The 70,916-nt window shown below is 37.2% G+C and overlaps 2 protein-coding genes across 2 annotated transcripts; one reads left to right on the forward strand and one right to left on the reverse strand.

Annotated features, from left to right (window-relative positions):
- Positions 1-4,153: 4,153 nt before the first annotated feature.
- Positions 4,154-50,613, forward strand: LOC103708117. The gene is made up of 24 exons (XM_039133939.1): positions 4,154-4,287; positions 4,874-4,991; positions 23,041-23,264; positions 23,472-23,939; positions 30,852-30,968; positions 31,108-31,595; positions 32,295-32,613; positions 33,099-33,150; positions 37,460-37,635; positions 38,538-38,585; positions 39,228-39,376; positions 39,502-39,550; positions 43,522-43,578; positions 45,918-46,097; positions 46,191-46,325; positions 46,405-46,466; positions 46,605-46,707; positions 46,806-46,920; positions 47,047-47,123; positions 47,225-47,362; positions 47,609-47,773; positions 47,848-47,961; positions 48,096-48,192; positions 50,118-50,613. Exons 2-24 carry the CDS (start codon positions 4,937-4,939, stop codon positions 50,210-50,212), a joined length of 3,483 nt encoding a protein of 1,160 aa, XP_038989867.1. The 5' UTR covers positions 4,154-4,287; positions 4,874-4,936; the 3' UTR covers positions 50,213-50,613.
- Positions 50,614-51,068: 455 nt separating this feature from the next.
- LOC103708043 (N-alpha-acetyltransferase MAK3) lies at positions 51,069-56,765 on the reverse strand. The gene is made up of 5 exons (XM_008792794.4): positions 56,538-56,765; positions 56,329-56,449; positions 53,965-54,020; positions 51,497-51,740; positions 51,069-51,376 (listed from the first exon to the last, which is right to left on the reverse strand). The coding sequence occupies exons 1-4, from the start codon at positions 56,736-56,738 to the stop codon at positions 51,534-51,536; spliced, it is 585 nt and encodes a 194-aa protein (XP_008791016.2). The 5' UTR covers positions 56,739-56,765; the 3' UTR covers positions 51,069-51,376; positions 51,497-51,533.
- Between the last annotated feature and the right edge of the window lie 14,151 nt (positions 56,766-70,916).

The following is a 70,916-nucleotide window of genomic DNA, read 5'->3' on the forward strand; positions in this document are numbered from 1 at the left end:
AATGTCACGCCTCCGCTTCCGCGGAGCACGTGAGGCACCTAGTGCCCACGTGGGGGCCACATGAGGGGGGAAACACAGGGCTCCCCTGCCAGATATTGTCCAGTTTCGGAGCTTCACGCAAGCGTCCTTCACCCCTCTCCGGTTTTGTTTTCCATCCAAAACGCGTCTGCAGGATTTGGAGACACCCATCTCATATGCCCAGATTCTGGAACGAGTCTTTTCGATGTGGGACTATTGGGCCTCACACTTGCAGTAACCAAATCCAAGTACAATAGTAATGAAATATCATGCAATCAAGAAATGTGCAAACCCAATTAAAGATAGAGGAAAGAATTTTAGAAGCAAGCAATACATAGTCAAATTATATCCAACCTCCTATCAAAGGAAAGGGGGAGAAAATTGCTTGAGAATCGAACTATATGCATAGGTTATATGCAGATATGGAATAGACAAATGACAAAATTATTATGCTAAGTTTAGAATTCAAAAAGAGCCATAGAGCAAGAAAAGTAGCATGAAACAGTAACTACTTTAAGGACTTGACAAGAGTTTGATAGATTGTATTAAGAATAGAAGCTTTAGCACATAAACATGCCTTGCATCAAGAGGATAAAAATGGCAACACGTGATGTATATATTACTAGATTTAAAAATCACAAAAGTTGAGTAGTGTATATGTTAGCATTTGTGCATCTAAAATCGAAAAGCTTTTTAGATATAAAATGAACTAAACAATCAAAAAATATGAGTAAGATTTTCCTCATTAGAGAATTAAAGTGCATATCAAAATAGCACAAGCATAAATTAAACACAAATATCACTTAAAGGAATACTTTTCTTTATAGGATAAAGTATCAATTCTAGAAATCAACATGTGGAAATTTGAATTTAGATGAATACCTGGTCACCAACTACAAGCCTTTTTCCAATATCCTTCCAGATAACTTGCTGCTCTAGTTGCATGTTGATTTGAGTTGAGCCACTCCACTCATTCCATGGTCCGACAATTGCCATGGGAACATTTTGATCCATCCATACATTTCCAGCCGGTGATAGATTGGTGGCCGAAGAAAAGAAGGATTGCATCAATTGCTCGTACATTTGGCAGGGATCAGAAATGCCATAGGTAGTGAAATCTCCTGCAAAGGGGTATTGATTCTCTTTCTCTATTTGTCCCCCATTTCTTATACCCTCTGCATCCTCTTCTTCCTTGCAACAAGATTTTGGTTTCTCTTCTAGCTCTTCTTCCTCGATGTCATCATCCCAAAACTCTTCTGGCTCCTCCTCAACTTCCTCATCATTAGGTTCTGGAGCATAGTAATGCATCCGCTCCTCTTCATCATCATCATCTTCCAAGCCCTTCACCATCTTATCCTCTCTCTCTTTCTCCTCCTCTTCCTTGCCACCAACTTCGACTTCATGATATTCTTCTGGCTCATCTTCTTCAGCTTCTTCTTCTAAAAAATCTTCTGGGTTGTCCCACTCCTCCTCGACATCATGTTCTGAAAACTCTTCCGAATCTTCTCGGTCATTAGGATCATCCTCCTCTTGCTTGCTAATAGGTTGTGGTGATACTTCTGGTAACTCTTTTGCTACCTCTTTCGATGACTCCTCAGGATCAGAGTTATAGAATTCTGCCAAGTTTAATAGTGCTGGTTTCTTCTCCGGCCTCGTTACCACCTCTTCTTCCAAGTCTGAGTTCGAGGCTCGTTGTCGTCGCTTCTTATATTTGGCAGGCTTTTTTTGCGGCCTCGCCATCTCACCTGCTTGATTTTGAAGCCTGGAAAACAAGAATTTGTGTTTGGTTCGTAGAAAGAGATTTATAGAGTGCTTACTATATTTACTAGATGGGGAACAAAATGTGGGTTGCACGATTTTAGGGATCTAAATACCATTGCAGAACAACCACCACTATGATGGTCTAGTCCTTCTGTTGGAAGATAGGGTAATTCCCTGAAATAACTGGTGATGCTACTTTCTTTAGATTAGAAATGATCGATGGAGTTTGGATATTTTGTCTATCAAATCGATCAACACTGCATGAAATACATACCTTGTGCAAGATTTGTAGCACCCGTGTATGAGTTATGGTGGCTCTATATCCAAGGACAGACTCTAATTAGAGATCCGTTGCACGAAATCCCAATCTTGGTATCGATTTGTAGGAGATGATGGTATTGGTACTCGAATCGTCGATTGCTGGAGGTTGGTGGTGGAGCAGATGCGGATTTTTGGAGATGGGTGGTGGAGGCGAAGACGATCGGAGATAAAACCTACCTTAGATGTATACCGGAGGCGAACAAGAAGACTCGAATTATCTTCTCTTTACAAATGGTTAGCATTAATGTGTTGTTTCTCGCAGCATTTGATACAATCGATGTCCTTTTTATAAATGGTTAAGGCATTTGTGGCCACTCAGTCCTTTCAACGGTTGGATTCATAGTATTGGTTGTTGCATATCTCCTTTACAAAACCGCCCACAGATTTCCATTCTATTTGAGTAAGGCCTGGTGAGTATCTAATAAAAACCACCACCAAACTATTTGAATCTTATGGAAGTCCCTTCCTATAAGAAATATTATTTCCGTCTATGGCATTTATAGACTTCTCAATGCTAGATCATATAAAATCGCACATCTTGAGGTCTATCTAGGGTTTGCTCATGCTTATTTTTGGATGACTTTGAGAAATTAGCCAATTAATATGACCAAATTAACATTCATGTTATATTCAGGCTAGCTCGTAGGTTGTGCATAGTCCTCTAGATTTGGCCTAGGCAATTGGGCAAATAACATAATGTTGTAGACTAGATATATTCTATAGATAAGGACAATCTAGTAAATCAAGAATGTCAATGTAATTTGGCTAAGATTTTCATTAAAAATATAAGTACATTTGTGATGTTGCACTTACATAATATAGCAATTGAGTGGAGTTGTCACCTTAGAAGTAGCACGTAAGGTTTACTATGCAAGATCTTCTATCTCTTTTAACAATTCTATTTTTGTTTCACTATTAATAAGCCAATGACAAAAATAGGAAGGCATTGTTCATAACATCTATACTATAACTTTCAAATATGAAGTCTTCAATTGTGAAAAAAAGGAGTATTTTTTGATGTTATTGTTTGCTATGGTAGATATGCAATAGAGGTAGTTTTAACCATGGACATTAGAAGCACAACACTCTATTGAAGATTATGCATGCCATAACATGTAACAATCCATCATGAATTTTGGAGCTAGATACAACTTGGGACTTGTTGCATGCATAAGAAACTTTTTCCTTTTATTTTGAAATACCTATTTTCATGCTCATTAAAAATGGCATTGTTTGTATTATGGAATTGAATTGGCAACATAAAGTCCTAGAATGAAAAGAAGAGAGAAGTGTAGTTGGTATCCCCCCTACTCCTTAGACAAGTAGTTGGCATGATAATAATCTAAAGGCTGCAATGAAAAAGTAACAAGATTGTTGTTAGACAAGGTGTGCAAAATTTTTGGGTTATATTAATTATGACCAAAGTTGCAAAACTTCATAATCACAACCTATACCATGAGAATATTTTATTCAATCTTGAAAAGTCAGGGTAGTGTTTAGATAGTGAGCCCCCCAGCATTTCATCTTTCTCCATTAAATTTACTATTTTGTTGTATATTAATTTTTGTGACATCTATAGATTTGAGAATTTTTTTTGGTTATGCATGTATTTTCTAACACTTTCGAGTTTCAAAGATGTGACATGATAACATGTTCCTAGTGGTAGCTATATTAGAAGCAGCAGTTATAAGCATCCAAGTGGATGAAATGGTTGGCGAATAATCTAGCTTTTTTTTTTTTCCGGTAGAGAATAATTTAGCTTTTGAACGTTTGAGGTTTTTAAATTTCGAATCTAATAAGATGGGGAATGCCATGAACGCAACCAAATTTGAATGGGATGGTCGATCGCAGTTTTATACACGTATCTCAAAGAGTGGAAGGCCAGCCGCGGCTAACCTACGTGGCGGCGACTCTCGAGTCTCTAATCACCCGCGCCCAACGCCACGCGGCGTGGCATCGGACCAATATCTCAGGCCAAGAAATTGCAGCCGTTCATCTAGGCCTCCGGCTCTATAAGAGAAGTGCCTTCGCCTGTCTCTGTTCTCGCCGCCGTCGCCGCGCGCTATGGCGCTCGTCGGGCTCCCTGTTTTCGTCTCCCGATCCTTCTTCTTCTCCCCTGCGAAGGGCGACGTCTTCCTCGATCTCCCCTTCGGCGGATGGAAGCGTCCGCCGCGTCCCGCTATCAAGGTGCGATTTCTTCTCCGATCGAAATTTCTACGGCTAGGGTTAGGGTTTCGATCTCTCTCTCGCTCGCTTGATTTTGTTAGTACGTATGGATTCCGACAGAGATCTACTCGAATTCGAATGGTACAGTCTCTTTTTCAGTAAAACATGAGGATTTTAGGGGTTCCTTCTTTCTTTCTTTCTTTTTTTCCCATTTGATGAGAGCTCGTCTACGGTTTTTACTTTTCGATGCAATTGTTTTTCTTTTTATTTTTCTCTTTTTTTTGAAGATAGATCCGTCCACCTCTTTTGTTCAGGAAAGTTTATTCGCTAATTGAAATTTACCATGAGTTGAATGGTTTTTTTTGATCGAATGATTTCAGGATGTTGTTGTTTTTGTACAGGGATTTCGAACTTTTAGATTGAGTTGGGCATATTTTCTGGTGATGTTTTTGCATTTATTGATTATTGTATTCCATGCGGTCCCTTAGAGGGCTTTCTCTCTACCTGCCCGATTTCTACCATGTTTTTAAGAGTTAAAGAAAGCATATCTGTTGCTTTCTTTAAACTTGGACGAGTGAAAATATTTCGGCTTTCTTTCGTGCATTAGGTATGTTTTGTTCATTGGTGTTTTAAGCAATGGAACGAAGCTCCATGTTGATATGGTCTTGATATGGTTGCTGTCATCGTTGAAAAAGCCATTATGCAGGGATTGCTCCTGTTCCTTGGTACATACTTTCTCAAGTTTTTTAAGAATGATTTTTAAGTATTGATACTGGTGCATTTTATAATTGAAATACACAGATGATTTGCATGCTTCAGCATTCCTGTCATGCTACTATTTTTACGCTACCAGAGTTCATAGTTGTTTTACATATTCTGTTTTAGAATTGTTATTGGCGATGACAATTTTGTAAGTTTTGAAACTTCAATGAGCAAATTTTGTGCACCAAGCCTACTGCTTGTGTAGGGAGGGTGTCATTTGCTAGTTTGGTTGGTCTTCTATTCATGATCGCCATACCTCTTGATGAGGGCACTTTTCAATAAATGAATGTGTAAATAATATTGTCTTCAGTGCTGCTTTTTATGTATTAGATAGACATTAAAGGGCATAAATATAGCCAGAGGAAATGGCTCCTTAGTGGCTTAAAATATATTTGTATATCTCATATTTTCAACATTACAAGTTGCTCAAAGGATGATGCTTACTTTTTGGAATCTTGATTTTTTCTATTTTATTCTTGCCTTAGTCTACAAAAGCCTAGCATTTGGAGAATATTCTTGTTTTAAATGTCATGATGATATGTATCCATGATGAAAGAGAGAATTTACGGAAATTGACTCCTATATAGCCTGATTTGAGGTGTTCTTATTCGCATGCATATAAGGCTTAACATTAATTGGGACATTGTAAATTTATCAAAAATCGTAAGTTGGACGGATGTTAGGAAATTAAGGCACTAGTACTCCAGCATAGACAAGCATAATTAAAATGAGGTTGTTATTTAAGACCAAGGTTGCATGATCTCTTTGACAAAGATTGATGAGGCCATGGTAAAGATAGGGTTGATGATGGAATAGATGGGTAAATGGGAAATTGCTAGGCTTGAGAATATGATAATTGTGTTTAATTGGCTATATGGTGACTTCTACTATATATTGAGGATGAATATTAGTGGTAAATGACCTAGACAGATGGCTTGCTGATGGAGGTTATAAGTATGGGAAGCATTTCTTGGTAAATTTGTAGCTTATGGTAAAAATGTCAAGTCTAATCATGTTTGAAATTAGTTTTGATATTACCCTTTTTCCCTAGAATATTCTTGCTTCTATTAGAAAATGGGATGTAATTTTAAGCTCCTTTTTTAAATATATAAAATGAAGTGTCTATCTTTTTTTGTTGCATGAGTTTGTTAAGGGTCTCCCCATATGCCATTTAAGACATTAAGTTTTGCTTCATATTTCTTGACTTATTTTTTGCTGTAATAAGAGTTAACATTTTACATGCTAGAATTTGTTTTATCTGTTAGTTAGCAGGTTGAGATGAGTTATACTTCAAAAAAAGTTCAATAAGGATGTTATGAAATGCTTAGTTCAATATATGAAGGTTAATATCGATATGTTAAACTTCAAGCATATAATTTTATACTTGGAGTCCTATTTAGGTTTTAGTTTCTTTTATTTAATAACATTTGGGGAATATTCTTTTCAAAATCGTGATAGAAGAATACTTTATAACTGCTTGAAGATTGTTTGGTAATCTGTGTATTGTTCGAAATTTCTTTTTTTTTGGGGAAAATGTTTCAACCATACGTAAAGTTTTCATCCTAGTTTCTTTTCTTAATTTTTGCCAACTTGACACAAAAATTAAAATTTCCTAAAGTTTACCAATAATTTATGATTCTTTTTAAATATTTTATATTGCAATACTTATTTTTGTTAAGCAATTTTTGAACATTTACCTGTCAAATATAGTGTATTTGTGGAGTTGCATATTGACCTTTGCATGTGTGCATGATTGAGACAAATCTACCTTGCAATTAAGAAATGTTTGTTAAGGGGTTATTCTTAAACCTCCCTAGTTTTTTTGCCAAATATTAGTTCTTCTATCATTTTGCTCTTTGAAGGTATTTGATGAGGGATCGATGCTTGTGCAACCCATTGGGTGGAGTAAAAGTTGACTAGAGGGAAGAAAAAAGTCTCTCTCAAGACCTCAGAGAGAAAGATGATCAGAGAAGGTGGCAGACATGGAAGATGGAGTGCAATTAAGATTTATTGGCCTAATCAGGTTGAAATTTGATGCCCAATATGCCTTATCTTCCTTTAACTTTCTTTCTACTCTAACATGGGAAAATTTGTGAAATTGTCACTATAGCGAGGACCTAGATAAGTTCAAGCTAATTGGTTTTTGGAGATTGTGATGCCGGAGCACCTAAGGCGCACGTGCTGTCACATGGGTTGTGGGTTTCGGTTGCATAGCTTTTGGAACCCAACATAAATTTAGTCTCATTAGGAAAGTTTAATGTTAGTTTTGATCTCTGTGAACTTTTTTTTTGAGAATTTATGATATTATTAGGAAAGTTAATAGTTAGGATTTTTTGGGTCAGAATAGGATTTTGGAATCCTACATTGGAAGGTTGAAAAAAGAGTCCTCTTGTACTACTTACCCCATTGGGGCTCCTCATGTAATTATACTAGAAATACTTGTGAGCTATTGTTTTAGTGAGACTTCTCGTGTGTGCATTGTTCTTGCCTTTCTCTTTATTCTCTCTTCTTTTTGGACTCTTAGGGGTTGCGAGTGTATGAGAGGTGTATCTTTGGAGTGGCTTGCCAAGATAGTGTTTTTGGCCTTGGAAGAGAGATCCACCTTTGATCCTTTTCTAACTACCATCCACTCGCACTGCATGCTGTAGTGGGGTTTCTACCTCGCCATAAATCGGTTGCGCTGGCATATCGTTCTCTTTTTTTTTGAGTTTTTAGCCCAAGTTCAACACACGTCGGTATCAGGGCACGGTTCCAATATGCCTCCTCGCTGCCATAAAGTGAAGGGCATGTTGAACACGAGCAAGATCTTCAAAGACATTGAATTAGATGAATTATGTCGCCAGCTTAAACAACTTCAACAAGAAAATCAACGGCTTCATCAACGGCAGGAGCAACGTGAACATCGATAGCGCCAGGGTTCCAATCACTACTTTGACAGAGAGCTTTTTGATGACGGAAGTGAGTGTTCCAATGAAGAAGTGGAAGATTTTAATTTGTCTACAATAGAAAAGCATCTTCATCGAGCATAGAAGATATCAGGCACTAATGTGAACAAAGACTACATGGCAACCATCATGACCTCGGTATCAAAATAGACATCTTCGACTTTAAAGGATGCCTACAACATGACAATTTTGTTGATTGGCTTTGTATAGTTGAATGAGTTTCGAGCTTAATGAAGTTTTCGACGATCGATGTGTGAAGCTAGCCACTATCAAGCTTAAGTATGTATTAGTTTGGTGAAAAAAAACTGAAGTGACGATGTAAGCATGAAGGATGCGACAAGATCCGCAAGTGGGATTAGATGCATTGTGAGCTCAAATGCAAGTTTCTTCTTGAAGATTATCGTCGGAATAAATTTTTTAAGCTCCACAATCTACAGCAATGCGATATAAGCATAAAGAGTACATAAAGGAATTTGAGCAATTTCTTATGACGTGCGATATTAAGAGCCTGAAGAGCAAATTATAGCATGATATCCTGCAAGATTGAAGTATGAAATTGAGCAAGTCGTGCATTTTCAACCCCATTGGATGCTGAGCGATGTGATACTTGGCAAAAAAGGTCAAAAATTAGCAACTAAGAATAACTAATTTATGCTTTTCAAGGTATAGAGATGGAGCGTCTGATCGGGTGTGTTCCATGTCAAAAACATTGACACCCTCCAAAGCTAGTGCCTCCCAATCTCAGAAGAATAAGGGCATCCTTAGCGACTTTAACCGTTTCAACACTATTAAGTGTTTCAAGTGCTAAGGATTTGAGCATATATTGCAGCCGACTGCCCGAGCAAGAAAGCTATTGCATGCCAATCAAGGTGAAGTCTTGATAGTTCACTACAGCCATGAATACGATCATGGTAGTTGAAGAAGATTGGTTATGCTACATCTTCTATACTAAGTGCACTTCGCATGGCAAGGTATGTACCATCATCATAAACGGAGGCAACTTAGAGAATGTCCGCTGATGTTTGACAAGCTGAAATTGCCTACCGAAGATCACCCTTGTCCCTACAAGTTGTAATGGCTAAGAAAAGGTAACGAAGTGAAGGTAGCAAAACGTTGTTTGATCCAATTCTCCTTCGAAAAACGATATCAAGATGGGGCGTAATGCATTGTTATTCCTATGTATGGATGTTTGTCATATATTGTTAGGACATCTATGATCTCAGAGCTATTCATGATGGCTTCAATAATATGTATACTTTTGAGAAGGATGGCATGAAGATTATCCTAGTACCATTGAAGATGGATCATCACCCTAAGCTCTCATCAAAAGGCCAGCGCCTTTGCATTCAAGTCTGAACTCCTCAATGCATGCAAGGAGTCTATGTTGCGTGTGCCCTAATTGTGCTAGAAGAGAACAAGGAGTCCCCGAAGCTTCCTAGGGCGATCAAACTTCTCGAAGAGTTCGTTGATGTTGTGCCTGATGAGATCTCAGCCAAACTACCTCCTATGCACGATATCCAACACTGCAACGACCTTGTACTAGGTTCTATTATCCCCACAAAACCTGCTTATTTTTGCCTTCTCTATATTCTTTCTCTTCCTTTTTTGTAGATTTTTAAGGTTTGCTAAAGGGCATGTGAGAACTATATTGTTGGAATGGCTTGCCAAGGTTGTGTTTTTGGTCTTGGGAGTGATCCATCCGTTATCCTCTTCCTACTACCATCCATCCTTGTGTCATATATGCCGTAGTGGAGTTTTTACCTCGCCACAACTAGTTGCACTGACATACCCTTCTTTGAGTTTTCAGCCGAAGTTTAACCCCACTCCGGCATTAGATTGGTTTGCAAATAATATTTCCGTAGGGCTTCTTTGTAGACCCTAATGATTGAGAAAACTTTTATTGTATAGGATATTTCTATTTTATGTTTTATGGGCTTGGCAAAATTACAAGACTCCATCTTACTTATTTTATTTTCTAAAAAAATTAAGATACTCATGTAAAATATTATGGAAACGAACAACAATATTCAGTTAATAACATGCCTCTTTTAGTGAATCCTATTTAATTTTGCTAAGGGCTTGTTTAGATTGCAACAAATAATCCATGGAAATCTTATTTGTCCGAAAAGATCTAGTTTTCTATTTGTTTTAACAACAAATTGACGAATTTAAAAAGCTTTTCCAAATCTTTGAAAAATTTCCCTTTCCATGACAATGTCCTTTAATTCTTTATCCATGGATTTCCTTTGAAGCAAACATGCGTAGGTTTAAACAATTTTGGTGAAAAGGCTGATTGGTAATTATTATCTCCACTAAGGTGCCTGTCTTGGATCAAGCCAAGGCTTGGTTCAAAATTGTGTTTGAAACTCGGTCAAGTGTTGGATTACATGCCTATGCTTGATTTGAACCTTCTCAAATCAAGCCCAGAATCTGGCTTGAAGTCGACATGGGTCAAGTTCTAGCCCTACTTGGATTACATAAAATGTTCCCTTATCTGAAGCTTCATAGTTGAGTTTATGACTTTTGGGACAATATCATGGTGAATTACTTGTTTTTGTAGAGGACAATATCATTATGTAGCTCCAAAATTAGTTTACTTAAAAAGTGAATAAATTATGATTGCAAGTGTTCTCTTGTTGGAAAGATAATGAGGATAATGGTGGCAAACTCACCTTTAAATATTGATTGCAATCAATCTTAGTATATCGAATTTATTAACCATAAGTAATTTGACTCTTGTTGCTGGGACAATGCTAGTATAATTGCACTTGTTATTGAGTCATGCATTGTAAATGGATAGGAATATGTGTTTAAAGATCAATTTGTTAGGTATATTTCTCTTATATAAACCATTGCATATTTTTAGACCTATATCCTTTTAATGCTTTTGTTGTGCTCCTGCCAACGTCTGCTGTGCCAGTACCGGGCCCCAGACCGATTGCCCGGCGGCACGGGTCGGTACGGCCTTGTGCCGTACTGTGCCAGCCTGTACCGACACAGTAGAGGCGGGGGAGAGGGAGAATGGGAGGGAGGAAGAGAGAGAGGGAAGGGGCAGGCCGATGGAGAGCCAGTAGAGCGTCGGGGAGCCGCCGCGCAGAGGAGGCGAAAGCTGGGGATTGGCAGAGGCGGGCTTTGCCTTCGGTCTCATATTTTGTTCGAAATAGGGGCTGGGGGGAGGGGGGCTTTTATTTTTATGAATTTTATGTGAAAATCAGCAAACTCATTGTCGACTTCACTTTTTTATTTATTTATTTCGGAGCCCCGCCTTCGTGGCTCCTTGGCTTTCGCCTCCTCCGTGCGGAGGCTCCCTGGCCTTTGCCAGTCGGCTCAGCCGGCCTTTCTCTTCCTCTCCCTCTGCCTCCCTCCTATGCTCTCTCTTTTCCTCTTTTTTCTTCTCTCCCTTTGTCGTTGGTCTCGGTTTCATTGTTGGAATCATTCTGGTCCGCTGCGGGTATGACTTGGGATGTTCCGAACCGGGATGGTTCTGCCGACCATGGCTCTTGGAGTTTATTTAGCTCGATATTGTCATGTGCTTCATATGGGAAAATTTTGAGGCTACGTACAGTTAAAAAATGAATACAATGCATTGGACAACAAAGTTAAGCATATATTAGGTATTTGTGAATAAAATAAGTGATGATCTAGATTGATCTTGAGTATGATTGCTTTTCATTAGGCTGACCAAAGTTGATTCAATTTGGTGGGTGTTTCATCTTATGCGACGCTTTGGTCTGGCTCCCTTAAACCCTAAATAAGCTTAGGGCTTGTCCAATTATTGAACATGCTAAGCTTTGTAAAGTAACACTTCCTGAGAGTTGAGTCAAGTGATCTGTAGATTGTCAAAGTCAGCATTATCTTAAGGTTTGCTTGGGAACTGGTTCTTTAAGGCTGTGTTTGGAATGCTAGGTAGAGTTGATAACACAAGGTTATCTAGCTAACCAGCTAAACAACCCTCTAAAAGGCATGAATAGCCTTATTTGATATATGAGCCAAAAAGGTAGATAACCAGGTTTGGTTGTGTTTGGATGCTGAGTGGTTAACCATCACATTGACAACTTTTAACTATTGGTATTCAACCCCCTAACCAGCTGACCAACGAATGAAGATATTCGTTGCTTGGTTGGTGCTCACTTAACCTCTCCTTATTTAAATGGAACAACACAATTGTCCTTACAGCCACTTAAGGAGAACATTTTCTAAAGCAATATGTGGGTTTGAGTTCTCATCAAAACTCGAGAAGGCATGTACAAAGCAACATACCTGGAGCTTCTCACATGGAGCTTGAGAGTATCTTGTGGCATTTCCTTGACATTGTGGCCATGTACCATAAATCTTTGATGCACTTTTGACGAAGCCCCATAGTAGACCTATGAACCATTCTTCCCTCCTGCTTGTCAATCTAGAGTTTGCATTTTGTATGATTGAGCAAACCAAGGTCTATAAACTCTGCCGAACCAATCCCTCGAACCAGATCAGATGGTTACTGGCAAGTATTGCAGAACCGGGCTATGCTGCTCAGTTCGGGCCAAATCGAGCCGACCTGGTCTCTGACCGAGTCGGTTTGCTTATGGAAAACGGTTCCAACCATAGTAACACCGGTTGGAACTGGCCGATACTAGATAGAACCGGATGCTTCCGTCAGGTTCGACCATGATTCGACCGGCTCGCACCGAGTCGAGGTTATTTTGGGCCTTTGGCCCAAAGGCCACAGCGCGCGTTGTGGCCTTTTTTGCCACAGCGGGATCTGTGGCAATTATTGCCATGCCACATCTTTTGCTGTGGCCTGAGCGACACTGAAAAGTAAGGCCGAAAAAGGCCTTTCCAAAATTTGGGCCTTGTTCTTTTTTCAAAAAATCCACAAATAATACTAATTCAAGCTATCAGAAATAAGAGCCAAGGCTAATTAACGTGTGCTTTTTTTTTTGCTACCATCTTTCTTTTTTAGGGATTTTGAAAATATAACTCAAAAATTGCAAAATAAAAAGAGATCATGCTAAATTTTTTGATTTGGGTTTGACTTTTTTATATATTGATATATGGACGATGTACATGCTGACATAAAATTTTTTAATTTTTGAATTATATGTAATTTTTATAAATTATAAATATATATTTGGATTAAATTATTATTTTTCTAAAAAATAAATAGTAAAAATTTTGTAAAATCAGAAACTTATTTAGGGGCATGCAAACTACTTTATATAAAAATTTGGTGTTCACTCATTTAAGTTTTGATGCGATCATGCATACAGTAGCATAGGCCTAAATTTGAAAAAAATTGAGAAATAAGTAACAATTTATGCATGTTCGAGGGCTTAGAAAAATATATGCAGCATCCATTATTGGGTTTTATATCAATCTAATGTTAAATTATTTTTTAAAAATATTATTTTTTAAAAATTATTTTTAAATATAAAAATATAAAAAATATAATTAATATAAAAAATTATGAAAAATAGTAGTACATATCACATAATTTAGAAGTAATTTTTGAGATAGAAATCATATTTTTCTAAATTTATGATAAAAATAAGAAAAATTACGGTTATGTATTAGATAAATTAGATGCATTTTTAAGGTAAAAAATTATCATCCTTGTATTAATAATTTTTTAATTTTAAAAACTGATAAACTGGCGTACTTGATCGATTCGGTGCAGGAATAGAGCCATCAAGAAAAAAGGATCCAAACGTGATATTGGCTGGAAGCATGAGTGAATGCTCTCAGGTCGACACTAGTGGCAATACAACTGGTGCAACCAGCAATTCAGAATAGAAGGGGTAACCATATTGAAGCAGCACATAGCTGGTAATTATCTTGATGTAGTTATGTGCCCTAAATGCCCATAGCAGGTTCGGCAGCTGATGAAGAATCTCACTGATTTCAAAAATTCGAAGGAGAGGATTGCCAGAAAGGTGGTGGAACGCCGAGCAGCAGAGCCACTTTCTATCACTTTAGGGAGTCAGATGTGTTCTCTCTAGATGATGAGGAGGGACAGATCTAGGCTGCAATGCAGGCGAGCCTGGATGATCAGTGGCAACAAGAGGTGGTCAGGCATAGATCTCGATTTGGACCCTCATTCTATGAGTCGGGCTTCGGTTCTGCGAGCAGCGGGGCATATTGAGAGTTCATGAGGACCTCAGGGAGGGCGTCAGCAGAGGCGGTGGTCGGATTGCATTTATACTGGAGGCTTTTGGTAGCAAAAAGAAGTCATCGAAAGAGATTCCACTAGGAGCAGCAATTCACGATTTAGATCGACATGTCTTCTCCAGCAAAGATTCGAAACAGCAGAGGGTTGACTTAATACTGAAGAAGGATAAGAAAAAGGATATGTGTTGAGCTATTAGATTCTGGTTTCATTTTAGCCACATTTCAATGAATGTGGCGGACAATATGTACTATAGGTATACTTTTTTCGCCATAGAGGCTGCTGGTTTCGGTGTAGATCCTTTAGGCTATGACATATTGTGATATAAAAGCAAGTTGGCGACATATGGATTGGTTGTGATGTGTGATGGTTGAACCGGTCCTATCAGGCACAGCATCAATTTTCTGACATATTGTGTTACGAAGATTTTCTTGCATAAGTCGGTTGATGCTTCGGATCAGGTACATCCTCAAACTTATGGAGGAGATGATTGATCAGGTAGGAGAGGAGAATGTTGTGCAGGTCGTCACTGATAATGGATCACAATATAAGGTCGTCGGAAGATCTTGATAGAGTGACGACCATATTTTTTTAGACGTCATATGCTGCACATTGTATCGACCTTATGTTAATGAATATTTCAAAGATCCGTAGAGTGGCATATGGTGGAGACAGCCTAAAGCATTACCAGGTATATTTATAACCATATTTGGGTCCTTTTACTAATGAGGAGGTTTGCAGAAGGAGAGATTTTTAGTTCAAGAGTTACGCTTTGCTACCAACTACGCTGTACTTGATAGCCTTCTTGTAAAGAAAATAGTCCTACGTTAGATGTTTGTTAGTCAGGAGTGGCAGAAAAGTAGATATGCCCGGTATGACACTGAAGGGAGCAGGGTCGAAGACTTGATGACGGAGCAGACATTCTGGCAGCAGGCCACTGTGATAGTGAGGCTATCAAATTATCATATGAATTAAGGCGGTCTCTTCTATGTGTAGCATACTATCTGAACCTCTGGTTTCAGTACATCATAGCTGGAATTGATATGGATGATGAACTTCTGCCAGCTTTGTGTAGTGTCATTTACAAAATGAAGTCTGATCCAGAAGTCGTGGCTCTATGTTTAGAAGAGGTAACTTAATTTAAGTGGCATATGTAAGTTAACCGGTTTCTTTTATTTTAACATAATATAGTATGATTGTTTTTTATAGACCAAATTATTTAGAGATGGCCATAACAGGTTTGGATAGCGGGCATCTGTTGTGAGTAAGACAACTATGAATCTAGGTATGTTACCTATCAGAAGGATATTCATTTGGCGTTAGATGGTTACTAATATGGTACTATCTTATATCTATTTTAAATCAATTTTTTTTACAGTTGAATGGTGGATTCATTTTGGGTTGTTCGCGAAAATCTTAAGCGGCTAGCTATCCGGATTCTTTTTCAGACCGTCTTTTCGAGTGGTTGTGAGCGCAATTGGTCCACCTTCGTCCTCATTCACAGCAAGTTGAGAAACCGTTTGACACAGAAGCGCCTCAACGACCTTGTATATCAATCTGAGATTAAAGTTAAAGTGCATTCAAGAGAAAGCGGAGCTCAAGTATGCAGATTCGATCTATAATGTTTTATTGATGATGAAGATAATTCAATGATCGGATGGCTTGTGGGCCAGCAGGAGTCGGAGCTTGACGAGCTAGGATAGCCTTCACGACCGGACAACTTCATAGCCAGCGAGGCTAGGGTTGATGTAGGGCAGTGGATTGAGCGCAATATTCTACCCATTGCTACAGCTGATGAGCCACAACCGTAGAAAAGCCAGTTACTATATGACTCCTTATCCAAGATATCCTTTCAATGACATGATTGAGAGATGGTCAAAGGAGGCCACTACAGTACCCGGTCGACTCGGTCAGGGGGGAGACAGCCAAGCAGAGAGGGGCACGAAGGGTAAGAAGGCAGCTGCCCATCATATCAAATAAAAAAAATAAAAGGCACCTGCAACCCCAATAAAGAGGCAATCCTTGGTTACCGGCACGGTTCATTACCCTGGTTATTATTTAGTATGCCGTCTTGTACTAGTTCGAAAAACTTTGGAGCAAACACAACACAAAAGATATGTTTTATCAAATGTTATTAGATATTCTACCTCTATATAGCTCCTTGCTTCCTAGTCAAATCTAAGTTGTTATTTGACAAAGGTGTATTATCCAGACCTACTACGACAAGGTCATCCTCAACATCCTTGCATTGCAGATGGCTCTTATGGCTCCATTTTCATACTGAAATACCAGTTGTTACCATGGTTGCATCGGATGGAGTTATTTATGACATGACACACCATGACAATATTATGATGTTACTTCAAGCTATATGGAGCTAAAACTTGAAGGACCTTGAAGTTACGTTTCAAGATATAGAATGCCTTCTCTACTGCATTCGTCTGCATTCGTCAAACTGGGCATGTCTGTGATTAAACATGTCCTCATCGATCCTTAATTGGGCTCAGGTACGTGATGACTTTGACTCTTGTAGCAAACTTGTTGAGCAAGTGCTTGCAAAAAATAATAATTTTTTTGGAGAGTTTTCATCATCTTTTCTAACAAATAGCATTTTTATTGGTTTTTCAGATTTATTAAGATTGGAGATTGAAGATTTGTTGTGTTGATCATGCCATCCTTCATCATGATGATTATTTTGTGGAGCTTGTGGATAGTGATTTTATCCAGCTCGTTGGGGTGGGGTGGCTCTTTGATTTGCATCTTGGATTTGGTGGGGTCACAATTTGTACATTGGCGTTCTTTGACCGTCAATTTATGCAAATGCAACTTGTTCGATCTTAGTTGCACTGGCTTCGCAACTACAAGGTGCTTCTATTGGTGTGCGTTAGAAGAATGTTAAGAACTTGATCCTGGTTGCACCAATGTCAACTAAACATGTAGATGTTTTGGTTGTTGTAAAAATAATGAATGGTTAGATTATTTTTGTAATAACAATGGAACCCATTTTATTTAAATGTGCTTCTAAGTGCTTCGACAATTTTATTCTTGGAATAAATTTGAGTTTATAATGAATTCAACTATTGTCAATATTAGTTGTTGTAAAGAAAAGTAAGCTTCTTGAATATTGTTAAGAATTTTGGCATTCTTTTTAGTCTTGTATATGTTAATTAAATTACTTCATCATCACCATGATTCATATTGTTGCTTGTCACTTCTTTTTACCTTTCAATGCTGATTTCTTTTTGCCAATATGTTTGAGGAATTCGGACTCATCTGGTTTGTGGGAAGAATTTTACCTCACCAGAATGTTTTTTCTGGAAAGCTAATGCCTGAGTATATGATATATAGGAATGTGGTTTTTGCATGTTTGGTTGATCATAAGAAAGTGGCATAGAAAACATACTTTTCAGAATGACTTATGTTTGGTTGAACATCTACTTTTCTAGAAAAATTGTGTAACATACCCTTTATGCTCTTAATAAAGGGACTACAAAGAAAAAAACATCGCATGTATAATTTTTAGAATCACGTGCAATTTCGAAGTATATTGCCACCCCTGGATTTCTAAAGAAGAACATCTTAATCAAGCAAAACCTCGTGATGTAAAATTTTACTCATTTCTTTACCAATGTTTGATAGATCCTATTGGATTCATATAAGAAACATGATTGCAGGTACATAATAGAAGATCATGATTCTTTAGAAAACAAGTGAAAAATTCAGTCCTAAGTTGAAAATTCATAATAGAAGATCATATGGCTTAAGGGCATTTTTTGAAAAAAATTTACCACAATTCCTAGCTTGTAGGAAAGTGGCTTTTCCATGTCCCACGTGTTTTTTTTTATGAAATGTGGAAAACTTATATTCATAGAAAAAGCTACTTTTTCATCTTTCTCCTTTGAAATCTCCAACCAAACATGGGGACATTTTACATTTTTTTCGTTGACCGCACTTTTGCATCTCCTCTTCTTGTGAACCAAACTACAAAATTGTGCTCCACAAAGCATCTTCGCATAGAATTAAATACCATGTCCCATGAACGTAATGTTCCTTGCATCATGCCCTCCCTTTTAACCCAAACTACAAAAATACTCTCCGTCCAAGAAATGTTTTCGTGTGGAAGTAAATATTATTTGGATGTGGCAAAAGGAGAGTTGGACACATGGCAGATGGAGAGCTCTACCAAAGCAGAGCCTCTGTTTTAGTGTATATATATTAGATGCCTACTGGTTATATCTATGAGTTATTATGTTAGGTTATTTGCAGATGTTATAATCAAATGAAAATTGAATTGGCTTGAAAGTTAAGTTGAAATTGTTCAAGTGGATTTTTCTCTCTTTGGGTGAGGTGATGGCTTGGTGGCATTGATGGTGAGCTTATGCATCTTATGGTTTCTCATGGGTATCAGAAATGCACTCAAACTGGTCTAAAACCAGAGAGTTGGTCGTTTTTTAGAAATACCCGGTGAATTGGTGGTAAAAATTGGGTGCACCAGGTTTTGAATAAAAAACTGGGTGCATGAGGTGTTGATAAAAAAAAATTAGAATAGTTCTTTGACTGGGATTCAAACTGCTAACCTTCTTATTTAGGGAAAAGCCTGCTAACCTCCACAGCAATTTCTGTTGTTGCTTTATTATACTTGTTCTGTGTCATTAAAATTTTTTTAACCATGTATTTCATGATCAATTGTTTCCATAAAGACATGATCAATTCCTTTTCCTTTAGTAGAAAATAAAAATTTATATTCTCATTTTTTGATATTTTCAAACCCTTCCTATTTGTAATATTAAAAATATCTTATATTTTTCAGAATTATTAGATGATCTTTGAGTATTTTCTATTTGTAGGGCAACTAAAGAGTCATGTAGAATTTATGAGTAGTTATGCATCTCTATTTTTTTTAGTTGTAATTTTTATTTTTAAAATTTTAGATACATTTTAATGCACACTAGTCCAACCTATCTACCTCGCCGTTGGATTGGTGACCCATTAACTTGGACCCTTGGGTGCTTTCAGTCTTCTGTCTGGGTTTAGTAACTATGTGGCACATGGATGACTTCTCAAAATATGTCTAGAAGCACTATTGTTAGATTCTTACAATTCTCGACCTGGATCATATGATCCATGTCTAAATGGCCCTTTGGTGATCTAGGTAGGATCCCCGGATCAGGATCTACATTGGTTTGTGATATCCAGTTTTTAGATCGTAGGATCTACCTTAGGGACCGTACGATCCTTTGGATTGTGAGATCTGCATTAAGGGATCCATCTTTTAAGATATATATTTTTCCAGTATTATGATGATCGGTTCATCAATGATAAACTTCCAAACACGTTAGTAAAATTGAATTCCATAAACATATAAATAATATATATGTATATATGTGTGTATTTGTGTGGGTGTCTATATATATGTATGTATGAATATGTGCATATATGCATATTAAAATATTCTATGGACTTATATGGTGAAATAAGACTATATTAATTAATTGAATGGAGTGTTTTGTTTCTTGGACATGATATTTAGAAGCTTATGGTTGTTAGAAGGTGAAGTATGTCTTGTGTGATGGTTGTACTCACTACCAATTCAAATCACAATTTTGTTATGCTGCTTACCTTTCATGTTGTTTCTATCCTATTTTTATTGTTAAAAGAAGTCAGAAACAATCATACAGTTTGTGAGTCTCTTCTGATTTGACCCCGTCTATGATATATGATATGATCCTGGTCTTCTATCATATGATCCTGGTCTTAACAACAGTGTGTCTATGTTCTGGTTGTAGCAATGACAGTGGAGCATTTGTTTTCTAGGATGTGCTCGATGCCGGAAGTTACTGACATTTTATTGAAGACCATCTAGAGGGAAACTTGATGGTTGATTTAGATGTAGAGATAGAATTTCTGGTGGTTGGTGTTTTTGCAAGAATTCGAAGTTGTTTCCATATATTTAATCTTAGATATAAATATAATGGCCTTTTATGGTTAGAAAAGGAATTTTTTAAGTTGCATTCTCCACATGAAATATATCTTATAGGCATTAGTCACGTGCAATTGCCCTATACAATATTAAAGTCAATTAGTGGTTGCAACTAGAAAAGTGGTGTTGGCTCATGCATATTTTGGATTCTGTTTTCTTTCAAGGAATAAATAGGTTTTTAATTGCATTTGTTGTGTAGAGTTCAATTGTTGACAAAGTACTGGAAGTCCGGAAGTAGTTTTTTCTGCTATATTTTTGCAGTGAGAATTATGTTTTTATGTTGGGAAGATGCTTTGCGGTTCATGCTAGCTTGTCTGAGGTTGGTGGAGGAGGGAGTGGATCTTAGAAACATGGAGATGGGAGTGCTTTCTAACTGGTCCTTTACGGCTTAATGTAGTGGTGGTACTTAACTTGAGGGAAGTCTATATTGAGCTTGAATTCATATTGGGAATTTCGAACTTTCTCATGGTGCACAACGTATTATGGAGTATTCTATATGCTAAAGCTTATTGGTGGAATTCTGTGTTTTTTCTTTTAAACTTCTTGGCAGGAGAAAGATGGACGTTGATGACACTATTAGATTATATAGATGCTATTTTGCCTTATCTTTCTCATTATTGTTTTGTTGTGGCAACTGTTAGACATGTTTATATGATTTAGTTTACATGATCCTTAGGAGTTTGACTTTCGGTTAGCTTAATGCATAAGAGTTTGGAAAGAATAAAGTGCTTGTTTTCTAATGTTTTTATGAGAGAGAGTTCAAAGGTTTTTAATCATAAACCACTGGGTGTAATCTCTTGTATTGAACCCTTGTTTTTGGATCTTAGTTACCTGAACCAAGAGCAATTGTGTAAGCAGATTGGGGCATGCGTTTAATTGGACATATATCTCTGTAATGAAACAAAATAAAGTTCTTGAGGAGCAGGCATAGGAACTGGAGTGGATCTCCATAGAGATCCTGATACTAGTGTGGCATCCAGAAATTATATTTTGAACTGATTTGAACTCACTTCTATCATTTTGGACTTCGGATTTGCATTGGGGCTTGTTTTTCTTGTTCTGTCTTATTATGCTAGTGATGATCAACATACCAATCTTAGTGGTTTTCAGCTGGCTGTATATACATTATTGCCTTGCACAGAACAAGAAAAACATAATAAGTAGGATAATAAGATTGTTATGCTAGTTACAGAACAACTACATCATCATCTCCTTTTTCATTGTCCTCTCTTTTTTAATACTTGTAATAGTTAAGTACAAAAACCAGCATATGTTTTTTTCATGAATTTTCATTCAGGTTCAATGAACAAGGATCACCTATTCAGTGGATAATTGCATTCCGAAAAAACTTCAGTTTTTCCCCTCTTTTCTAAATGTTTAAAGGATTAGAAGGGTATGTGGATTAATCGTAGGATGAAAATCTGAGGAATTATGAGTAGGATCATGGCTTGCTAAGCTTTTTGTCTTGATGTTGCTTTGGCAAACTAAGATTTAATCAGCTTCGCATTCTGTATGCCAACATTGTCTTGTGATGCCAAAGAGTAAATTATGTAAAAAATAACATATAATTATAGTGCTATAAGTTTGGTTCAAACTTTAGGGTCCTAAGGTTCACTGAGTGTGGGCAAGTTGACTATTGGAAATTCGTGCTTCCCCCGGATTCTGATAAATAGCAGCTGTTATGCCCAATTTGAGAGGCACATGTTAAGGTAGTTTTGAAGAGATGACAACTTTGAAATCAGGTCAAGGTGATTTGCTAGTTATATTCTCAAATCTTCTTGGGTTTTTGACTTAAATTCATTCGGCCAAGTGTTTCTATGTTATATTTGCTGCTTCTGCTGCTGCGGTTTCTGTTATTCAGAAAGGCTTCCTGGAAACACAGTTGTTTGCAACTATTGAACAGTTGTCTTTGGAAAGATCAACTATTAAAGTAGGGATTCTGGTACTGGTCGGTATACATAATTGGCACAATTGTTAAGGTACTCTCCAGTCAATGTAAATATATCTTCAGTGTTTCTCCCAAGAGAAATTTTGGTGTCTGGAATGTTGCATCGGCAGGCTGATCTTTAATGCTGATGCATGAAATATATTCATGGATTGAGTACTGGAAGCATCCTTTTAGTTTGCTGGAGCACCATTTCCATTTAGTTTGCTGGATTATATCATTTCCCATGGTTTGCATGGTGGAAGTTGCTTCTCTCTCACCTTCCTTACCTTCCTCAGCATCATCCTCTCCATTGCCAGCTTCTTGGTCTTAAACCCTCACACTTGCCAAGCTCGTGCTACACATACCATCGGCACCACTGCCCTAACCTGAAACCATAACTCACCGGAGCTCGAGCATCGAAAGCATGGGCATCGACTGCAGCACCATCCTCAGCCCTCACCAGCAGCCCTCGGCTTGGTCGTGGAATGTTGGGGTTGTCATGATCCGTCTCACATGACTAGATTCGAAACACCAAAGCTCCAAGGTTGCTCCAGGGCCAGAAAAAAATATTGCCTATATTGCATGCACCATACGGTCTTGCATGCAGCCAATCACAGCCGCTGATTTTTTCTGACAGTACACCGAAATGCATGCTTGATGTATGGGATTTACAGAAACCATTAGTAGGGGTTGTAGCTGGCCCCATGGTGGTGGACATGGGGAGAAACTCCAGGGGTATATAGGTGGTCGCACTCCATTTGAATTGTGAGCAGAAAAGGAATTAGTGCTTGCTCACGAGAATAAAGAAATAGAGCTCTTTTTTATTGTTTCATCTCATTATTTATCTGACATATACTATTACAGCTTCTTCGCTCTCTGTCGACGGAATCTTAACTCAAGAATTTTCTTGTAATTAAATCAATATTATTTGCATTGATCGGTAAATAAGAATAAAAGAAATGCTATGAAATCGGGGATGTGATAAGAGGGGCCATTCTCATTTCCCTACCAGGAAGGCAGGAAGAGCTCCCCAGCGCTCTCTGCGGTTCAGATTGGCCGGTTCAAGGACGGAAAAGACCGGGCCGGTATTGGAGTACGGAAGGTGGCCACCATCCGAAGCCGCAGCTCCCCCTCCTTCTCATCCTAGCCGTCCCTCTCTACTATTTAAACCCTTCTCTCCGCCCTCGTTCCCCATTTCATCCCCTCTTCCGGCCGTCTTTAGCGGCTTATCGTCAGGTAAAATTTCTTGTCCCCCTTCTCCTCTTGCCCTCTCTGGCTTTAATTTTGGGTTTAGGGTTTTGGTTTCTATTGGGATTAGGATTTTCCGCCGTTCCAATTAGGGTTTCTGAGCTAAATTTCTGTTTTTTTTTTTCTTTTTTTGTTCGAATCCAGATGTACGATCGTTGTCGATTTGGTTTCATTTTTGGATTCGAATTTCCTTAGCTTGCAGCCATGGCGAAACCAGATAAGCTGAAGAACAAGGGGCCCGCGGCTGCCTCCACCGGCCCCTCGAAAAAGATTAAGAAGAAAAATAAAGGGAAAAAGATCAAGGGTACCGCTGCGGCTGATTTGGCTGATGCCGGGGCCTCGACCTCGACCGCCGCTCCGGCAGCTGAGAATGTGAAGGCTGAGGACAAGAAGAAGTCTGACGGGGAGAAGAGGAAGGAGAATGCGGAAAGACGGTCGGGCTTCATCTTCATGTGCAGCGGAAAGACAAAGCCGGAGTGCTACAGCTACAGGGTGTTCGGGCTGCCCAAGGGGAAGATAGAGTTGGTGGAGAAGATCCAGCCTGGAACAAGACTGTTCCTCTACGATTTCGACCTCAAGCTTCTCTACGGGATCTACAAGGCAACCACCAAGGGAGGGATGAACCTCGAGCGACAAGCTTTTAGAGGGGGTTTCCCGGCACAGGTAATCATGTTTTTTGATTTTCCTCTTTCCTGTCTAAGAAAATTGACAGTTGTCTGTTATTTTACATTGTTTAAAAAAAATGTGTGTGGGCCTCAGGGGAACACACACAGAGTGAGTGAGTGAGAGAGAGAGATGTGGCTTGAAATCCATAAACGTTTACTTGTTATGTTTCTTTTTATGTGAATTTGGCTATTGCTTGTTATGAGACACTGTTGAGCGCAGCATGATTCCTACTAGTTATTTAAATTTTAAAAGAAAAAAATTAGGTTTCTGGTTTGAATCATGACAGATATCTTAACTGCTTCTGCCTTTGGTTATTTCCTTGTTAGTCTTGTTAGAAAGGTTGCTTTTTTGATAGCTTGAAGAAATGCAAATTAATGCGGTTTGGTTGAGCATTTTTTTATGGTAATGCATAAAGATACAATTTTAGGAGCTCATGGAAAGCCATGATCTTTAATGTTGTGGTGTTGGTGGCTTTTAAGTTTGTATATGTAATATCTAGTTGTAGCTCAATTTTGATTGAACTGTGATTGATGCTGGTCCAGTCAGCTCCACTCATTTCATTCCCTAAAGTAATCTTCTTTTTTATCATTTGGACAGGCAAGGGCCGTGCGCTGGTCATAGGAGTCTACTACTTGCATGCTTGCATCAAAATCAATACTTTGACATCACTGGTCATGTTTGTTTAGACTCACAAGGTTGAATGGAACGATCTTTAGATGTTTAAATAACAAACAAGCCTCAAATATACCTCTATCATATTACACTATTTGAGGAGTGTAGTGTCAATATTTTGACATTTCGATTGATGAATAGCTCCAGTAGGCTTGTATTTTAAGAAGGCAGTGTATATACAAGAATGCATTAGATGTTTGTTCTTCATTTGTTGAGTGATTTTCATGTTTGATCATGTATTTAAAAGTTGACAAGCTGATCTACTAGGATTGCACTTCGAGAATTAGTTGCAAGTCTAGGAGAATTGGTTAGTTGACTTTGTGGGGCTATTGCTTTTTATTGTGGTTTCTATACTTTAATTTTTTAGATAATTTTTTTAAACCGCCATGCATTGATATTTTGAGGGTTTTTTTTTTTCAAATGTCAGTTAGAATATTTAGGTTTTCCTGTTAGCCTGTGATAATAACAATTAGTCAATAGATAGTTTGGCTGAATGAGGAGCATGATTATCAAATATTTGGTATCACTTGTTGTAGAGGATTTTTCAGTATTCAGTTAAATACAATTATTGGAACTTGCTTCTTCCCATCAGCCCCCAAGTCATCACAACCTAGGTGAATTGTTTGGTGGTTTTGAATTTCGGCCTATTGCTTGAACTTTGTGAATTATTCTGATTTTTTGGCAAAAAATCTTATATAGCGTTGGTCTTGTAGTCAAATGGAACTAAATTCCGCGTACATCCTATTTTTTAGACCTACTTTTGAAAATTAAACTTAGAATTTGCATATTCTATGGAGATGTAATTTGTTTTACCTTTAACCATAAGGATCATATTCTGAAGATTAAATTTAGACTTTACACTTGTTGAGAAAATCTGGAGCCAATTAGATAATTAGTTTTAAAAGAATTAATCTCATTTTCTAACAAAATTTAAAATTAATTTTCTACATAAAAATTGGTGGTAGATCAGCTTGAGCTTCACTAAAATATCCTCCAACAATGACGGATTGTTCCACATATTTACTTTGTTTGTGCTTAGTGATCATTTACCTTTTCCATTATAGTAATGTTTTGAGGGAGATTAAATGGTTTTCATTTTGGTAATTTCTTAATATGTAATCTAGTGTTGAATGGGCAAATTGACAATACATTTGAAACTTTTCTTTTGCGATTCTTTGGTTATTCATGTTTATCAATTAAACACAATATGTTGATATTTAACATTGGCCTATTAGCACATGCAATGCACCTTAAGCATTTAAAGAAGGAGAATCACATAAAGAATCCATATTGAAACGGTGGAGAATATTGAAGGGACATGGGTTAGTTTGTGAATGATTAAAAAAATTTGGATAATATTGAGGCATTATACATGGGAGAATAAAGAATTCTAGGTGACATGGGCTAAATCAATTGTATGATTAGTGATGGGGAGGATTTGGATAGAACTTAACTTTGGTGGACATGATCCAGTCAACGCTTAAAGTCCCGGTACCAGTACACGTGCCGTTTTGATCCTAGGTTAGTATGGTACCTAGATGGGTCAGGATGGATGGGAAGGGCCGTAATCATTAAGAACAAGAATAAAATGGAAAATATAAAACAAAAATTCTCTCGGGATGCTAGTCTAAAAACCAAGTGTCAGGATGCAGCTGTCCTAGTCTGTCTATACTCTGTAAGAACTAGGATAGTGGAGCCATCTCAGTCCATAAGAGTCATGATTTTTAGGGGTGTCCCGGTTACCTTTCCCTTGTCGAAATAGTAAAGAACCAATGGGACATGCTAGTACAGTTGGACCATCAATTCTTGGATTGGGTAGATTGGATCATCAAGTGGAGGGGAAAGGAGAGATTTGGAGAGCATCTTGTTCATTTGTTAATAAGTTCAAAATCATTTGCCAAGTACTCTTGTTTGATTCATATATTAAGCAAATGAAGGCAAAAATAGCAACTATCTTATCCAAAATGACCGTATACTTACACGAGATTTTGCATCTTTGCTTTTTCCCCCCCTTTTTCATGTGAAAAACCTCGGTTCTGAGGCATTAATATTTCATGTGGAAAAGTGGACAAAAGATCATCTTACCATGCTGGTCCTTTGAGCAAAGGGGAAGGGAGCGCAAATTATATAGGAAGCAGAAAGTTTAATTATCGAATATTTGGTTATTATTTGATAGGAAAGCTAACATTGTGTCTATTATTTTATTTGGTTTCTTGATTTGGTGCTCCATAGTATCATTTTTTTGGTAAGGGTGGTCCTTAGCATCATTACAATTACAAGAGATCTTGGATGGATCTAAATTTTTCCACGTTTTGGATTGTGACAGTTGATATCTCAATTTATCTTAGTTTTGCTCCTAGTGGAACTACAAAAACTTAAAAGTTAGTAGGTGACAATCAGGTGGCTAAGACTGACTGACATCTAGTGCTATATTGGTGCATGTGGCCAAAAAAATAATACTCTAATAATGATGAACAATCAAAAATATAAACCTAGAATGATAATTGTAATCCAACAAGTGTAGCATAGAGTATCAAACAAGATGCAGTAAGTCAGTGGAAATAATGAATTTGGCAAATTGATCGATCTCATTCTCTATGCTTAAATTAAACCAAATTGTTATGATGGATGCCCAATGGGCTAAGTGGCGAAAGTTACTGTCTTTTAAATATTGGAATGGAAAATCTTACACTCTATTTGGATTATTTTAGGAATAGGATATAGCAGGGTGAGGTTGTGTTTGTGGAATAGCAGGAGAGGAGGTTACGGGTAGCTAGAGGGGGTTGGATTGTTCTTACGAGATCTATTCTTCTGACAGATTAGCAAATCAGATTTGGCAGGTTTAAGCATGTATGGGGTTAGATGTTGAGGAAATGGGAAAGATATGCTTGTGGTGTGGGAGCATAAGGATGCCAATGATGGGGAATTTACCTACCTTGGACTATTATAGACTCTTTTATGGGTGCTAACAATATTTTTTCCAAATATATATATTATTGTAATCATTATATAATTATTGGTGCTATAAGTTACTTTTTCATCTACGGCAAAAATGACAACTTGAGAGAGAGATGCACATGGTAAAGTTGTTAGGGGGTGGTACCGAGGACCAAGGTTTGAGTCCTGCCCTCACCATAATTTCTCCCATCCTAATTCTCAAAAAAGAAAAAAAATTTGAGAGAGATGCAATATGCATTTGAGTCATAGTTAGGTTTGAAAACTCAACTTCAGTTGAAATGTGGTGTTTGACTCCAAGTTTTGGAGTTTTGGTAATAAATAATTCAAGAGATAAGTATAGGAAGAAAAAAGAAGCCAAGCGAAGTTATTATATAACATTTAGTGTATTTTATGATATATAGGTTCTTTATTTGTATAGTTTTTATAACTTTGGTTGAATCAGTATTGCATATAAGTAAAATACAAAAATAATCCAGTGTTTTCTGTAGTTTCAAAACTCCTTGCATTTGGCAATTATGAAGGTTTTTAGTGCCTACTGTGTTGGAATCTTTTATTTATCGGTTTTTTAGTAGAATTCCCAGGTATATTGAAGTTGTGCTCCTTTATTATGTTTGTAAGGTTAAGTGATATCTAATTAGATGCATGTAGCTTTAGGATGTTGTATTTTGTTTATTAAAAAAATATCTTTATCATGAATAATAGTGTCTCTATTTACTTGTTTGCATTAGTCTTTGTACTGTAGTAATGGTCTTTTCGGGGGGCTTTGGTCCATCAGCAGTTTTATTTATCATCAATACCCTCTTTCAACGCAAGAAAAAAATAAAGTATTGGAAATTGACACTGTCGCATATGTACTAAGAAGTAAAAAAATAATGCCAATAAGATAGTTAACACCAAAATAAAACATTAAAAAAGCATGCACTCTACATCATCTCTTTGTTTACTTGTTAAAAGTCTAAAATCCTCACAACCTTGCAAATTTTATCTGCTCGAGCCTATCAGATATAAATAAGTATTTCTACATGCCATATAGTCGAATAATATAAAATGGACTTTCTATTGGATTTAAGATGCATATAACATGATCAACTTTCTTCTCAAGAAGGAAGAAAGAAGAAAACATGATTATGTTGGACTTACGATCCAAAGATTGTGTGATGTACTTCCGTTCTAAAGAAAGAGATTCAAATTGTTGAGGGCTATTTTGATCCACTTTCCTCCACTCCTATCTTGTGCATATCAAATAATGATCATCATTAAAGTCTAAGATCTGTACTGTGGATTCTAAGATCTTTCTAACAATGTTCTAAATTTTGGACATTTATTTGACTAGCAACACATAACTTCCATGGTTTTTTCTTCTATCTAAATAGGTGTTACAAAAGAAAAGTCATTTTTCTGTATTCTTGGTCTTGGTTTTCTTGTGATCCAAGTCGATGGAAGTCCTAAAGAAGGGATTTAGAAGGATGGGAGCGGTCAATGTTGGAATTTTTTTCCATTTCTCTTGGTGATTGATAATAACTGTAACTTGGAGCTAATAATGTATCATCACATAACCATTTAACGATATCCATAACCAACAAGCATCGTCCGAGCTATTGTGGGTTAGCTCTATGAATTTTTATTACCAAATCTTTCCTGTTTAGGTCTATCTTTTATGTTACTTGTTTCCTAGGCATTCCATATGTTCCAAGAATCGGTCTTCACTCCATTGATGTTGGCTGCAAACAGCAGGCTGTTGATGTTAGGTTGACAAATAGTCATAAGAAGCATGTCAACCATGAAGGGGACCATGTAGTATGCTATAAAATATATATTATATTTAATTCTTTTGGATGGAACCCAACTCTTTGACAAATAGTCATAAGAAGCATGTCAACTATGAAAGAGACCATGTAGCATGGTATAAAATACATATTATATTTAATTCTTTTGGATGGAACCCAACTCTCTTTATGAGCGGAACATTCATAGTTATTGCCACTTAATTTTGAGTATTTCCTCCTTTTGAACATCTATTTTGCTAAGTTTGGGATCTCAATTCTTTAAGTACAAGAAGTGCTAGTTGGTCCTAGGGTTTGCTACTGGAACACTTCAACATAGCCCAAAGTACCCACACCCAAGACTTAAACATGGACATTGATATGGTACTTGGACATGGCTTCATAAGAAGAAATTATAAGATATTCGAAGGATTTGATACTTATGATACTTAGACACACCCACACTTGACACAAACTAGAGTGCATGTAACGTAGGTCCCGCCGCATATTTCATGGTTAAAGATGGCTGAGCTGTAAGATTATGGCACAATCAGTGGTTGGTTAATGGTGCTCTTAAGGATACATCTATGCTTTGTCATTTAGTGGCGAGGAAGGATGCTTTTATTAACTGACTTTAACATATCTGTAGTCAACTTAATTGGAATTTGTGCTAATCAAATCAAATGATGAATAGTTCCAACAAGTTATTGGTGAACAGCTGCTACGAGATGTTAAATTTTGGTGGGACTAAGTATAGGCATGTAAAGCTAATTTGGAGTACTCCTATTTGAAAAATGGTTAAGGTTTTTATGCTGTTAAATGAAGGTTTCTAACTTCTGAGAACTTATGAAAGATGAATTGGCCGACTCCTCCAGCTTGTGTTCTCTGCAACTTATTTGATGAAACTATTGATCACCTGTTATGTGTCAGTTTTCTCAAAGTATCTGGATTTTTTAAGGAGTTGAAGTTCACTAACAGCTAAAGACAAAATTAGATCAGTTTGCTTTAACAGCTATTATTTGTTAGTCATCTTGGTTAGAGAGGAATCAGATAGTTTTTGCCGGTATCAAGAAAGATGTTCAGGAAGTGTTGGTGAAGATAAGGATTAGACTAGTGAGGCATCTATGTCCCCAAATCAATGTTCTCAGCCTTCCAAGTCCGGGGTGTTTGGCCCTTTTTGTATCTGTTGGTTTATTGTTCCTTCTGGAGACTTCCTGTTCTGTCCTTTTTTCCACTGCTTTTTTCCCCTGTGTGTGTGTGTGTTTTTTTTTTTTTGGGGGGGGGGGGGGGGGATCCTTCGCCGGTTTTTGTACTTCTTTCATTTTCTTGATGAAGGTGCTCAAAAAAAGGAATAAAAGAAAAGATCTGCTAGTTGGTATGTGATCGAAGGTTTAACTTTATGGATTAAAGTGTGATCTGCTAAAGTTTTAAATTGTCGACTGCTTCTCAATGTGACAATAACATCAGATATATTGTTTGATAAGAAAATTCTAATTATACAAGTTTACTTATGCAGGTAAAATTCAAGATTGATAAGGATTGCCTACCTCTACCTGAAACCGTTTTTAAACATGCTATACAAGAAAACTACAACTCCCGGGGCAAGTTTACTCCAGAGCTCAATTCAAAACAGGCAAGTTGAGATTCTGTATCTTGCGGCTATTAAATAAAAATCAGCATCTCTTATGTTACAATTTAAAGCAATTCAGCTATTAAATATAAAGTTTTGTCATTTTGCTACCCAACTTTTTACTGTTTGAGATGGAGTGCAGGTCCGTAAATTGATGTCGTTGTTCCGTCCCATCGATTTACCACCTCAAGAAGCACCTCCTTCCCAGTATGCCGAGGATCGGCACCCTGCACCTGCTGCCCGGTATGTTGAGGATCGGCAGCCCCCACCTCCTTCCCGGTATGTTGAAGATTGGCAGGCCCCACCTCCTGCCCGGTATGTTGAGGATCGGCTTCCACGGCCTGCTGTTAATTTGGCCCCTCTGGAGGATGCTTATAGAACAGTGGCACGTGTTCCACAGACTCGGTACATTCAACAAGCGCCCCCTCCTGGAAATGATCCATATGCACATTATGCACGAGCAATACCTGGAGTTGAAGCTCGACATGTTCCAGCCACTGTTCTGCCTCATTATGATCCGTATTATCCGACACTTTCAAATGATCCTTATTATCCAGTGCCTCCACGTGATCCATATCAAGTGGAGACTCTGCGAGCTTACCATCCTGAAAATCCTATTCCACCCGAGCGGTATGTACTTCTTTGTTTCCAACTGTTCCCTCCAAATGATCCTTTACGTTTGTTTACGTTTGTACTTGGGTAAGCAGCAGATTTGGCTGTAACCGTTCTGGGATGGGAAAATGTTGGACATTCATCAGACCATTTGATGGCTGGATGTTGTACCAGCCACACATTGTGCATCAAAGTACGTTAGATGCATGGTGAATTGTCATCTATGACATAGTGTGCTCCTCATGTTGCTGTGCATCTCACACATCCAGGTGCATTTGTCGGATGGCAGTGCATTAGACCATCCAATAGTCTGATAATCACCAGAGTTGACCTGATCCTCTCTTTTCATCCCTTTCTTATGCACTAAGTATTATCTATTGCCTGATCATACTGATCATCAAATAAATTTTAAAGCCAAATGAGGGGTTATGTTTATCTTTTAGTACAGCCGGATCTTGGAAGGCCATTAATTTTGCATCATGATATGTTTATCAATTAATTATTTCTGGCTTTGGATTGTTAGGCTTTCATAGTTTCATTCATATTTTACACTGTGAGCTGAGTTTAGAATCATTGCTAAACTACATGTGATGTCAGTCTTCTGGTACAAATTGACATATAATCCTATATTATAAGGTTCTGTTCGCTTTTTTGTCTGATCTTGTTATTATACCTGTTTCTTTGTTGTATGATGCTTATAAGCATCTTTCGCATCAGACTTAGTTACAGGGTGGTGCCTGAGATGATACCAAGGGATCCACTTCCTGCTCCAGCTAGGGAATACCGAACCCTTGCGGGGAGGGAAGCTGAGATGGTTTCCCTTGCAGATCATGCGGGTGAGCTTTACTACCCGGAGCAAGGTGTCCCTCGTGCTGCTGTAGATGTACCCCCCCAGCCAAGCCCTTGGGCATCAAGCTATGAGGATCCAAACCGAGCATATGTTGATAGTCTTCAGAGGCCAGTCACTAGCAGAGCTAATGTGGCAAACATGCCCGTTTCGTCTCTCTATTCATTTGCTGGTGCTTCTACATATCGCTGATTGTTGAGACCATTAGGCTGTATGTTGTTGCTCTGCCCTGCCAAGCGAACACACCCGTCTTTGCTTGTTTTTGTATGTTGAAGCATTGTATCTCGATGTTTTCAAGTCTTAAACTTAGAACAAGCAGTAGCATCATTGTTCTGGTATAAGAAACAACTTTGGAAGAGCTTTTATCAAGTTACATTGCATTGGCCAGCTGCTGAAGTCCGAAAGTTCACTTGCATTTTGATAATTTCATGCCTCATTCGATCTTGATACCTGTTTAGATTCTAACTTTGGTTTCCACAAAAATGCCTGTACTATCGGCTTCCAGATATGTATAACTGGTTTTCTTAAAGATTATGCCAACTGATGTTTATTGGCTTGTTGGTATACTTTCCGTATTTGAGGTCTAGGGTTTGAACCCTGGTGGTGGCATTGCCACAATATTTCTCAAAATAGTTTTTGTATTGGGTGAAACTTTTCCTGCTTGGTTTTTCCAGACCAATGAGTATTTGGGTCGGTACCCAGCTTCAAAGATATTTAGTGTCACAGGTTAATGAGCTAATGTTGGTTGATGACTTTATAAGAAGGTAGTAGGCAGAATGTAAATTATTTGCTGTTTTCCGTTTGCAGACAATAACAAGAAGATTTCGAGACAAAAATTCTTATTTAATTACTTTATCAAAGAATTTGTCATCTTGAAAGGTTTCAATCATTTGTGTCAGTGGACCCATCCACCAATTATCTGGCTTGCTAGCAAATAACTTTGTTTTATAAGTTATTCTTTATGTTCGACGACTTCATTTTCTTAGCAGTTTTCATCTGAATATCTTTTGCAGTGTGGAGATTTTTCTTGGACTGTTCAATAATTTGTGTTGACATCAAGCTGCACCCTGCAAGTTCTTCAATCTATGCTTTAAAGTTTATTAGTGGGGTGTGAAAACATAGTTGTGGGGGTAATATGGAACCGTAATCTTCAACGTATGGATTTATACTATTGGAACGGTTCCTACTACCTGGAGTTTGTAATGGCCATAATTTGGCCAGCCTAACCTCAAATGGATCCCTTCATAGTTAACTGAGAAAAAGTGGCTTGCTATTACCATCCATTACAAGAGCTTAAGGGATCAACATGTGAGAGAATCACTTGATAAAATTTAGTTACATGTATGTATTGTTTTGGATCAGTGCCGATGTTTTTTCAGTAAACTATCATGATATGATTAATCTCATATTCAATACCATGCTAAGATGAGTTGATGCCTATTATCCTTGTCATATACCATCCCTTATAATATAGTAATAACTGGATAATGTTTTCAGAGGCCATTTCTTAGGTATTGTCTACGCCAGTTACTGTTTAAACCATGATGACTGCAGCATAATAACTATCATTTGGAACCATCATTAACAGTCTTGTGACAAGGACAATTTATAAATTCTGACGCTTGCGGTCTTTATAAAACAAATAAGGGATTGTCCTCTCAAGGAAGATCCCTGGAAAACAGAACCAAAGAAGGGAAGTCAATGGAAGTGGCGTAGCTCGTGTTTCCCTTTATTCAGGCATGAATGGAATTTCCCACCATTCCCACCACTCAGGGGAGCCTTCGCTGGAATTTCCCTGTTAGAAAAGCCAACTCCCACTCACTTGGTTTGATTCTACCCTACTTTAGTTGACCTATCAGCTCTCCGGAGACCTGAATGTTTTTTTGATGTCGCTGAGAACTAATTAGACCTAGGCACCGCGGCGAAAAGCACGATGATGCTAGATAACTCAGTAATCGGCTACTCTGGTCGGAATTGGAGAAGTCGAGCGGTGCTCGGTCATTACAGCCGAGTTTCACGTCGCATCGGGTGATGCTTTGTACGCAGATAACATTCTGCTTGTCACATTAGTGAGATCTCAGTGATCACTGTTCCTTCAGTTAGGATGCGGTCAACTGTGGAGAGCTTTGTTATGTAAGCTCGATGATATGGCGCTTAGGCTTGCCTAGTAGCCGCTTCCGATCCTTCATATGTTGGCGTCGTGGCATGTTTTAACCACGCATCTGCATGTTTGTTGGTGTGATGAATGTCTAAATACCAATCCTTACGTAATAGATATTATGAATATGATGTAGCATTTTGCTATAATCTGTTGGAAACAACATCTTTTATTCAAAATATTTATGCTAGTTCACAAAGATAATATTTTGCCTTATAAACAGTAAAATCATGGAGTAATAATTTTTGTGTTCTTGTTTTTTGTAAATAGCTAATAACAATCATTGTAATGATCAATATTTCACTTTTTTTCAAAAAAAATGGTGAGAGATGATGATTTCATTTTGATAAAAGATGATTTTGAAGATTTAATCTTGATATTTGGGTTATCATATTTATTGAAACCATGCTTAAGGTTCTGGCTGAGCATTTTATTCAGAATGGACCAATAGGATTACATCTTAGATGTTGAATTGCATGCAAATTGTTTGGTAGCCTCTTAGATCCAGCTGATTAAATGTTGCTGATAAGAGGCCATCCTAAACGTGCTAATATATTGGACAAGAGATCCTGTCTCACATGTACAGGAAGCCATGTTAGTTTATTTCTTTTCTTTCTGTTTTCCATTAAACACCTGCAGAGAAACTGTATGGTTGTGCTTGGCGAGCTCGACTTCGTTTTCAATGGCCATCTGTAATCTGTTTGTATATCAAAGAAATGGTTAAATGGAATGCAGCCTTTAATTTGCCAATAGGTTAAAACAAAAGGAAAAAGGAAATTATCTTGGGACATGAAGGGCTATTAGGTCTGTGGCTGCTCACCTACCATTCAAGATTGACATTTTCTTCTCTTTTTTTTTTGATCTTGGTATGATGCCAATTATGCTATCTGCAGTCCTCAAAAAAGCAGTAAATGGCAAAAGCCATTTACCACCCTGCAGTCTGTTCCTTTTTGCACCAGGTTGGATGGATGTGGTGGGCTTGCAAGATATTGTTCACAAGTCTGCGGAAAAAACAGGAAAAAAAAAATAGGGAGATGATTTGAGTTTGTTGTTCCCCTGCAAGTTTATATAATAACACTATTAGGGTAATTACTGTAGTTTAACAATAAGTCTAGTTCTACTAGAGCTGCTTTTCCCCAAATCAATGAGCTAGCAACACAGAAAAAAAAGCGCTACTACCAAATGTCTACATTTATTGTGACCACTTTTCAAGACAAAAAGGCATAGAGGAAATGCCTCGAGTCAATGCCGGAGTACCAAGGTGCTATGACGCTGAAGTAACCCATGCCATACTCGCAGAAAAGGCTCGAACAATCTTTACCAAAAAGGCACTTGCATCCGAAACCGATACAAATGGATAGGTACATAATACCTAAGGGCACAAAACAACTCTTTTTTAAGAAACTCGGCAAAATAGTCCCATAACTTCAGGAGGAGAAGGAATGCCTCCTCACAAAGAAGGTCGCAGTGACCAGGCCCAGGCGTCTGTTTACCAAAAACACAGGTTTCTATAAAGTCATAAGACCATGTATGGGGGTTGATGCCTGCCTAGTGCCGGAAGGTCAAGAAAGTTGGTGAGCCAACGACTGAAGCTCCAATGAATGACGATCAGGAAAAAAATCAAAGATTTTACGTAGTATTTTTTTTAATCGAAAAATTAACGTGGTTAGTTTCGTACCCTTGTCTCGACGAGAAAAAGGGTCATATAACAGCCATCATATCTAGTATCCTTGTTTAAATATTTTGACTCGAGATTAGTTATATAAACCAATTTTTTGGTCTGTATGATGGTTTGACATTAACAAATAAGGGATTATCTAGGCTTGCTGCACATTATATCCTAAAATTTATATATCTTAAAAAAAATGCATGATGCACGGTGTATGAATTAAACGGTGTGGGCTTTATCTTTCTTGCCGAAAAATGATTTACTTTTTTTCGCAACGTGCATCGTTGGATCGCACAATAGCCATTATAAGATCGGTGCAGACAGATGAAGAAAAAGTTTGGAGTACTTTGAGATGCAAGGCATGGTCTAACGGTTGATATTATGAAAAAAGATTAATCATTATTACACACCAAAGATACAATCTGAATCCAAATTAAAAATGTATTATAAATAGTATCCGAGTGGAAATGAAAATATTTTGTTTTCATCGCGAAGTGGATCTAAACCACGCTCTGAAGACAGCAGCAGAGATTAAAAAAAAAAAAGCATAATAATTTAAACACATAAATGTAGGAGACATACAGTAAACTACTCTAAGAAGGTGTATGTCAAGGAGAGATCAATGGCATGTTCCCTTGGAGCTTGAATCTCAAGTAGGGATGAGATTTTGGCAATGTTTTATAACAATTTATCCTTGCAAAGTATGGCTTGTTCACCAGTCTTACTTCTGGTCTAGTCATTGGCATGATCGGTCAAGCTTTTGGTGACTTCATTAAAGAACACTCCTTGACATTCTAACCCTCACTTACATCAAGGCTTTAACATCGCTGATTAGAACCAGTTACCACTTACCACTGGCTCAAGAAAAATTATCCCCCCACAACGCGGTTTCCCAGAATCATAATTTTCTCCCTAATCTACCCCCATCTTTATTCTCCGATTCCCACGACATTGGGGGGTAATACAGTAAATGCGCAACTACAGATGCCGGCATCGGGGGTATAATTAGTCTTTCTATTCCTTCCGGCTTCCCCCTCGCGCTTTATTTACGCGTTTTCCCTCTCGTTTTCTCCTCTCTCTCTCTCTCTCATGCTCCTATTCCCTCCTCGCGTGGTGGTCTCGATTCCTCCGCTGCCGCCGCCGTCTTCAACCACTGGCCGCGGCTCTCCTGGCTTCTTCGTCGACTTCGATTTGTTGTGATTGATTTCTTCGGATGGGAAATTGCTGCGCCGGGGACGTCCGCGGCGGGCAGCAGGCCGTTGGCGGCGGGATGGGAGGCGCCGCCTCTGGTACGCCCGGAGGGTTCAAGAACGCCGACGTCAGCGAGGCCGTCGACCATTTCCTCAAGTCCCGCGGCCTTGGCGGCCTGCACTCCCAGATCGAGGTTCGTCTCTTGATCTGGAGCCCGAGAAACCCTATATTCCTGCTCTCTCCGTGCTAGATCTGTGATTCTTAGACGAAGCGCTTTGATCGTGGTATGGTGGTAGATAAGATTTGGTAGTCTGGTCAGTGGAGTGAGGTTGCTTGATCGTAGAGTTATATGACCACAGTAGCGAGGGCCGTTAATTTCTGGAGAAAGAAACTGTGGCTTGAGAGGCGTAGTCAAGTCATCACTGATGATGTAATTAGTAGCAAGTTTCAAAATGGTCAGTCTAGATCCGGGTAATGTTGTCTGCAAGTCGGTGACACCATGGTCATTCTTTCGATACATAATTGAAGAAAAAAACTCTGTATGTGATATTCTTCCATAAATATATCTCAATAATTTGGAACCCTCTCAGATGAAACATGCAAATTCATGTGTAGGTGACATTTGATGTTTTTAATATCACCTATACATGAAAATTCATGTATCGGTGATATTAACAAAGAATTTACTTTTCCTATGCCTTTCTATTTGAATTCACCAGCTGAGTACATAAGCTCTGACTCGTAAGAGATCATGGCAGAGCATTTTGTTTCATAAGAAAATTTGGCTCTTTGTTTCCATGGCTGGACTAGTTTTAACCTGTGCAGTGTTCGTGGTAGTTATCCTCGGATACTAGTTTGAAATTAGTATTAATCACCATTCATGAGGTTTGGCATCTACTTGCTGGAAAAATGTTGCAAAAGTGTCTTGTTTCTAATGAGGTTTTGCTCAGAATCCGTTTATATTGTGGTCCTTTGGTATCTATGTGTCACCTTCTGGAGTTGAAGGTGTTAATGATATGAGAGCCTTGGACATGCAAATCTGATTACTTTTCTGTTTAAGATACTGATTTGGCTGATTATAATATTGTGCAACAGCTGTCGCTATCTGCTTCAAACTTGCGTGATCGAGATGTGCTTTCAAAGGTATGTTTACTCTCTTAGCACTGAATTTTTACATGTCCTTGCTTATCCGACAATGCATAATTTCACTGTAAGCTAAATCATTGTACTGATTGCTTGGAATTCTATCTCACAGTCACAAAAGATTGAAATTATTGATCGCCTAATATTCCAAACTTACTAATTGATGTTTAGAATACTTCTATTGGGACAAGTTCTTTTCTGGCTTGTATTTTACATATAATGTTGGCTTTGATGTTTCACTTTTTTCCTTCAACATTTCAGACTGTCAAGCTTTACATATTGATTTGTATTCTTGTTTGAGTATATCACAAATTGGTTTCGAACATTAATAAAATGGAGGTTTTTGGAAACAAGAACTTTTTATTTCTTTCTTATGAGGAAAGCCTAGAGAACAAAAGATTTTAGTTAAGCTTTTCTTTTTCTTACCTTGCTGAAATTTTATTGAAGAATCATAAGTTTTAATTTTGGGCAAGTTATGTTAAAACTAGGCATCCAACTATAATGTACATAATCACTCACAAGGCAATTTGGTTTAACCCATGCCCTAAGGCAATTTTGGGCAATTTTGTTTTATTGAAGAATTAAACAATGGCTGCATATGAATTCAGCTTGTGATGTTAGTAAGTTCATCTTTGTTTGTAGAGCGACCCCATGGCTGTTATTTATGCAAAAAGGAGGGATGGACAACTTGAAGAGATTGGTCGCACTGAAGTAGTATTAAATTCATTGAATCCTGTGTGGATTGCAAAGATTACTGTTATTTACCAATTTGAGGTTGTGCAGCCCTTGGTGTAAGCTTCAATATTTTTTCATATGCACTTCCATGTATTTTTTTTTTAATTCCACATTTGTTTATGTCTCTCTTTGTCGAATCTATTTTCTTCCTTACAGACATTGAACAGAACTTTTGTTGCAGGTTCCAGGTATATGATGTTGACTCACAGTTCCATAATGTACCAGAGAAGGTATAAATATTTTTCTTTGCTGCACAAGCATTGCCATGGTGTTCTCTTGATAAAATAGTCTGCTCATTCCAATGAACCATTCAAGTGAAACAGTTGACTAATTAATCTTGGATTTAGTCATCATATGTGCATGGCTTGGTTCAAGCATGTTAAGCATGGGAATTATTTGTATTATCGTTTTGTTGCCTATGCAAAGCTCTTCAGCAGATGCCCTGTTGTTTTCAGATGTAATTTTCTGCTCTCTTTTTTTTCTCCAAATGGTTAAAGAAGCAAAACTACTAGATGATATGATACAGAAGCAATCGCAGAGGAAAAGTTAGTCACTCTCCTATTTAATCTGATATTTATGATCTCTGCATAGAGTAAAATTCTTCTAGCTCCTTCACCAAGGTGGTCTTTAGAGCTACTATGTTAATGGTGTTTTTGCTCATCAAGTATTTCTAAATGATAGCTTCCCATTGTACTTCAAGATATTTGCTGATGTGAAAGGGGAAGTATTCACACCACATACTGAGTCATATTCCTCGGCCCCTTCCATAGGTAAATAATATTTTCATATTGAGAAAAATACTCAGTTCTTGGAGCCCACACTTCAACAGAATCTGCTGCTGTAAATCCCACCAAGAAAACATCCTGATATAGAGTCTTAACACTCTGTTTAGTCATAACTATGACGTATGCAAGATTGACTTCTATTGCTTGAAAAGTTGCCATCAAAATAAAATTCAAAAGCCATTCATTAGTGACATGACAAGAAGGCCACCTTCATTTATTTTCTACATCAATACACAATCACATTTCTACTTCAAACCAATTGACACCAATAGTCTAAGTTGATAGGGAATGGGTCAATAATGTATATCCGGCTCGAAACATTTTTGGTGACCAGTTTGGAAAAGATCAAGGCCCACCTTGAAATGAAATAATTGAACAATATGAACAGAGAGGCTAATTAAAATTGTGTAACGATTTTAATAGCTTATTATTTGTGCTCTTATCTAGAATATAAGCTATATTAAGCATTACATAAGTAAAAACAAACAAGAGGTGTCCTCTCAGAAAAAGAAGAGTTTTGCCCTACTCGTTCCACATATGCAGGTTTCCTTGTCAACCTAGAAGCTCTGTTCCTTGGACAGTTAAGTTTTCTGGAATTATAAGGTGCCAACAGTCCTAGCAATAGACGTCACTGCATAACACTTCTTGACACTTTAAACAAGGTTGTCTTGGTTAGGTCAGCAATTGTTGACACTTGATGATTATTTTGATTGTTCTATTAGAAACACCTTATTCTGAATGATGACACTTGGATTCTCAACCATTTTACTCCTAAATCATATTAGTCTAAAGTGTTTAGGTTTCTTAATTGAAATGTAACACGACCCACCTTTTTCTTCTTTTCCTCCAATGCTATTATTGGAGAAGTACCATTGACTAGTCAGCTTGCTCTAGCTGTTAGGATATTAACACATATTTTCTGTTGTACATAAATGTCCTAATATCTAGATTTTATGAGGTTAAGCTGTGAGGCACTTGGAGACATACGAGCATCTATATAACATTGCCTGGCAGATGGTTCAGCATCTTCTCCTCAGGAGCCCTTGTAGCCCTCCATTTAGAAGCATATATAATGCCACAATTTTAGGCACAAGAAATTGTGGCTCAAATATAATAATGCAACCAAGGTTTAATTCATCTGATGCAATTTTCACTTTATATCGAATCATAAGAAAAGAGAACAGAAGAGGAGGGGAATGGGTTTGGCAAGAAGAGAACCAGAAAAGAAAAGGAAGAAGTGTTTTCTAACCCATTTTTTGTTGGAGGCTTTGTGCTGATAGGTTAGGTTTAATAGCAAAAGTTTGAGGACAACAAAGTGCAGATCTTAGAGCTTAAGCCAATGTTTTAAAATGTGATGCATACTGCCGTTTATGTGCCGTGCGCGTGCATATGCACATATGGTCCCCTGACTGCAGGGCATTACCTATATGTAGTAAATATACACAGTTATACCATATATGGACTGGAAAGGCAGTTCAGTTAGCATTACAGGATTGCATATATGGCCTGCATACATGAGCTTGCTTAGCATTCTGGAGTTACATATGCAGCCTACTCTTATCTGGATCTATGCACGTAAAGTTGGTTTAACCTCATGATTAGATTTGATGTGGGTCTTGGGTGGGCCTAATACATGTATTAATAGTGTTAAAATATTGATTTTGTTATCATTATTCCTACTAGGTATTGTGTTCTAAGTATTAAATACTAATTGTTAGGTGGAATTCTTATTAATAATGTTACCATCCATTCAAAAAGGATTGCTAATATTATCACTATTATTATTGTATTTAATGTATTATATTTACTTTATATAGTTAAAAAATAATAACCGTATGTGCAGGTGCGTATGCTGTCCACATAATGCATATGCACATTGCAGTCCCTTGACAACCGGCATACTGCAAAGTCTTTTTAAAACGCTGGTTTTAGCTGAATCTCAAAAATCGCAAACAACCAATAGTTTCATCATATAGAAATAAAGGAAATTCAGAAGCTATGGCTTGTATATTTTTCTGTTTGTGCAGGGAAAGCCATACATGAGGGGAAGAAGTGATTCTAAGCCAATCTCCGTTCATAGAGTTTGCTTGAGTAATTGATATGGTGGTATTATTTCCTGATAAATAATTCGAAAGAATAAGAACTGTAGCTTACAATATATTATGCCACATGTTGATATACTCCAATAATAGCTCATGTTCACATGGTTTATTTCTTGCTATATATTTTGGGGAACTGAAGTTCAACTTTTTAAGCTATGCCACATTTTACATGAGAACATTTCGGTAAATATGTCACATATTATTCTATTTCAACAATTGTAGCCTGGACTTGCAAGAAACTATATGCCCTTTGCATGCAATGATAAGTGATGAATCTTCCTAGTAATGATGTAACAGTTTGAGTTCTGAAAAAAAACTATTATTAGAATCAAACCGATCCTTGATATTTATTCCAAAAATTTGTATAACAAATTTGTATGGTGCTTCTTAGACTCTTATAGTTTTGACTTGCTAAAACTCAATACATCTGCATGCTGGCATCTACAACATCTTCAACATCTGGACTTTCTTCAAAACTTGACTCCAACTTTCTCAATGATTTTTGGAACTCTAGAGGCATCAGTCAAATAAAAGGAAACAAAGAAAATGGTTCAAACCTAATCTTCAGCATTTTTGTTTGCTTTGCTCTTGCATGCCAGGGAAAAAGAAACTATTTAACTCAATTCCAGCGAATAAAAGATTGAGTCTCAGTTTTGTTTTTGATATAATGAAATGTTTACCGAATCTAAGTTTGAAAAAACTTGTTCCTAGACTTGCAAGCCAAGACAAACCAAGTATTAGGTTGCTTGGTCTTGGCTTGGTACATAGAACGGCTGCTCATGCTCGGCTCCAGCGCAGTTTGCTTGATGTAAGTTGTTCAAGCTTGACCTATCAAAGCTCTGACCTGAGCTTTTGTCAAGCTTGGCTTGAGCCAAGGTTAACATAAGTTGTTCATTCTCTGTTCCTATAACCTCTGAGCTGAGGTTTTATCGAGCCAAGTGGAGCTTCCCTTTTTTTTTCTTTGCAAGCTAGTTGTTTTCAGGTTTAGCTTGTTTATGTGCTGAGACCTAAAATCTGTTTGAGCCTGGCTCATTTTCTAACTCAGCTAAAGCCCAAAGGAGCTGTTGTTGACATGATTCATGCTGCTCATGAACAGCTTGGTTTGTTGACGGATCACTGACTCTGCTCTCATCTGCTATTCCCATCTTTGCAATTTGACCCTTCAACCTAAAAATCTTGACTCTTGTTTATGTTTGTACTAATTCACTAAATGTATTACACGTCAATATTTAAGTGCAGGTAATTATATAAGCAATATAATTTTTTTTAATTGAATATACAATAGAACATTTAGAAAGCTTTCACTCTGTGCAGATGCTTAAACTAGAGGAGCAACAATTTCTTGGAGAAGCTAGCTGCCTTCTGTCTGAGGTATAATGTATGCTTATTTACAAATTTGGATGGTGTACTTCATGAGAAAAAAATCACTTAGTGGGATGAGTTGATTGGCTCTTGCGGTCCACTATACATTCAAATTTTTGAGTCATCAAGATAAATCAAAAGCTTTATTCTTTTTACCTTTGGTTTTGCTGCAAGGATAGTGAGTGCTGTACCAGCCAAGGATGGTATACATAATAAGAAACTTGCCGGTATATTGGCTGGTATGGTGAATCATGTTAATCTAAAAGAATAAAAAACATATGTAAGCAAGATGAAATAAGAAGTGTAAAAATCTAGATAACTGAATACCAATATTTTGGATTATTACTAGTTATTGTCAAGTGAATTACAATTGCATTTTCAATTTCTAATGTCAAGAAATTTAAGGTTGAAAACTAAATTTCCTACACAAAGTGTACAAATATTGTGAAATTGAAAAAAAAATCTGCATTAGTTAATCCAAAGCTGATGCATGTGAAATTTAGATTTCTTACACTAGAGGCGTCAGTTATTGTGATAATGGGGGAAAAGAATCTGCATTGGTTTAATTCTAACTCTGAAGTAGATGCATGTCTGGTTATATGTAATTTGAATAAAATTTCTTAAGAGATTGTCTCTGTATTTAAAAATATTAGTTTTTATTTTAGAGTTTGCTTCTGTAATTTCAATAAAGTTTCTTTAGAGAGCATATCAGCCAAGGGCGGTGAGTATATAATAAGAAATTGGTCTGTATACTGGCTAGTATAATGAATCAGGATAATTGCTCTGAAAAACTAAAAAGCATGTAGAAACAAAAAGAAATAAGAAAAGGAGCATAAAACCTTAGAAGACGACATTTTTTTTCTTCTAATTATTACTTGTTACTGTTATGTAAATTTAACTGCATTCAATCCTAATGTCAAGAAATTTGAAGTTGAAAAATAAAGGTTGTGTCTATTATATTTAAATCATACATTTTCAAAGATTGTATGGTGAAAAAAGGTGCAAAAAATATTTATGTCAAGTGAATATCTCCTTGGCAGTCTCCATTCCATCCTCTTTTTTCCCCTGTTATTGCTTCACAAAATCTTATGAAATAAATACATAACTAAATAATAGATCCTTTTGGCCGGAATGGACCTGCACTCACAAATTACAACTAGTTATTCTTGCAAACCTGCCCTATGCTGGTTCTTATGGCTAAAGGATATTGCTTATAGCCGTGTGATCAGCGGCAAAGCTGAAGCCGCCCCCCCCCCCCCAAAAAAAAAAGTTGTTGGTAGTTACCAACACCTCTCTCTCATTCTCTCTCGTCCTTAACAAGTCTCCTCTCCCTCTCTCCCTAATTAACACACTCGCTTATTTCCAACCAATTTTTTTTATCTTATTTAAGTTTAAACATTACTCTCTTAATTAATTCCTTTTATTTTTGCAGAATCTTAACAAACCAAATTCCTTCCTTTAAATCACTTACTACCTTGTAATGTTTTTTAGCTTTCATTCCTTTTTCTGAATATAGCTGGATAATCCTAAAAAGTGAACTTCCTTTATAGTAATTTTTTCTCTAAAACGACAAGGAACAAAAAAAAAAAGGAACGAAGGTTGGTAATTTCTTTTCCTTCCCCCTTTTATTTTTCAAATTAATTTATTATTTTTATTTATCATTACGTGAAGTAATGAAATTGGAGATTCAAAAATTTTTTTTTTATAACAAAAGTTTTGGGACTTAACATAAGATGATTTTTCATGCATGTATTCTTTATTCTCATAGATAATTACATAGCTTTTTCAGAATTTTTCTGTCCTTAAATTATTTTTAAAATTCAAATCTTTATCCAAAATTGCTTAAACAAAAATGTAAAATAACGAGGAGGACAATATTCTACATTTTGATTGGCATTATATAGTACATAAGTTTTTGAAATAATTAATACAAGATTTAACACAAAACATTTCCATTATCTAGATGAATGTAAGAACGACTTCAATAAAAAAAAGATATACATATTTATGATTGTCATCAATAAATTTTAATATTTTTAAATATTAAGATTATAAATATTTAGATTGGCCCCCTACCAGAAAAATTCCTGGCTCTGCCCCTGCACGTGATGCCAACAGTGCTGGCTGTTTTTAGCTCCATATAACTCTTTTCTTTATTCTGCTTAACATGGCCTAGTTTTTGAGCCAATATCAGTATTTTTTTATTCAACTTAATTTCTTACAAGAAAAGTAACTTGAAAAAGTTCTTTCTAGATATCTCTCGTGACTTGAAGTAAGCTAGGCTTGTCCATTCTTTTACTGTATATTTTTATTACTGACTTTTTTCTTATTTTTTGTTTTCTTTGCAGGTACTTACCAAGAATACCAGATCTTTGACTCTAAATCTTGTCCATAGAGATGGAGGAGCACATCCTAGAAAGTTAAGTGAGCTCACCGTCCGTGCTGAAGAGTGTGTTGGTTCAAAAACAATCATAGAGATGGTGTTCCGCTGTTCAGATCTGGAAAACAAGGACCTTTTTTCTAAAAGTGTAAGCTGTCTATATTTTGAAATTTCTTTTACAAGGGCTGTAGGTTTTGTATTGATTCTCTCTCTCTGTATGTGCATGCGCGCTCATTTGCAGGATCCTTTCTTATTGATTTCCAGAGCAGCTGAAAGTGGGGTACCTATTCCAGTTTGCAAGACTGAAGTGAGAAAGAATGATCTGAATCCAACATGGAAGCCGGTGATTCTTAATATTCAGCAAATTGGAAGCAAAGTATGGGTGCCTTTCCCAACCAATCAGTAAATTCCTTTTGTTGCATCTCTCATCATCTTTTGTTATATAAAATTTGCAGGAAAACCCTCTGACTATAGAGTGTTTTAACTTCAATGGCAGTGGCAAACATGATTTGATTGGGTAAGGACTTTTTACCTTTTTGAACGTCTGCCTTTAAACATCTCATACATTAACATGTTATGCTAAAACAACTTAAAGAGGACTTTTAATATGATTGACATGGTGAGACAATGTTTATTTGTATAAACAATTGGACAGCAAAGTTGTGAAATCACTGGCAGAATTGGAAATGCTTCACCATGATCTGCGTGGTGAGAATTTCTTTGTACCTACTGTTGTTGGGCATGATCATCACAATAAGGTAAGGATTCTTTCTGTTTTGGAATGTTGAATGATCCTCTATTGTAGGTCCTCTTGCGAACACATTTGGTTAACAAATTTCGGTGATTTCACATACAGGTATTGAAGGCACAGATATTTGTGGAGAAGTTTTCTGAAAGCAAGAGGCAGACTTTCTTGGATTACATTGCTGGTGGATGTGAACTGAATTTCATGGTTGCTATAGACTTCACAGGTATGCATGCATTCATGCTTTAAACTATGCAACCTAGTGGCTATTGGCTCATTCTTTATCTACTACTGTTATCTACTGTCGTTTTTAATTTCGACTAGTATTACAAAGATACTTCTTGTTTACCAGCTTCAAATGGAAATCCCCGTCTTCCAGATTCCTTGCATTACATTGACCCCTCAGGTCGGCCGAATGCGTATCAAAGAGTGAGGGCTGATAGATGCATCAGTTATTATAGTTTGGCAGGATTTATTGTCTTTTTTAAGGATAGCCATTACCTTGGGTTTATGGTTTTTGGTATCTGCAGGCAATATTAGAAGTTGGGGAGGTCTTGCAGTTTTATGACTCAGATAAGCGTTTTCCTGCTTGGGGTTTTGGAGCAAGGCCAATTGACGGCCCTGTCTCTCACTGCTTTAACTTGAATGGAAGCACTTCCCACCCTGAGGTCATTTTTTTATCAAGCTCTCATTGTTATAAAATTATTGAGATCAGAATTATTTACTTCCAGTTAAAAAAAGAGAGAAAACTTATTCAGCCTTTCGGTATATCACTCTACTTAATTTGTATTTGCCCTTTGTTGGTAGCCACACTGAAATTTCAATAGCTCAAAATAGGGTTCTACTAGGGAGATTTTTCTTTTCGGTGCTCAAAAACAATGTTGCATATCCTGACTGTAGCCAGTTGGCCCCAGGTTGATGGAATCCAAGGTATTATGTCAGCTTATATGAGTGCTCTTCATAATGTATCACTGGCAGGCCCTACCCTTTTTGGGCCAGTGATTAATACTTCTGCACTGATTGCCAGCCAGTCGCTAGTCAACAATCAACAGAAGTACTTTGTTTTGCTAATAATCACGGTAATAGAGGAACTTGAACATTCTCTTTCCTGGTTCCTGTGTCTCCTTTTAAACTCTTCAAAATCTTTCTTCAGGATGGTGTGATAACAGATCTCCAGGAAACCAAAGATGCTGTGGTGAAGGCATCTGATCTTCCATTATCAATTCTCATTGTTGGGGTTGGTGGGGCTGACTTTAAAGAAATGGAGGTGCAGTGATATGTTGTCTTTCTTTTTTTTTATTCTAGGTTGTCTTTGGATTTTTTTTTTTGAATTATCTTGTTAATCTTTCTTCGTGCAACATGCAAGCATAGCTCTTGAACTTGCAAGTTTCACCTTTGCAGGTCTTAGATGCAGACAAAGGAGAGAGGCTAGAGAGCTCTACGGGACGAGTTGCAACACGAGACATAGTGCAGTTTGTTCCAATGCGGGATGTGCACGGTATGTATATTCATTCTGAATTCTTTGTTCTACCATATCTTGTAAACTTTCCTGTCTATGATGTTCCAGTAAAGAACATTTTCATTATAGTGCACTTTGTTCCTGTGCGGAATGTGCGCAAGGTGTATGCACGTTCTGCATGCTTTATTCAACCATATCTTCTAACCTATTCAGTCTCTGATGATGTCCCTGTAAAGAACATCTGCAGTCCTTCCTGCTTCCAGTCACTTCACGTCACATACTGTAGTTGTATCTTCCATCAATCATCACTGAAAAGAGCACTATTAACATTGTCATAGCTAAAGTGCCCCTAACATTCATGTCATTTTACAGTGATATATAGCTGCCTGTTTCTAGTAACAGATATTTAAGAGAGCTATAGCTAAAATAGAGATCTTGGTGCAAGGATTGAGATGCTGGCATCCCTGAATGCACCATAAGGCACCTTTCATGCCAGCACTAGAATAGCTTGTGGCTTGGCTGCAACCTCAGCCCCCCTACAAGCCACAGCGTAGATTGGCATGTGCCAATGGTAGGCTGTTATTTCTCCAACATGCAGCACTTAAAAAAACCAAGGTTTTGAAAACATGGTTACAACTGGGGCTTGTAGAGTTTTGGTTTCAGAAGTTTCAATGGTTTCAACAGTTGCACTCAAATTTTAGAGTTTTGATTACAAAAATCTGAAAATTTCATAAAAAGTAAAAAATAAAAGAAGCCAAGAAAATCTATTATGCAACATTTAGAGTGTTTTGTAATATATAGGTTCTTTATTTGTGTAGTTTCAATGGTTGTAAGCCAAAGTTAGTGTTGCATATGGTTAAAATTCGTGAGCTGTATTGGTATTTGAAGTTCTTCACCTTCATAGATCACTACAAGTTAACATCTGTGGTCTTGAAGCAACTTATTTAGGCTTCTCAAAGCAGTGAACCTTGGAAAGTGAACTTCGTTGTATCAAATGCTAGACCATCATAATTGAATGGAACGTCTATAATCAACCATGTAGGGCAGACATTTTCGATGGTGTTGGGCAGAATTTAATAAATATAGGCCCACTTGTGCTTAAATCCTTTTTTTTTCTTTAATATTCTTTATTGGCAAATTTAATTATTCTGGATATGTAAATAATATGTTTGGAGAATGCAATACTGACCCTGTATGATTTTTTGATTACTTTTGGAAGAGTCTATCTTGTCAGAATGTCTTCCACAGGTTGCTTATTTAGATTGAACACAAGTGGGATCAATTGTGTGTGTTCTATGATTAAATATGGAGGAAGATAAAGAATTTAGAGTAGTTTTGGCACAGTATGTACTAGCAATACATATAATCGTGATGGAATAATGTTCAAGAAGCTATATATGGAAGGTCTTGTTATGAAGAGTGACAATAAAAACACGAAGGACCTGCCCAAGCAGGCTCAGAAGGTTACATGGTTTCGTTGCTTTGTATGACTCATTGGTCTCGATAGAGTGTGAGATGTCTTAGATGAGCATGAGGAAAAATAGAATGCCTGCTTACCACAAAACTTATCAAGACTGAGGACTGCTTGAAAATGATGGGACCAACGAAATGTGGAGACGCTATCTTTAAAAAAATTGAAACAAGAACTTTGTTGGGAGTTTGCCTAAATTTTTGAGTTTATCTGCACTGATTATGGTTATTATGATTTATTTGTGGAAGCCTTTTTTTAAGCATTTTAGTTGATTCCTGAAATGCACTTGAGATGATAGGTTCAACATCTCATACAACCCCTCCTCTTTCACTTCAGAGTTAAAAACCTCAAGTAATCACTTTGGTGTCTGGCAAACACTTCCATCGCAGACTTGGCTTGCATGTTATTGTCACATAATGAAACTTTTTAAGATCAAAAATCATGGAAAAGATATTGTAGATATGATGACCTTTTTGCCTTTCTTTACTCGCAGGTGGTGAGATATCAGTGGTTCAGTCACTTCTTGCGGAGTTGCCTGGACAATTTATGAGTTATATGCAGACTAGAAATATTCAGCCACTTTGCTAATACATTTTGCCACATGTATCTGTAATTCGGTTTTTGTTGCTTCTTTGTGCTATCTTTTGCCCTCAGGCCAGTTTGTTGTTTGTCAGGCCTCTGCATCTTCATACTTTTTTTTCTTCTTTTTTTTCATATTCTGTGCACAGTCCAGGAGGAGGGGGGACCACGGAATTATACTGCATGATACCAAGATTTACAAAAAGATTGATCATGATTCCCTTTTACTAGAGTTGCATTATGTATGCATATTAAATCACTTCTCCATGTTCCATTATTCTCTTAGACTCCAGAATATAAGATATGAACAATTGTAAAACAATGTAGAACATAGCATGGGCTATCTATTTGCCCCAAGGTGGCTCTATGTTATTGCACAATCTCATACAAGATTGAGGTCCATTTACTTGAATAAATGTATCATGTTTATGGTTGAGATATCAGTTCCGTATAAGCCTCTCCTTAAACTATGCAGGGGTTCTGGTTTCGCTGTTCAAACCTCTTTTTCCCTATTTTCTTTGAACATCAAAGAAGCTTCTAAACTCCACCTTAGCTGTTTGTGCGACTTAGATAGGGCTCAGCAGTCCAATTTAATTTTTTATGAACTTAAATACGGTAACTCAATTTCTGGTGAAATAATTGAAACAAATTTTTTGGATGCTTGTTATGTTTTTGGTCTGAAGCAAAGCATGAACTCAATAAACACATATATTTGAGGATGAAGTGACCGGCTTCATATATTTGAATCCCCAGTATTGCTAGGGGGACTGATTATGCATTTGATGCGGACGCAGGGTCATTACTTGGATGCAGATGGTGCAGATTCAATATACTGATGATATTTAAAAATTTCCAATCATTGAGATAAGTTCAGAAGCAAATATGCCACCCTTTTCTTCGACTGCTGATCAGCATAATCCTTGTTACAGTTCATCAAATACAGCAGTTACTCGCCATCCTATCTGACAAAATTCATGTTTCCTTCTGAAACCAAAAAATGTGCAGTTTTTAAGGATCCGAACACAGATCATATCTTGTTCAGAAGCTATGATGAAAAAATAAAAATAAAAAAATCAACTGAAGCACGATGGCACTCCTCTTAGCCATTTAGAGACGCCAAACATGTCAAAGAAGGTAATCAGCTCCATGCCTCTGCCTGCATCCTCCCTGAACCTGAAAGTACAAGGTCATGTTAAACAAAGGAAAAGTGGCAACCCAAAGACTGATCCTCCTATATATTGCAACCTTCCATCAACATAGGATTAAGCAGCAATATCAGCAAAGAGTCTCTACCTTGCACTAGGGATCAAGATAAAATTTGATAGCATTCTTATGGATGGTGATCAGGTTGGTTCTGGCTGTCATTTTTATCCGGCATAGAAAGAAAGGAGGGATTGGGGCGAGGGAACAATAGCTTCAGGCGGAAAGCATCCACTCCATTCAAGTAATATCGGAACAACCTCTTCGCCCTTATGAACCCTAGGCGACCATATAGTGCAAGAGCTCCCTTGTTTGTAACTTCCGCTTCCAGAGTTACCTACATAAAATAAAAACAAAATTTACACGTAAGCTGACGTGCTACTCGCCTATCAGTGCAGCATGTGAAGCAGAATGATAATAGAATCATGCACTTCCATTATGCCCTGCTGTTCTATATCCAGTATGCAGGGTTTACAAACCACTCAAAGGAGGCAGATCAAGGGAGAGAGCTGATGGTGAAAGGTCTTCAAGCAAAAAGAACAAGGAAATTCTCTGGCCTGGATATGCATGGAGGGTTGACATCAGGTTGCTATTATGACAATGACCAACATGGCTTTTCTCATCTACATGGTTTTGCAAAACATTCTTTTCAGAGAGAATATTTTGTTTTCCAAAAATGCCATTGACCTATCAGCTACAAGTACTCTCAAGTTGCGGCCAGTATAGAAAATCTTACTGAGGCCCAAGCAACAAATGAATAGTGCACAAAAAAAATTTGCAAATGTGTGTATATTTGCGAGTTGAGTGATCAGGAGAAAACAAGGAAAGAAAGAAATCTATGACGGAGTGCAAGAAACAAGCTTGACAGAGCTGCAGGAATGTTTCAGATACGAACTCAGTAGCTCTGAGAATTTACAACAGCCAAAACATAAAAAACTAGAATTGAGAAAAGAGAAAATGAAAGCTCTCGAGAATCTAGACCTAGGCCCTAATACATGCAATTAAATCATCTTCCTGGTTGCTGTAATTGCACAGCTAAGAAGAAGGCCTGGAAGCATAAAAAAGGCTCAAAAAAAAAAGAGCAGTTACTGAACCTAGAAATCTAGGGTGAAATCCCCTATCTGCTTCTTTTAAATTTCTTGAAGAAGACCTCTTCTTTGCCAACCAAATCTCCCAAAGATGAGCCTGAGAATTAGCAGATAGATGGTGCCATCCAAATTCAGGTCAGATTTTTCTTGCTTGTGTTGAGGGTTATATATCCTAAGATCATCCAAGAGTGTGATGAAGACACATTGTGTTGAGGCTTATATAACCTAAGATCATCTAAGAGTGTGATGAATATACATTGCATCAATAAGAATGTGCAGTGACATCTCTCAGTAAACCAGAAACAAAGATTGCCTAAGCCAATCAAACACCAAGCCTAAAGAGGGGAGTGATGATTGTCCACCAGCTATTCTTGGCTGAGAAGATTATTTTAGGAAAAATAAATAATGTATCAAACATCTAAATTCTATTTTGGGCTTAATTGGCTATGTTCCTTTTAAAACCTTAGCCCTATGTCTAGAGTAATGTTGTAAATCAAGTTTCTTAACTCCTTGTCTGCATCATGAAACTACAATAATGATCAAATATTGTTGGTAGATAAATGGATGAACTATGAAGAATGGATACTACTTGGAGTACCAAACATTTCAGAAGTCTGCACCGAGCCTACAGACCAGTAGAAGTAAACTCTACCCACCCAACCAGCTTAAGACTACGACACACATACTTGGTACTTTGGCATGGTTTGATTTTCCATCTGAGCAGAAAAACACCATCCTGCTTGTTTTGGGTTTCATGCCTTCTGAATAAGAGCATGCTTTACCATGTTTACTTTTGTGTATATGTTTCACCTGTTTATCATCTTTTAGATGAAACTGACTTACTAAAAATCAGAAATGCATGGCTCTTCTCTAAATCACTTGGCTTCCATCCTGTCATACTAAAGCAAGCCAAAAAAAAATGGAGGTCATAATAAGTAGAACAGGACAATGTACTAATCATAATTACATATCTTCAAATTACTAGCTAGTTCTGCCTTTTGTATGACCAGTAATTTTCAAACATTAATATTTTATATCTATCAACTTAAAAAAAGAAGCAAATTAGAACATAGTAAACATTCATGACATCATCAAGAAGTTTCCTCCAAAATCTAGAACCCTAAAACATACCACAGTATCACCTAAAGGTAGTTACTAAACTTTACTCTTTGAAGAAGATCTGGTAGGAAAAAAGGAAGAGTTACAATGAAACAATCCAAGCACCATATGCAAAATATCTCCAGATTGAACAGAGGAAAAGGAGTCATGTTCAATAATATTTTGCATACAAAAATCAAGCATTAGAGTAGAACTACAAAATAAAAAAGAAAACATAACTATATGCATCAAGATAATGCTCTTCTAGAAAATTTCAAATCTTTTGCATGCTGACTTCTATATTATATTATTTATATCTTCTCATTTGAAGAATCATAAAATCACATAGCTCAAAATCTTGCAGTATTAGCTTACCTCCTCACATCCAGATTCCATCAACACTCGGATAGACCTAGTAACAAGTTCAGTAGCTGCAAAATCAACAAATATAAGATGTATTGTATAATATGCTAAAACTACTATGATCACCAGTTGACAGGTACTGATAACAATTATGAACAGAAAAATGGCACTTATATAGCAGTTCCTCAGAAGAAAAAAATTAAGATCAAGAAATACTTTAAATAATGTCTAGTGGCATTATTTTTCACATACCATCCATATAGAAGACTGTCAAATATCTAACAATCAGAATGAATTGAATCTCTATAGAACTTATAGCATGCACCAGAAATTTGCTTATAAAAAGCAAATGTGATGTATAACAAAGAAAACAGCAAAGAATTGGCATGGTTTATCAATTTGGAGGAAAGAACTACTGAAGTATCCAAACTATGACATGCAAAGACACGATGATTCTTAAGAATTTTATGCATTTTACAACACAATCTTTGTTCAAGACATCACCAATAGCTTTTTGCACCAACGTGGATGCTGATAATAGTGCCAGGGCAAGCAACCACTTACTCTGATCTCCAGAAAGAAGGCTCAAAAGCATACTCTCATGATTCTCAATCATTCTTACATAAGTACATGTTATGAATATCTTGACATATATACATTCACTTAAGACAAGCCATCATATACTATGCACCTATTCTAGACTACACAAACTTTTGGACATGCAGATGGCTAATAATATGCAGCGAGTTCCTTGGTGCCCTAAATAGAGTGTGGGGCTTATATCAGCCATAAATGTTGGAACTTAATCTGTTCTTTTGCAGTGTCCTAAAGAACATGGTATTGCAAGTGAGAGCTCTCTAATTAGCCTAAGTGTATGGCCATTCTAGTAAGTTCCATAGCTTTCATTTTATGCTTTTCAGTACTGTAGTATGGCATGAAACTTCAACAGTTCTAGCCAGAAGGAATATTAACTAGTCAGGCCTCATAGTCAACGTATTTTCAAATGTATATGTATTTCGCAGATACAAAGCCCCACCATAATTTTAATATTAGGAGTTGGACACTTCAAGAAACCTATCCCAAGTGTATATTAACTAGTATTGACTTCTTGCCCTGCCAAGTTTTTTAAAGGTTGCAGCACCAAGTACTTTCTTGTTAATGTATTTTGCAGATACAAAGCCCCACCATAATTTTAAGATTAAGAGTTGGACACTTCGAGAGACCTATCCTAAGTGTTTGGACAACATAGGCGCAGCATAGTAGTATTGACATCTTGCCCTGCCCGATGTTTTAAAGGTTGCATCACCAAGTACTTATGGAGACATTGAAACTTGATACTTTGTCTAACATAACTAACTAACAACTATTTTGTGCACAAGCAAGAAGAGAGTTAGGAAGAATGCATTAAGATATCCTATTTAAAACTTCATCAAGTAAAGTTTCCACTAAGTAGACGAGGCCAACTATTATAATTTTGCAGGACATATTACTAAATAAATTATCTTGGTGATCAACAAGAAACTCAGATAAGGCAAAATCATGGTTATTGACACAGCAATTAATCTTTATGACACACACACCTGAGGAAAAAGCCATTCGGAAGCACTATTGCAGAACATAAAATATACATCTTGTTGAAAATGGAAAGTATGAGAAACTATAAGAAATGTTCTCTAAAAGCATGTCACTATCAAAGCAGTGAAGCTTATGTAGAGCAATCCTGTCCTGCAAAATCCATATACAGGTAGCAAAAATGTGTCACCACTAGAGGTTTCCCTGGCAAAAGATTGAAGCCCACAAAATAGCAAAGCCATCTAGCGGCTAAAGAGGCTATTTGCAGAAAGTAATGGGCAGTTGAATGCCGATATTGCACAATGGAGGTTGCCAATTGCCCAAACTTGTGACTGACCATGGAAGGCACTATCTAATACTTTCCACGAAGCATAAGAACACTAACCTCACTCTCTTCCTTAGTTTCTTGCTCTCAGATGCCTCTGGAAACACTATCTATAACCAAATTAGTCCTGCTAGATTGCTCCTTTTGCATTGTAATCGAAGTAGAAATATTCTAAAACTTCATAAGATTAAAGCATCCACTTAGGTTATTATTTTAGTTACCCATGCCTTGGAACACACCTTATAACCATGTTGCTTTGGAAAGACTGCTCCTTTTTCACCAAAATCAACATAGAAACAACTAAATTTTTCTCAGAATCGTTAGGGTCTCGTTAATTTTTTACTTCGGACACGAATTCCTCCATAAACTCAATCCACATCTAAATCAATCAAGACGGTTCGCTCCTTTTCTATCATCATCAAATCCGAAACAGCTAGAAAAACTTAACCAAAGAACGCAAAGGGATGCAATTGCCTTACCAACGCCCCTCCCTCTATAAGGTTTGATGACGACCAGCATCGCGATGTATCCTCTAAAGGTGTTCCGGTGCTCCCCCATCTTGCACACCACCGTCCCCACGCACTTGCCCTTGTGGAACGCCTGAAATCGCCATCAAAACCGAAACCATCAGCGTTAAGTACACCCGGGAAGAGATCAATCCAGAAGTAAAGGAGAAGAGGGGGAGTACGAGGAAGGTGAGGTTGGGCCAGAGGTAGACGAAGTAGCGGTAGGTGAAGATGGAGTAGGGCTCGCTGAGCTCGTCGTCAACGAGCCCCATGATGAGCGGGAGGTGGTGCTCCCCACCGTAGCTCACGTACTCGATCTCCGACGGCGAGAACACCACCGCCAGCTCCTCTCCCCCGCCGCCGCCGGCCCCCGCCGCCGCCATTTCCTGCCTCTCTCGAAACCCTCTCGTTCACCTTCCTGAAACATGCTTTGAAACGGGCAGCCTCCAAATGGGCCGGCCCAATTAGCATGGACCAATATATGGGCCTCTATCTTGTGTTTGTGAGACAGAGATGGAAGCCCACTCCACACAACGCGAGCTTCAAAAATAAGCGGCTCGGAAAGATGAGTCCATCGGGCCATGCAGTATTTAGAGAAATTATACCTTATACCACATGCACCATATGGCGGTGCACCATATCGTTCATGTATCTCAATTTTTGTACCACTAATCTGATGCATGCAGTGTAGAGCATAATTTCTCATAGCCTTCAGCCGATACATGGAAATCCAAGTAGCGAAGATGCCAACGTACAAATTTGATGACCCTGCATGCTTCTGATGCGAGACCAACTTACAATTAGGTTTTTTCGAACTCATGATTAATACCCCCTAAAACCATGACCACACCATATTGTTGTGGACTCCATGAAAAATAACACCTATCAAAGCATGTCAAGCAGCTACTATGCAAAACTTATACGTTACGCTGTTGATTTTGACAATCTAGAATTTGATCCATACGTAGCCAATTAGTTCTTTCGATGATTTCTTTGACTTCATGATCAAGACATAACCCTACGATACCGGGCATTTTAATGAAACTAAAATATCCATTTAGTGCATAGAGCATTTTTTAGTCTACTAGGCGACTTCTGCCATGTCTTGCGGTCATTTTGTAGACCAGCCAGGTTGAATCATTTGACAGAGTGTTCCATTTCGACCATGGCGTCAAAGTCAGCACCATAAGTAGTTTCATTGCTGGGCCAAAAAGCCACATTTACTAGAATGGCATTTTATAGAGAAAAAAAAAAAGTTATCATTAGGCTGGAGACCTACAAAATTTCTTGGTCAACCTGGTTTTAGATGGAACTTGGGGTAAGCATGCAAAAAAAAAAAAAAAGACTCATTTTGAGGCGTCGAGGCTTGCAATCATGCAATACATCTGAAATAAGCACGCAAAAACTTTCATTAATTGTTCTCAAAATGCCTGTACGATAATACTTTTATAATATTTAGAATTTTTAACTATTCGTGGTACCCTTACTAAACAATTTTTTTTTTGTTATCAAAATATTCTATCCTAAAGACTATATAAGTATACAGATATAGATGTTAGAATATCCCTCTCCCAAGGTAAAACTCTTCTTATGATACTCCTACTTAAAAAAATCTTTCTTCATTCTCGAAGTGCCCCTATTTTAAAAACTATATATATAAGCTGCGCTGATATAGATCTAAAAATATCCCTTTTCCAAGATATTTTTATGATAAATAAATATATATTTTTTGCCCAAAATGCACCTATATTCTAAATTTGGTCAATAATTATGACCCGATGAATGGTATCCTAATTAGTCGAACTCTTTGGTCTGTCTATGTGAAACTCAAGAAATGAGTGCTTATTTCGGAGCAAACAAAACAATGCTCCCACCAATTAATCATCTTACCCATAGATTAGCCAATGAATATACTTCAGCACAATGGAAGATTCATTTGACACTAATGGTTTGCAGAGTTGGGAAACCGACAGCTTAATGAGCTCATCTAGTCCTTAACTTCCCCCTTCCTGTGGAAAGTGAATTTTGATGCTTCTTGGTCTGAAGAAACCATGAAGGTAACGTTATACATGCTGCCTCAAGAAAGATGCAAACAGTTTCTATCCTGCTTGATGAACTACAAGCTGCATGGAGTGGCCTTATTTCAGCAATTTGCCTGTTTGGATTTAAAGCAAGATAAATCTTCTGTTATGTTCATATCCCAATAGCTAACAGGCCACCTACTTAATTGCATTGCCTTCCATGCATCTGATGAAAGATTAGCTTCAATAGCAGTATTTGTAGCTCATTTTAGCCCAGCAAAATAAACCAAGTTATAACACAACTATGTAGGTGGGTCTCCCTCCCTTTCTTCCTAGAAATAAAGGAAAGAAGAAAAAAAACAGAGAGACATGGGCCATCTGATTGATAGCCCTTCCTATTTTAGTCTTAAAAAAGAAAAAAAATGGAAAACATTGCAAAATCACAGTCAACTTGTTGCTAGAGAACTATGCAAAACAAGGACCACTAAGAAACCATGGCACATAGCTCGCAAGAAAGATCTTAGAAAATCTCATTCCACCATCTTTGACAATCAAAGTTTTTGACTCATTTATATCTTTGGCATTTTTCTTTGATTTTCTGATCAATATGCATGATTATTGTTGGAAAAATGGAATCAAGAAATAATGATGCCGCAATTTTTTTTTTTCTTTTTATGTAATTAAATAGGATATCACTTATGAAGCAACAATAATCTCTACAATTTACTCAAGCAAGTAATAAGCAAAAATAATCAAGCAATCCATACACAAGAGGCAACATAATTTCTTTAACATGGAAAATCCTTCGATGTGAAGAAAAAAATAATGAAACCCAATCCAGCCAATATCTTCTATTACTTAGAATAATAGGATTACAATAGATCATCTCTAGTTCAACTAGAGACTGTATAAGCAATAAGATAAATTTCAACAATAAACAGCAAAATAGATGTGGATCTTATAATAAAACATGTATTTCTCTTATTCTAGGCCCAACTCTTGTAGAAAATTTTTCATCCACAAAAGTTATTTACAAGCTTCTGTAACTGCAATATACTCGGTCTATGTAGTGGACCAAGCAACATATTTTTATAGCTTAGATTGTCATTACACTGCTTCCTCTAAAAAGTCATCAAGTACCCTGATGTGGACTTTTTAGAATCTATATCACCAGCCATATCTGCATCTGTGTACTAATCCAACAGAGGTTTACCATTACCAAAATATAAACAAACTCTAGAAGTACCTTTGATAGCTGTCCAATGTTTCTTATCAGAGTTAGAAAGAAACCGACTTACAATACTAACTACATGAGCAATATCCGGTTTTGTGCAAACCATAGCATACATCAAACTGCCAAATGCGGATACATAAAGAATTTTCTTTATTTTTTCTTTACCTTTCTAACTTGTAGGACACTACTTGGAATTTAATTTAAAATAACTTGCAAGTAGAGAGCAAACTAATTTGGACTTGCACATGTTGACCTTTCTAACACCTTTTCGATATATCTCTCTTGAGATGACCAAAGTTTTTCATTCTTGCTATCACGAATAATTCTCATGCCAAGGATTTGTTTAGCCGGCCCCAAGTCCTTCATAGCAAAAAACTTGCTTAACTCTTTTTTCAAGTTTTTAATCTTCTTAGCTTTCAATCAACATGCCATCCATATAAAGCAAGAGAATAATAAAATCTTCATCGGAGAATCTATTAATAAACACACAATGATCAGAAGCAGTTTTACTATACCTATGGTCTATCATAAATGAATCAAACTTTTTATACCACTACCGAGATGTCTGCTTGAGCCTATATAAACTCTTTTTAATCTGCACATGAGATGTTCTTTGTCTTTAACTATGAACCCTTCTAGCTACTCCGTATAAATTTGCTCCTCTACGTCACCATGAAGGAAGGTAGTTTTTGCATCAAGTTGTTCAATCTCCAAATTTATGCTTGCATATAGACCAAGAATAACTCGGATTGAAGACATCTTGACCACAAGTGAGAAAATTTTTTCAAGTCTATACCTTTTTTCTAACCAAAATCTTTCACAACCAACCGTGCCTTGTAACTTGGTTGTGAGCTCTTCTCTTCAGTCTTCAACTTGAACACCCACTTATTCTTGAGTGTTCTCTTACCCTTAGATAGTTCTATCAACTCAAATTTGCAGTTCTCATGCAAAGATTTTATCTCCTGCATGGCATTTTAGTTCTCCCCCATCACTAATCACCACATATTTATGAGGAGAATATCTCTAGGTCTAGTAGATCTTCTCAAGTGAAGCTCAACTGGTGGTTCTGGAGAGGCTTGCTCACATGCTCATCTGGCACATCAATGTCAGGTGCGGGCTCATCAACTGTGTTACCATCATCTTTCTATAAACTTTCTATTGTCATCATCCATCATAGTTGGAAGCACTGGACCTAGATCAACATAATTTTTAGTGATAGACGCCGGCTTCTCAATCTTTCTAAAATCTTCAATAGTCTGATCTTCTAGAAACACAACATATTTGCTTCTGATAACTTTCTTATCAATTAGATCCCATAATCTGTACCAAACTCTTCATGTGCATAACCCAGGAAGATACAATATTTAGACTTGTCATCAAGCTTGGATCTCTCATCTTTAGGAATGTGAATAAATGTCCTACAGCCAATTACTCTCAAGTGATCATATGATCCATCTTTCTTAATCCACAATCTTTCTAGTACATCACTTTTAAGAGGAACTAAAGGAGAAAGGTTGATCAAATCTATTGCAGTTCTCATTGCTTCACCCCAAAAGGATTTAAGCAATTTATCATGAGAAAGCATGCACCGAATTCTTTCACAAATAATACAGTTCATTCTTTCAGCAACTTCATTATGTTGAGGTGTTTTAAGAATAGTTTTCTTAAGCCTGATGTCATTATCTCGACAATATTTCTCAAATGGACCTCTATATTTATCATCATTATCTGCTCGAATATACTTCAGTTGTTTTTCTATTTCTCTTTCAACACTAGCATGAAAATATTTTAATACATTGAGCACTTGTTCTTTAAATTTTAAAGCAAAGGCCCATATTTTTCTAGAATGATTATCAACAAAGATAACAAAATATAAAACACTACTAAGAGTTCTAGCATCCATAGTGCAAATATCAATATGAATTAAATTCAAAACATATGATCTTTTATATGGAGGAGATTTATGAAATGCAGCTTTATATTGTTTGCTAACTAAATAATCAGAACTAGTCTTTAGGGGCATATTTTTTATAGAAAAAATTTCTTTTTTAGCCAAAATGTTAAGTCCCTTCTCACTCATGTGTCCAAGCTACTTATGTTATGATTTAATGGAGAAGTCTTCAATTGCATTCACCTGCCTCTTGCACAATTTTGCTTGCATCATGTAAAATGTGTTTGATTTCTTTCCTCTTGCTGCCATTAGAGAACCTTTGGTAAGCTTTTATTTTTCTTCACTATAGTGGTTATGGTAACCTTCATCATCAAGTACTCTAGTAGAGATCAAGTGGAGGCAGATATCTAAATTATGTCTCACATTTTTCAGCAATAGTTGACACTCAATGCCGGTTTTCAAGTAAACGTCTTTCATGCCTACAATCTTAGTTATTCCATTATTTTCCATCCTGACACTACCAAAATCACTACTAGTATAGGATGTGAAGATGTTTCGTTAAGAAGTAACATGAAAAAAGGCACCTGAGTTAATAACCCAAGTACAATCATTGCATGTAAGATTTACACAAGCATCATCATAAATAATACCAACATAACAATCAGATACAACTATTGTTGCATTATTTTCTTTCTTGTTTTCTTCACCTCTTTTTCTTGATTACTCTCTTTTAAATTTTCTGCAGTCTCTTTTCATGTGTCCTAGCTTGTTACAATGAAAATATTTGATTTCTTTTCTTGAATTTGGACCTTTTCCTTGACTTATCATGATCGTTAGAATTTTGCAAGATTCTAGTTTTACTCCTCTTCCGCCTTTCTATAACTAATGTCTCTAACTGTGTAGTCACACCATGTTCTTATCTTTTGATCTCTTTATTAAGCATACTATCTGTTACCATTCTTAATATTACCACACCATTAAGAGCTGAATTACTAAGTGATACAACCAGAGTTTTTCAACTATCAGGCAAAGATCTGAACAACAACAAAGCTTGTAACTTATCATCTAACATCATTTTTATAGTATTTAACTGATTTACCACATCATGCAATCTACTCAAATGCTCGGTCACTGAAGTTTCCTTCTTATACTTCATATTCACAAGTTTTCTGATCATTAATGCCCTAATCTGCGCAGTCTTATGCTCATAGAGACTCTTTAATTTCTTTCATAAACTATGAATATTAGTCTCTATAGCAACATGATGAAAAATATTATCATCTATTCACTACCTAATTAAACCAACCATCTTCCTATTCATTTTCTCCCACTCTTGCCGAGTTTTGTCATTTAGTTTGGCACTATCTCTTTCAATAGGATAATACAAATCTTTGGAAAATAGTAAATCTTCCATTTGGGGCTTCCAAATTGAACAATTGGAAGATGTGAGTTTAACCATTCTGCCACCTAAATACTCTTCCATTTAATTATCAACACAAGAAAAATTTAGCCACTAGAAACTTGGCTTTGATACCACTTTCTTGGAAAAATGCAATCAAGGAGGTCACAAACTTCTTTTCCCTTTTTTATGTAATTAAATTGGATATTATTCACCAAGCAATAATAGTCTCTATAATCTACTCAAATAATTAACAAGTAAAAATAATCAAGCAATCCACACACAAGAGACAACATAATTTCTTTAATGTAAAAAATCCTTCGATATGAAGAAAATAACCACGGGACCTAGTCCAGTCAAAATCTTCTACTATTTAGAATAACGAAATTAGAATAGATCCTCTCTAGTTCAACTAAAGACTGTACAAATATCAATAAAATTTAATTGATCTTAGCTTCTACAATAAGAATATTCACCACTAATAAGACGGATTTCAACAATAAAAAACAAAATAGAGGATAGATTTCATTACGTGTTGATTATTTAAATAATCAATAGAAAATTTTTTCCAAAAATCTAAACCGTTCAATCTGTAGCTCTCAATGTCGGAAACAATATATTAAAATTTTAGCCAAATTTGAATAAAATCAACTATACAATCATCTTAAGTAGCATTTTTTTTTTTCTTCTCTTTTTCTTCGATCTATTTTTTTTTTCTCTCCACTGGTTTTCGTAGAGCCCCGGACTCTCCCAGTTTTTTTTTTTTTTTTCTTGGCGATTACCTCACCGAAGCCGACGGTTTGACACAGTCTTTTTATTTTTTCTATTTTACAATTCAAATGAGATGGTCCACACGAGAAGGGACCACGCCAATAGTCATTGACTTTGTAGCAACTCTTGAATTCTCTCTCCACCATCCAGTTAAAGGCAACCAAAAACTCGAAGTCCACCAAGAAATTTTTTCAATATCTTGTGGTCATTGCAGACGGACAAAATGGCTGGATAGTCGGTCAAGCTACGGCAACACTTTGACCGTGCCAAAGACACACAACTATCAGACTGACTCAATTAAAATAAAATGACAACTAAGTATTGATGTACGTGGACCACAGGTTTCCTTAGAAAAAATAAAAGGAAGCAAAAAAACAAAAGAGGACCTCATTTTCCTGCCCATAAATTGGCACAGACCTTTAGGTAGGCAATAGTACAAACTCTTGGCATGAGATGCACATCTTGAAAGTATGGTTGACCGTGATTTTCTGAGAGGCCACGTAATTCGATTAGAAGTTGATGTGAGAATATATATATATATATGCTATGTAATATTTTTTTTGTATCATTTTTCTTATTAAAGGGCTAAAGTTTAAAGGTGCTATAGCTGGTCAATGACCTAGTTCGAATCATATTTTAACTAGAGTCTCAGGATTTGAGGGTATATTAAAGAGAGGATGCATGCATGACGGCCTTTTATAGCCTATTGATCAGTATGGATGTTTTCTATAAAATGAGTCTATCATGTATGAAAAGCCATAGAATCCGACCATGCGCCCCAAGTCTTTTGCTAAAACAATAGGTACTCATTTGACCACCTTGGATTTACCTAAGCACATGATCTAGTTGTTAGATAGTAACACTATTATTCTAAGCCTAAACAACTCTTGTGTTTTGAAAAATTTGTTGAAGCCATGAACAAACAAAAGAGGCACAAGAAATATTCATCAGAAGAGGGACACCGAGGTGACCCTTTCCCTGGTTGTGAGGACTGGAAGGTTGCACCAATGAAACAGATGAGTAAGAGCTTGCCGAATGGACTGGCATGGGTCACACACCCTCAACAAGGTCCGCATCAACCCCATGCTTGCTAATTAGGCATGAAGCAATGTGGTAGCCAGTTGATTGCCTTTCTTAAATAATTTAGTTTGGACTGAGAGATACCTTGACCCACCCCTCCCAGTTGTGCCATCAAAACCCCAAGCTTGCATGGGAGGCAATTTGGCATGTATGAGGAAACAACTAATGCATTCTTTATCAATCCTTGGTTCACGAAGTCGTCTCTTGGCCCCTACGGTGGGCCTCGTTAGCTTCACATCAACCTCAGAAGGCTACAACGTTCTCTACTGCAACATCACTATCGCATATCGATCTTTCTTCTCTACGGTTAGCACGAAAGCAAGCCTTCGGAGGCCCAAGTCAACGACAATTCCCCACAACTCTGCCATAATAAATCTACACACGCAAGGATGGATATGTGAGCTCTATTAGGTCAACAGTGTCTTCTTCATAGGCCAAACTTAGGCATTCGTGTCAACCTTCCCTTGCGTCAGGACCAGCATCTCACTGAGACACATGCTAACCTTGCTTTCGGTGCTAGGAACAACATTTTGAACCACGAACTATAATTAATATCTTTGAGGAAAAGCAAGCAATGTGTATCTTATATGAAGTTGAATATAGGTTGTTTGGTAAAGGTTTCCATATCATTTATCAAGAGCTTATTAAATTGGTTGGTGTATTGCTGTTGGGAGTTCATTCGACCTAGTTCCTTATTGACTAAGGCATATAGGTGGAGTTTGGTGGGTTTTTTTCCTCTCACGGCTCAGTTTGGTTCCTAGAACGAGGAGGGAGAAAAGTGTGATCAATGAAAAAATGGAGAAAGATAGTTTTCAAAGAAGAGAGATAAAAAAGTAGCATTTCTATAGGAATAAAATTCTAATATTTCTTAAGATACGGAAAATTTCAAAATTGCGGTAATTTTTTTCTAAAATATGCCGTTAAGCTTTTAGATAAAACGGGATAAGGTCTTTTCCAGTATTTTAAATATTTTTTTCAGAAAAGTAGTTGCTCAATCAAATATAGGCTACTATGAAATATGCCACTTTTCCACGATCAAACAAACATGCAAAAATAATTTTTCTAGGCATCATATACTCGGGCATCAGTGTTTTAAGAAAAATATTTTAGTGAGGAAAAAAAATTTTTACGAACCAAATGAGATGCAAGTGCACTTGTTTGGTCAAGTCGTATTCAAGTGGTGCCAAACTTTGATATCAAGTTTGTTTTGGTCAATCTTATATACTCCAGACTTATTTTTTATTAAATCAATTAATAATTGGGTTTATCCCTATTATACCTTGTCCGGTTCTAATTTGATTTCTGCTCTTGTGTTTATTTTTCGAATTGTTCTGCTTTTCAGCCATAAATAATTGGCAAACTTTGACATTAAGTTTGTTTTGGCCAAGCCTATATATACCAAACCCATTTTTTATTAAATTGATTAATAATTGCGGATTATACCTGGTCCGGCTCTAATTTGATTCGTGCTCTTGTGTTTATTTTTCGAATTGCTCTGCTTTTCAGCCATAAATAATTGGCACAATAAAGTGGCATTATGCCATCAGCACTAGCTTAGTTCATCCACAAGAATTGCTAAATGCATGCTACTTTGTAACACACGATCTCTATACATACATACAATATTTCTTTTCGAACATGCTGAGATCACGTCGAGCTATAACCAGCTGCGCTAATTGTCCGAAGATTTGATCAGCCGTTGATTTTGCGAAATACATGTCGTCGTCTGATCAATAGGCTGAACCGTCGGGCAAAATTTTAGGGATGAATAAAGCTGTTTTCTCGAATGATGCCATACTAGGTGCCTAAGAAGTAACCTTCTCCTTTCTAGGAGAGTCATCCGCCCTCCGCAGCAGTCGGGGATTGGGATGGCACACGTGCGAGGCTACATGGATGACAGGGATCGAGCCTTGCATATATACCATCCTTAGGTGAGCTAGAGACCGACGTGGAGGATGGAGTGGTGGGGTGACCTAGCTTGGACCACACGTACGTGCGTAAAGAGCATGTGAAGTGTAGATGCCATGCTTGAAATACGAAGTTATTCGGACTCTTAATTCTCCAACGTGGAATGTCACATAATTGAAGGGCGGGTCAGAGGCGTTGCCGTGCTCGCATGTGAAAAGCCAAGGCCCACCAAAGGTGAAGGGAAGAAAGGAGTGTGTTTAAGTTCAATGGATTTGAATCTATGCGTTGAGGTGACGGTGCCACCCCACTGACAAAGTCAGAGGTCATCAACGACAGCAATTCAAAAGCCGGGCAGCGCCCATGCTGCTTTGCGCAGGGTCAAAACCAACCTTAAATCCTTGAAATGGAGAGAAAACTATTCTGGCAATCCAAATGCATGTTATCATGCATGTATTCAGGAAGTATTGCATGAATATGGATGACTGGAGGACCCACTAATTTTCCATTTATGAGGAACAAAGTTCACAGTCTGAGCATATATATATATATATATATAGACTGGCAGGAAGGCAGACAGATGGATAAATGAGTTCATGGAGGTATATATATATATATATATATATATATATATATATATATATATACCGGCAGGAAGGCAGACAGATGGATAAATGAGTTCATGGAGGGTTAATGGTGTTCGAGTTCGTTGGTATGAAATAAGACATTAATTGTAGTGATATTCTCGTGTTCTATGGGAGTTATACTTTCGAGTAGATTCTCCAACATGGGGCATAATATTAATTGTTTGACACATACTATAGGTACATGGATATATGTCCATGCTGCACGTTAGAATGGAGTGTTAACATTTATTTGACATGGACGTCTTCTAGGTTACACTTTTGGAATCTAGTAGTTCGCTAGCGCTGCAAGTTTAAACTTCAATGTTGGTATTTCTATCAATATTTAATTCTTAAAATTTAAATATAAGATGCGTTGAAGGGAGAAGGTGAGAAAGAGCTAAGGCCCATTTGGCAAAATTTTTGGAGGGCAAGAAAGCACTTTCTGTCTCTCCAAAAGCACTTTTAGATAGAATAAGAGTGTTTGGTAAAAAAATTGAGAAGTTATTTTAGTTTTGCCAGGAAGCTAAATGGAGCTTCTCCAAAAAAAACACTTTTAAGCTCCACCGGAAAGCTATTTTGAGTTATAATTTTTTTCATTTTTGGACCAAAATATCCATAATAAAATATAATAATTACAAATAATAGTAATAATAATATATAATAATAATAATAATAATTTTATATATTTATTATTGTATTATACTATAAATATAATATTATGTTACATTATATCAGAATACATTGATATATTATGTTATATAATATCAAATTTTGTTATATTATTATGCTATAGTATACAATATTATTGTGGTTCAAATCTGGCTCGAGGGTGACCATGACGGTGGAGCCGAGGGAGCCGTCGGTCAGGAAAGGGGAAGACGGAAACTACCTCCTACGCGACGGTCGTGGACCTGCACAAAGCCTTACCGGTTTTCTTGGTGAGGGCCCTCCGACGATCAAATTAGAGTAGGCAAATTTGGTCCAGCCAAAAAAGGTCCTTTAGGAATTACCTGACCGAGCTATTTATAGCTTCGGTAAAGTGGCCCAGGTGACGGAGGTGCTGTCAGTCCCCATCATGAGGAGGTATGGCTCTGAGCTGGATGGCGTGCAACTCAGGTAGGCTGATGACGTACGGCACAGGCCGTTCTTAAGAACGGAAGGACGTTGATAGTTACAGCAGGGTATGGCCGGAGTAGTCAAGGTGTCGTCTGATTGCTGTTGACTGGTTATGGAGACATGACACGACAGTATGATGAAGTACGGCCACGTAGGTGGGCGTAGGCCGGCACATGGATGTAGTTGTTGGCGAGGCCGAGCTCGTTTAGTAGTCGCATCATGTATTTAGTGAGGCCAGTTTGGTGTAGACTGGGAGTGGCTCGGTTTTCCGGACTCTGAGGTGTACTCGAGGGAGCGCTCCGAGCTCGAGTGTCGGAGCGTATGCTGTGTATTGCTGGAGTTGGCATCCCGAACTTGGTCGAAACGGGTTGGCGTTTGTCTGGAGGCACCGCGAACTTGGTCGGGGGAGTCGGCGAATGTCCAAAAGTTGGTGGGGTTTTAGACGGAGTTCCGAGGACGAACTGGCTCTGGACCGAAGTGGAGATTTAGTCATTCATCGTTGGTGTTTACTGGGCCAAAATTGGATGGCTTTTTAGTTGTGGGCTGGACGATCCATTTTTCCCTCTATCAAATATTATATTACTATATTATAATAATATTATATTACATTACACTAATATTATATTATATTATATTATAAATTTATGTACTAATATATATTATATTATATTATGTGTTGTTGTATAATACTATACGATGTCCTTTATAGTTATTTTATCATACCAGAAGTGCTTTTTCAGTTTATTTACCAAACACATAGGGCTCGTTTGGTTCGCGGGAAGCATTTTCCTTCCTAGGAATATGATTCCTGGGAAACAAATTCCTAGGAAGAGGATGCCTAGGAAAGTATTTTTGGCATGTTTGGTTGACCATGGGAAAGTGACAAATTTCCAAGGTGCTTATGTTTGGTTGGCCATCCACTTTCCTAGGAAAGTTATATATAATTCCTATTATGCCCTTAATAAAAATTAGATTTTTAATGCCTCTTTAATGCTTCTTTAATGCTGAAGGGACTTTTTTGGGAAAAAGTAAAAATGGAGTGATTCCCGCCTCATGGGAAAGTAACTTTCCCATGTTTCTCATGGGAAAGACTATCCCATGAAATGTGGGAATCACATTCCCATGGGAATATAACTTTCCCTTCTCTCTCCTTTGAAAACTCCAACCAAACAAGAGGCATCTCATTACTTTCCCGTTGACCACACTTTCCCCCCTTCTTTTCCCGCGAACCAAACGAGCCCATATTAAAGTCTCATAGCACTTTAGAAATATAGTTACCAAACAGCAAATAGCTTTTTATAAAAACTCGACTTCAAAAAGCTCTACTTTCAAAAGCTCTACTGCTAACAGCTCTGCCAAATAGGGCCTAAATGCTACCTCAAATCCTTATATTTGCTCTTGTATATGCAGGTTCTAAGTTTTTTTATGCCACATATATATATATATATATATATATATATATATATATATATATATATATATATATATATATATATATATATATATATATATATATATCACAAAAACGATAATTTGCTCGAGTATCTTTCCAGAAAAGTTATACAATACTTTTAGTATTATATTCCCAAGAACTCCAACTCTATGACATTCTAGATATACGATTTCAAATGATATCTCATATATAGAGATAAAGTTTAGCCGCCACCAATGACTTCAATGGCCAACTGGCCAGTACCTTGGTCCTACTGTCGCCGAGCCAGGGTTATCCTTCTGCCAGATTATTCCGAGGGTGACGGTATTTTACCTGTTCATCTTGGTAAAGATTCCAAGAACAGTCCAGGTGAAGGCTTAAAATGACCCACAAAAGATTAGGTCCCTCGGAGTTATCCTACAAGTCATCGGAGGATCCTATAATTTTTATAAAACTACTCGAAACATCTCCAAATCTAAGAGCTTCCCAAGGGAGTTCAGCTCCAATGGAATTCTTGTAGCCTACCTTGGATTGCATCATTTGATTGGCCACCCCAAAAGCTCCAAGACGAAGCAAGGGAAGCTCCTAGATGAGAATGTTTGAGGCGAGCACGAAAAGGCCAAATCCGGAAGGCGAAGTTTTGGTCAGGAAAGCAAACGTCAAGTGCGATAGCAGCCAACAAAAGTCTAAAGGAACAAGGAATGGGAAAAAGACACGGCACGAGTTGTAATATTTAAAAGCCCGGCTGATAGGACCCGTATAAAACATCAAACCATCGAAGTAAGTTTAGGATAAAGCTTCGTGCTAACTTAGTAAAACCGCTACCACCTAGAAGGACCCAAACAAAGTCCTCAGCAATTTAAACACTATAAGCTATTATGAAAGTGATTGAATCGTTGTAAGCCCAAGAAAGAAAGAAGAAAACAAGTGATTGAATTGATCAAATCAAATATGTCAAATTTCAATGGTACCTCACCAGTTTGACTAGCTCGACAGGATCCCTATGATCTCGTTAATCCTTGACCTGAATTAATTGGAGTACTCATAGATATTAGAGATGAGCATGAAGCCAAGACTAAACAAACT

Source organism: Phoenix dactylifera, chromosome 14 (genome assembly GCF_009389715.1).
Source record: "Phoenix dactylifera cultivar Barhee BC4 chromosome 14, palm_55x_up_171113_PBpolish2nd_filt_p, whole genome shotgun sequence".
Classification (NCBI taxonomy): domain Eukaryota; kingdom Viridiplantae; phylum Streptophyta; class Magnoliopsida; order Arecales; family Arecaceae; genus Phoenix; species Phoenix dactylifera.

Bases quoted from the DNA above. Each gene is read 5' to 3' on its own strand.
- LOC103708043 (XM_008792794.4), bottom strand. From the start codon at position 56,738: ATGGCGGCGGCGGGGGCCGGCGGCGGCGGGGGAGAGGAGCTGGCGGTG. The intron at 56,450-56,537 runs GTACTCCCCCTC...TGGCGATTTCAG, and splicing joins GGCCCAACCTCACCTTCCTC to GCGTTCCACAAGGGCAAGTG. The intron at 54,021-56,328 runs GTAAGGCAATTG...TTGATTTTGCAG, and splicing joins TTATAGAGGGAGGGGCGTTG to CTACTGAACTTGTTACTAGG.
- LOC103708117 (XM_039133939.1), top strand. From the start codon at position 4,937: ATGGTTGCTGTCATCGTTGAAAAAGCCATTATGCAGGGATTGCTCCTG. The intron at 23,265-23,471 runs GTAAAATTTCTT...GAATTTCCTTAG, and splicing joins CTTTAGCGGCTTATCGTCAG to CTTGCAGCCATGGCGAAACC. The intron at 30,969-31,107 runs GCAAGTTGAGAT...GATGGAGTGCAG, and splicing joins CAGAGCTCAATTCAAAACAG to GTCCGTAAATTGATGTCGTT.